Source organism: Plecotus auritus, assembly GCF_963455305.1.
Source record: "Plecotus auritus genome assembly, chromosome: 8".
Lineage (NCBI taxonomy): Eukaryota > Metazoa > Chordata > Mammalia > Chiroptera > Vespertilionidae > Plecotus > Plecotus auritus.
This window is the reverse complement of record NC_137782.1, coordinates 1,963,297-2,035,385: the sequence shown is the minus strand read 5'-3', so window position 1 is coordinate 2,035,385 and position 72,089 is coordinate 1,963,297. Positions and strand designations below refer to the sequence as shown.

Sequence of the window (72,089 nt, the reverse complement as noted above, 5' to 3'; positions counted from 1 at the left end):
CCAGGCCTTCAGGGGAGGGCAGTTAGGGGTGACCAGGCCGGCAGAGGAGGGAAGTTGGGGGCGACCAGGCCTGCAGGGAAGGGCAGTGGGGGGGACCAGGCCTTCAGGGGAGGGCAGTTAGGGGTGACCAGGCCTGCAAGGGAGGGCACTTAGTGTCAATCAGGCTGGCAGGGGAGCAGTTAGGCATCAATCAGGCTGGCAGGGGAGTGGTTAGGGGGTGATCAAGGCTGGCAGGCAGAAGCGGTTAGGGGCAATCAGGAAGGCAAGCAGGCGAGCAGTTGGGAGCCAGCAGTCCAGGTAGGATGGGGCCTAAACAGGCAGTCGGACATCCCTGAAGGGGTCCCAGATTGGAGAGGGTGCAGGCTGGGCTGAGGGACACCCCCCATGCACAAATTTCGTGCACGGGGCCTCTAGTATGCATATAAGATTGTTGGTTAACCTCTTCCCGCCCTCCCCCCTCCTTCCTTCCCTCTGAGATTCTTCAGTCTGTTTCATGTTTCCATGCCTGTGGTTTCCACTCCTGCGTTTAACATCTGCCCCCTGGTGGTCAGTGCGAGTCATAGCTACCAGACAGTCGGCTGGTTGCTTAGGCTTCTATATCTATAATAATAAAAGTAATAGCCGTGACCGGTGTGGTTCAGTGGATAGAGCGTCGGCCTGTGGACTGAAGGGTCCCAGGTTCGATTCCAGTCAAAGGCATGTACCTTGGTTGTGGGCACATCCCCAGTGGGGGGTGTGAAGGAGGCAGCTGATGGATGTTTCTCTCTCATAGATGTTTCTAACTCTCTATCCCTCTCCCTTCCTCTCTGTAAAAAAATCAATAAAATATATTAAAAAATAAAAATAAAATATATAAATTGACCAAACGGCTGAACAGTGGAACGACCATCCGCACAACGTTCCGGATGAAGCCGGGGCTGCGAGGGCCGAGGCAGAAGGCCTACTCTTGCACGAATATCATGCATCGGGCCTCTAGTGTATAGATATTCTTATAAAAAAAATTAAGAGCCCTGGCCGGCTTGGCTCAGTGGATAGAGCGTCAGCCTGCAGACTGAGGGGTCCCGGGTTCGATTCCGGTCAAGGGCACATGCCTGGGTTGCGGGCTTGATCCCCAGTAGGGAGCATGCAGGAGGCAGCCGATCAATGATTCTCTCTCATCATTGATGTTTCTATCTCTCTCTCCTTCTCCCTTCCTCTCTGAAATCAATAAAGAAAATATATTTTAAAAAAAATTAAGAAATATGAATAAAATATTAACTTCTATTTTTAAAACAAAATACTTCTTTCTATAGCACTCATGAAATCTATGTAAACCTCAGAGTTCAAGGAAGACCAACTAAGACCATTTCCTGATATCATTGTCCCTGGAACGAGCAGTCCTATGAGGTCAACATCATAGGCGGGTACTTACCAATGTCTAAAATTCTCTTCTGTAGAGCTCCAACGAAGAGGAATGGCTCATCTTTACACGACTGAATGAGTCTGCCAACCAGTTCAGAGTTTGTTGCTAAGATGCAGGCGTTTTCTTCACTGAGGTTGACCCCGGCCATGAAAGTCACATCATTGATGTCATCTTCATCTCTAAGAGGAAAGAAGGTACAGCTCTGAGGCAGTGCCAGTGGTGGTGCTTATGTGTATGAATGATCTAAGAGATATCAAAGACACGATTTTACTCAGTTCATCCGAGCAAGAGAACTGAAGAATGGTGTCCTGTAAGCCTTTAAAAGTAATTGGTTACTGCCCATTGTGTACATTTACTATCAGAAATATAACCTGAAGCAACTTTGTCTTCCAGTGCCCTCTCTCCTGCTCTTGTTTAGTAAATGAGATGCATCAAGAGGGATTTGGAACTTACACTACGTTATCCACACCCCCACACAATGAAAGACAGACTTCTTTGTTTTCATCCAAGATGATTAGAAGCCCCCCAAGTTCCCCAGTGCACTCCCCGGTCCACTGCGGGGCAGCAGACATGGCCCAGTCCTCAAAAGTCTGTACCTACATCAGACCCTGGAGAAGAGGCTTGCTTGACTGAAACCAAATGGTTCAAACACACTATTAATAATACAACAGCAAAACAATGAATTACATTTGAAGCAAAGTAGAACATATGGTTAGTCTACGCTAGAGAATCTGATTCCTGCAATATGAAAAAATGGACATTAAAGTTGGAGTAATACTATCTATGCAAATAACATGTAACCGTCCTATATTATTTTCTCAAAGTGGCTTCCAAAGAAAAGTTTCAAAAATCACATTAAACTCCTAGCTGTTCAAAGACCTCCACTAACATAAGTAATATATATGCATTATTCATCCATAAATATTTTATACTTCTCTCTAAAATATAAAGAATCTAAACACACTTAACCATAAAGCATTATCACATTTTCCAAAAATCAACAATAACTCTTAAATTATCATCAAATAGCCAGTCCGTTTAAACAGGCCTAACTATACAAACATGCAGAGGTAGTATATTTGTCACTTCTAATTCTGAAATAGTAAGGGTAAAACATGAATCTCTGGCACCCTCAGGTGTTGAAGAATGAGACTGCTACGGTTTCTCATTCAGGTATACTGAGCAGAATACAAAATATGATTTTCTAAGTGGAAAAAAAAATCACAAAACGAAAAATTTTCAGTTAAGCAAGTAGTTTTGAAAAAGTAGGCAGATATCACTGTTATTACACCTCATCCAATTAAGACAAGATTTAATGCCACAAGAATACTTGCTTCTTACTAACAAGAGTCAACATTTCAACAATAACTGAAGTGATATTGATATTAAATATCCAAGGAAGCAAACTTAAATATAAAGACATCACTGTAAGCTGTGTATACAACCACATATGACTCAAATTACTACAAAGCATTATATAATGGAAAACCATAGCTTAGTGCAAACATAGAAGATATCAACGTTTAAACTGAACTCAGAAGGACCAGGCCACACGAAGACGGGGAGACAGAGTCCAGGGCCTATCACATCTCAAATACAGCAGGACACAACCAGTGTGTTGGAGAACAGAGCGAATGCAAACGAGGAGCCCCGGGCCCTGAAACCACGAGCCATCACACACACCACGGTCTCCTTACTTCCCCTTCACCTGCCGAGAGTCTCTTCTGTCCTGCTTTACGCCACTGCTTTTTAGTTTTTCTGTTTTCTACAACCTCACTGGATTCTAACGCCGATACCTAGAATTTATCCAATAGTCAATTCTCCCCGAAATTAATCTAATCACATCATCTCAATACAGGATTTTCATGGAACGGTCCTGTTTCTAAAATTCATGTGCAACAGAAAAATAACAAGGAAAAAGTAAGGTACCTCTGATTAAAAAAGGGATAAAGCGAAAAACATGCTCTATCAGATATAAAAACTAATACTGAAGTGGTAATAATTAAAAATGCAAAAATATTAACATAGACATAAAACAAAAACATAGAACTAAAATGAAATTTTATAGATGAAGCCTTGTATACATGAGGATTTACTATAAGATAAAGGCTGCATTTCAAATTAGAAAGATAAGAATGATGAATTCTTCAGTAACCACTTTTGAGATGCACAATCCAATTGGCAAAAAGTTCTTAATTTCCCTCATCCAGAACAGGACCCTCTTATAAGCCAGTATTTGAATAGGATTCATAAGCTAAAGTCCTTTTTTCTTCAAAGAATGTTTACATTTCAGAACATAAGCTGCAAAATGGCAAATGACTGACACAGTTACAAAGAATTTGTAGCATGAGACATTTACAAAGGTAAGATAAAAAGGTATGTGTGCATATGTGAGGTGTGTGTGTACAGAATTCTTGAAAAAAATATAGGATCACATCACCATGAGCTGTGGATAGGGAAGGATTTTTTAGAACAGGTGAAATTCAAAAGCCATGTAGGAATCCAATACTGTGACAAAACCAAACCTTCATATAACAAAAGACACGAAAAACAGTGACAAGGTAAGCCAAAGAGTAAATATTTACAACATGTACAACAAATAATTAATTACACACTCACATATATATATATAACCCTAAAAAACAGTAAGAACTCAGCAGATAAGTGAGCACAAGTAATAAGCCAGAAATTTCCCAAAGAAAATACTAATGGTGACACATTTGCCTCAGGCAGTCAGTGGACTAGATTTACTAAGGAGAAATTACATGACATTACAACTAGACCAGCATACGACATTTTCATTCCAGTGTCCTGTGCACAGAAGTTGTCAAAAGGTGTCAGCAAAAATAAGCAACTGCACGCTATAAAGGCAGAACTGCCTTGAGAGAACGCCCGTGGCCAGCGCCAGCTCCTGGGCCTCCGTTCAAGGGGAGAAGCTGTATCTAAGTCAGGTTCCCTAGGAGAGGCTCAAGTGGTCCCAAGTCGATAGTCAGCCCCGTTTGCTGAAGAAACAGCCACCAATCCTCCCTGCAGTAAAGCAAACTGGATTTGGGCCTGAGGGTCAATCTAATTTACATAGCCAATAAGGTTCTAAACTCAACAATTACATTTTTCACTTCTCAAGGTCTTATTTGGTTCTTTTTCAAATGTTTGTATTCATTTCTTTTTTTTATATATATATATTTTTATTGATTTCAGAGAGGAAGGGAGAGAGAGATAGAAACATCAATGATAAGAGAGGATCATTGATTGGCTGCCTCCTGCACGCCCCCTACTGGGTATCGAGCCCGCAACCCAGGCATGTGCCCTTGACCAGAATCCAACCTGGGACCCTTCAGTCGGCAGGCCGACGCTCTATCCACTGAGCCAAACCAGCTAGGGCTGTATTCATTTCTTAATAGGTAATTATTACTTGCTCATTTTTGTGATTCCACATTTCATTTTTAACCATTTTATAATAGTTTTTAATACTGAATATTTGATTATCCAATGTTGAAGTCACTGGAGTTCCAAAAGTGTTGCTCTTTCCCTGTAGTTTAAAGCAGGGTAACCCCCTAGCCGGTTTGCTCAATGGGTAGAGCGTCGGCCTGTGGACTGAAGGGTCCCAGGTTTGATTCCAGCCAAGGGCACATGCCCGGGTTGCAGCTGTTATCTACAACCTCAGTAGGGGGTGTGCAGGAGGCAGCCAATCAATGATTCTCTCTCATCACTGATGTTTCTCTCTCTCCCCCTCTCCCTTTCCTCTCTGAAATCAATAAGAAATATTTTTTTTTTAAAAAGGGTAATGACTTTTCTATACATGTTTTATCTGTGAAAGTGAACACATAGATGGATAGCAGAAAATAACAGAAAGACATTTTTAAACTGATGAAAAGAGAAAAAAGGCAACCCAAAATTCTAATCTTACTCCTGATCACATCATCTACATAAATAACCTAAAATAACCTAACTTGGAGAGCAACTGGAACTCTCATTATTGCTGGTGGGAATGTAAAATGGTACAGTCTTTTTGGTAAACAGTTTGATAGTTTCTTAAATTCAGATGCTCCTGGACTTAAGCCCCAGGAAGTTGAAAATATTTTAAGTCGTAAACACATTTAAAACAGCGAACCTATTGAACCTACCAGCCAAGCCTCGCACCTTACACATGCTCGGAACACTTACATTACAGCTGGGCAAAATCACCTCGCTGCTGCTGCCCCACACCCTGGGAGAGTTTAAGGCATTCTGCTAGCCCAGGAAATAGTAGCAATTTAAGATTCGAAGTACTGTTTCTACTGAATGCATATAGTTTTCAAGCCACCATAAACTCAAAAAATCATGAAGTTGAATTGTAGTAAATCCAGAAATAAAGGACCTTCTGTAGTTAAATACACACTTATGTAATGACCCAGCCATTATACTCCCACATATTTACTAGAGAGAAATGAGAAACTATGTTCATACAAAAATCTGTATGGAAATATTTATAGTGGCTTCATATATAATTGTTAAAAACTGCTAACAACCCAATGTTCATTAACAAGGATTTACATTCATACAACAAATACTTCTCCCCAATACAAAGAACAATTTTCTAATATTCATAATGACATAGGATATGAACTTCAAAAACATACTGAGTGAAAAAATTCAGATGCAAAAGAGCAGATAATGTAATTTTTTCATTTATGTGAAGTGTAAGAATAGACACAAATGACCCATGGTGATAGATATAAAAATAGTGGCTGTAGGAGGAGGGGTTGGGATATTGATTTTAAAGGAGCATAAAAGCGTCTTGATCTGGATTATGATTACCCCAGTATATGTTTGTCAAAATTCATTAAGATGTACACTTAAAATCTGTGCACTTACTGCTTTATAAATTATACTCAAAGTTAGTTAGATTTTTTAAATGCATAAATATATATATATTTATTAAAAGTACTGTCATCTCTTTTCTTTTTTTAAAATATTACTTCCTTACACCAAATCCAGGTTTAACTATTTATGTTCTTTACCTCAAGGACGTCACTCCGTTCTCCCTCACTTTATCTTTCTGAAGAGAAGATACCTGAAGAGGCAGGGTTTTATTTCCAGGAAGCGTAGTTTGCTTTAGAATGGAAGCTACAAAAACAAAGAAAGAAAAACGTATGCTTTTCAATAGGCAATCACGCCACATGATGAAAAATTCAGAACAGCTTTTAATAACCAAGAATAATCAAAGAAAAGTTCAAACTGCCCTAAAACTATGTTTAAATTCAAACATGACAATGAATTTATTCCCTGCACCCGGAATCATTCCCTAAAATCAAGACCTCCAGCCAGAACTACCAGCACTATAAAAATAGTATGCAGAAAAAGTGACACAAACATGTTAATGATATGTCATCTCTATGGTAGATTTTAAAAATAATAAAACCTCTAAATTTTATGTGCAAGACTGACAAAGAAAGCAGCACATCTTAAAAAGAAAAGGCTACAGAAAACTTTCTAAGTCAAAAAAGTACTTAGTTACTACTGGCCTGTTGTATCGGATTACAAATACTGTGAATAGTTGCTTCTTTTATTCTAAAACAACAAACACCCTTGGAAAGTGGCCCTGTGGACAAAGATGTACCACAGTTATCTTTCAGCTTCTCTCTCGGTCCCAACATAAAAGACCACATCTCTGGTCTCTGACTAGAACATGAAAAGAGAGTACAAGACCCCTCCTGTTTCAAACCCAGTGTGACGGGCCCGAGTTGGCTGGAGGTGGCTGACCGGAAGCTCCTGCAGTGGTCACTGGCATCTTCTTCTGAAGGGTCAGTGCTGAGGAAGTGGGGAGTGTGCCCGCATGTTGTGAAAGGCCCCCTGCAGGCTGCTGGACTACCTGAAAGAGGGAGAACCGGCATTACAGTCATTCACGCAAACCTGCTTCCGTTCTAACCGTGGGACAGCCAACTGCTCACCAGCTGTGAACATATCTCCCCATAGCGTAACAAGAATGCCTACTCCAATCTTAATCTGCATGCGGCAAGATTATCCTGTTCAAAACTGAAAAATATGACTACCTCACACATTGTATTTCTTAGAGTGGAGCTCAAATTTACATTACATATCGCCCAATTTAAACCTCCATATGCGCCATATTTTCATTTTTTAACTTTTATCATGGAAAATTTCAAATATATACAAAGGCAGAAGAAACAATAAGATGAAACCACCTATGCCATTATTACCCAGCTTCAACGATGATTAATTGTTTACCAACCTTGTTTCCTGTATATCTCCACCCACTTCACTACCACCCCCAATTATTTTAAAGCACCCCTAGATATAACTTTTTATCTATCTAGTAGAGGTCCAGTGCACGAATTCATGCACCAGTGGGGTCCCTCGGCCTGGCCTGCGGGATCAGGTCGAAACCGGCTCTCCGACATCCCCCGAGGGGTCCCGGATTACGAGAGGGCGCAGGCCAGGCCGAGGGACCCCACCGTTGCATGATCGAGGCAGGGGAGAGATGCAGGGGCGGCTGGCCAGCTGGAGAGGGACCACTGGAGGGCTCCAGGGCATGTCTGGCCCATCTCGCTCAGTCCTGATTGGCAGGACCCTCGCAGCAAGCTAACCTACCAGTCGGAGCATCTGCCCCCTGGTGGTCAGTGCACATCATAGAGAGCGGTTGAGTGGCCTTAGCATATCATTAGCATATTACACTTTGATGCTTTGATTGGTTGAACAGCCAACCAGTCAACCGGACACTTAGCATGTCAGGCTTTTATGATATAGGATAAGTATTTCAAAATACTAGTAGATCTCCAAAAGATAAAGGCTTTTAATGGGCCGTTTTTAAAAAATACCTGGAAAATGACAATGCTAAAGGCATCCTCCAAAATAAACAGTTCAAGAAATCCAGAGGGTGAGTGTTGGAGACAAAGGAAGCGAAGTTAAGGTAATAGCAGGGCCTTATTTTTAGCTTCAAAGAAGGAAAAAAGTACAATAGCAGAAGTTCCTTTTTTTTCCCCACATCAAAGAAGAAAAACAGTCACCATGTATTTGAGCCAGCTACTGATTGAACTATTTGTAAGTCCTTAAATTCATTTTTGGCTAATATAAATGTGCCAGGAGACAGACTTCTGAACAGAATTTGGGAGTACAATTTATTCTGTATTTTAATGTTTTTGTAAATAAAATATAAAATCTAGTGTGCATCAATCACTAAATAAAAGTAACTCATAGGAAACTCAAAATAGGAACTAATGCCCCTAGAGAAGAAATACAAAATTGGAATAATTCAACTGCCATCATTCTGAGAATAGATGCTTGAAAGAGAAAACCTCTTAAAACCAATGATTTATTTTAGCAAGTTGAGATCATACTTATCCTATACCAGAGGCCCGGGGCATGAAATTCATGCACTGGAGGAGGGGTGTCCCTTAGCCCGGCCTGAGCTCTCTCACAGTCCGAGACCCCGCGGGGGACCCGATGCTGGTTGTAATACCTTGCGCAGAACCGGCTTGGGAAGGTGAGCCTCAGTGGCAACCTGCATCTGGTGCTGTGCATGGCCTGGCCTACACACCAATCAAGTTCATGCCAGTGGTAGGAGGCAAAGGTGTCAGTTCAAATACATGTGTGTACATACACACACACACAGAATAAATGATGATATGGGGTATTTATATGTATCACCAAATGTGAGCGGGGACACACAGTCTTGGGTCCCCATCATTGCTCATCGTAAGGACCATGGAACTTGGGGCAGCACGTGCAGCCTTCTCCTGCACGTTCGTAAACAAAGTAAAATCGTGTGTGAAAATATGTAAGAGATTTATAGAGAGAGAGCAGGAGGCAACCAATCAATGTGCCTCTCTCACATCCATGTCTCTCTCTCTCTCTCTCCTCCCACCCCACTCTCTCTAAAAATCAACGGAAAAATATCCTCAGGTGAGGATTAGAAAAAAACAAAAAACAAAGACTTTTCCTTAAGGGATACATAGTATGTAGAGGTACAATGTCATGATTTCCACCTCTCAAATGGTTCAGAAAGAAGTGTGTGTGTGTGTGTGTGTGTGTGTGTGTGTGAGTGTGAGTGTGTGTGAGAGTGTGTGAGAGTGTGTGTGTGTGTGAGTATGTGTGAGTGTGTGTGAGTGTGTGTGTGTATGTCTGTGTGTGTGTGTGGGAGTGTGTGTGTGTGTGTGAGTGTGATTGTGTGTGATTGTGTGATTGTGTGTGCGAGTGTGTGTGTGTATGTCTGTGTGTGGGTCTGTGTGTGTGTGTGTGAGTGTGTGTGTTGTAGTGTGTGTGTGTGTGTGTGTGTGTGTGTGTGTTGTAGTGTGTGTGTTGTAGTGTGTGTGTGTGTGTGTGAGTGTGAGTGTCTGTGTGTGTGTGTGTGTGTGTGTGTGAGTGTGTGTGTTGTAGTGTGCCAGCAGAATGAGGGAGAACAAAGCCAATGTGGTAAAACATCAACAACTGGTCAAACGTGGCCCAGGCTACACAGGGGCTCCCTTGACTAGTCTTGCCAATTTTCTGAAGGGTTGAAATTTTCAAAATAAGGAAGTGAGGAAGGAAGGAAATGTTACTCACTAGCTGCTTGACTTTCACTGCCTGTGGGAGAGCAGCCGATTGGGGAAGGATGGGTCCAGGCGGTGCCAGTGTGATCTGGACGGGAGCGCCAACCACAGGCTTCTCAGAGGCGGTCCCCGCAGAAGTAACGACAGTTTTCACAGACACAGACGGAAGACAAATAGCTGATGAAGTTTCTCCCAAAGTTACTGATGGGAGGGCCAGAGTCACCCCTGCTCCAGAGACCACTGGCTTTTCAGGTGGAAGCGAGACTGCTGTCACTGTGTTCTGTACAGATGTCACAAGCGGTTTTGGAGTCTGCAGCACCACAGTTCCAGCTGTTGCTCCTCCTGCTCCAGCAGCTGGACCCACAGAATGAAGTGTCACAACTCCAGTCTTTGTTCCCCCTGGGCCAACAAAGGAATTCAGACTTTGTACGGACACAGTTCTGGGTGTGGCTGCTCCAGAAACGAGGGCCTTTTCAGCTGGGACCGAGGAGTCTGTTGCTGTCACCACAGCGGTCACTGGTGTGGTGCAGGCAGCAGCGACGGCCTCCCCGGCGGTCTGCTGAACACACTGCTGGATGAAGCTCTGGGAGCTGGGCAGGAGCTGTCGCAAGGCACTCACGCTTTTCTAGAAGCAGGGAGGAGGGGGAAACACCGATCACTACGGAGACCAGTGACAGGAAAATAAAAACACTTTGTATATCGTATCTACAACATAAAATAATCCAAAAGCACATCAACTTTTCAGTTGAGGAAATCTGACATCACTAATTTATGTCTGGCAATATCCAAGATTCAATTTATTTCAAATGAAAAGTGCTTTATTTTTCAATATGAAATGATTACGTCTCAGTCTTAAACTTTTGAGTACTGAACATCCATTTTTATTCCGCCAAACCAGGCTCTTGTCAAAGTTACTGTTCTCTGTTTAATTCCATACATCTCAGAGAAGCACATGCGCACTAACAAGGTAAATCAGTTTTTTAAATAGCCTCTCCCGCCCAGCCAGCACGCTTCAGTGCTGAGCACTGACCTATGACCAAAAGGTCACGGTGTGTTTTGCACATACAAGCATTAAATAACACAATCAAGCTATATTCATGACTCAGATGTTACTCGTTTTCCCAGTGTGTTCCAAACCAAAGAACATGAACCAGCAGCGTGAGTTACAGGTTACAGCACTGAGAGGCCTCTCCTACATGCTAGTTACCTTCGCCTTCAGTTGACAGCATGCTGAAATACCCGGGTTTTAAATTACGTTAAAAGTAATCTAACACCAAGCATTTTTTCAAAGTAATAAATAGGTAACTCTACCTTCAGAAAAGGGACTAGGTGAGGCTGGGGTGAAGACTTGAGTTCAACATACAGTTGTCTAGTAAATTCCTCCGCTTCGATTTTTGCATCCTGAGGACAAGGGCAAGAAAGACACTTTTAGTCTACAAATATTTTAAAGCGGAAACATGTAATTCATGATTGTAAACATGACAAGCTCTGAACAGTGTAAGTCCATCATTCAACGGAGGCATTTTTTTCATGTCCTTTGTGAGATGAGTAAGCGTAAACAATGAGATGTTGGTTCGTGCAGGGATGATGCCAGTAAGCAAACCGGAGTGGAGCTACTGCCTGCGGGCTGTGACGCACCTGTCCCGGTGGACACAGGAGTCCTACATCTCTGAGGGTAGAGAACAGGAAGCTGTTTGGTTTGGGGGACTGGAGGGTTTTGGTTTTGGTTTTTCAATTTTGAAATTACCTTCATCAGGATACACTATTTTTAGAATGCGGGGAGGCTGTAATAACAGATATACAACTGTTCCAAAGACTTATGAAGCCTTCCATGCTGCCCTACATGCTAAGCATTTCAGGGGCTATGAGGTCTAAACTGCTTTCATATTAATACTAAAAAGGTTTTTTTGGCCTTTTTCACTGTGCTGAGATTTGCACTGATGGTAGAAGCATCAGTAGGTAAAATTGCTGGCAAGAAAGGCAATGGTTGCCGAAACCGGTTTGGCTCAGTGGATAGAGCGTTGGCCTGCGGACTGAAGGGTCCTGGGTTCGATTCCGGTCAAGGGCATGTACCTTGGTTGCGGGCACATCCCCAGTGGGAGGTGTGCAGGAGGCAGCTGATCGATGTTTCTCTCTCATCGATGTTTCTAGCTCTCTATTCCTCTCCCTTCCTCTCTGTAAAATATCAATAAAATATATTTAAAAAAAAAAAAAAAAAAAAAAAGAAAGGCAATGGCCACAAATTGAAAGAGGTGTCATCATATTCTATATCACGAGGTACTTGGGGTAAAAAAAAAGAGCCAGTTTCCTTTTTAAATGTCCTCAATGAAGCAGTAAAATTCATTTGATTAAATATCAACCCTTCAGTAGGCATCTTTCCACTATTGTGTGTTAAGAAATGGGAGCCACACGGAACATTTCTGCTACAGACCAAACCAAGATGCTCAGGAAGAGCAGCTTGTGATGGAGATGCTGAGTGAGCCGGCATCAATAAGACACTCTCCAACACCACGGTAAGGGAACCTACCAGGTGCCTAATCTTGAGTGGACATCGACTCCTGTTAATGGACATCAAAGACTCCTCGAGGGTGAGAAGCCACAGACACCAGAGACAGACAGCCATCCCAAGACACCGACAAAGCTTGTATAGTTACGGACTGACACTGAACTCAGAATCCATTTCGTTTTGTTGTTTTTCACTAAAATGCTAATGATATTAGTCATAATAATTGTTAGACTTGTTCTCTGGGTTTTTCTATATAGTCCAACTACTTCTGACTATTGGACATGTATACCGTTAATACTCTTCTCATGGTTTAGTAAATGTTACACTAGACGCCATATACAGAAAAATAGAACAGAAAGTAAAAAACTCAAATCATGATAGATCATAGGATAAAAATGATCTAAGACTTTTTTCACAATGAAGGTTATAACCTTCCATTGACCTGCTCTTCCGTTTTTGGGAAAACCACCACCTCACTCAGATCTATGGCTACAGTACAGTCCCACCCCCAACGGCCAACACTGACACTGACACTGACCCTGCCCCGAACGAGGCGTCCCAAAGCTGGGAGTCCACCCTCTCGGACTGAAATGTGGTCTTCGATGCACCTTCCAGTTGATCTATGATCAAAAAGGGGGACCATGGGCAAAAGAGGGGGTTCTACGGAAAGTGACCTCACAGGGTGACCTGTTCATAAATTCCTAACTGGGCAGCTCATGGCAAATGTCATGCCCCAGGCCTGAGCTTTAGTGGGGAGGTTAAGCCAGCTCTGTCCATTGCTCTTGTGCATTTATATAACAAACCTTTGAAATGTCAGAGGTAAAACCCAGAAAGGGGGCACTAACCCTCAAAAGAGCACATAATCTTGTTAACTATCCTGTAATCAACTCCTGCCTTGACTTTCCCCACTTCCATGTAATCTTCCCTATGTTCCCGCCTTAATTTCAAATGCTTACACAAAGATGCAAAACTGTTATTCTCCAGAGCATTTGGAATCCTGCTTCTCAGTACACATATGTCATCAGTTTGGTTCAAATAAACTCTTGTAAAAATTAAAAATCCAGAATTATATTTGTTACAACCTCAGCATATTTTTTAACATGTAATATGCGGTATTTGCTAATTTCCACATTCATCCACTTTTTAACATATCTAAGCATTTTACCTGAAAGAGGATAGAAGAAACCATTTGGAGCTGAAAGACACAGCATCTTGGCACTTACAGAAACCTCAAAGATCATCACATCTACGCTGCTCCTCTCAGAGAAGGAAGCTGAGGCCTAAGGAAGTTAACGTATTTCCATGGGCCCAAACGTTTGTTGTTTGGACATACAGAACTGAATTTTATCACTAATAGCCCGGCTTGTGGCATTTACAGTTCTAATAAGTTTTTATTTGACTAGCAGTCAACCTTCTCTCCAAGACTCCTTTGGGCTAAGGGAAGAAGACGGACACAGAGAAAGGAATGTATACTACACAGATTGGCTAGTCTGAGACTTACCATCATCACAAAGCTTTCAAGCAGCAAAAGCAAAGTTTATTTAAAAATCCCTTTAAAATAAACTGCATTTAAAAATAGTCATTTCCCATTTAAAAGACTTTCTATGGATTCTTACAGAGCTTGCAAGGTTTCATCGCACTAACTTACCAAAAGTTGTCCCACCAGCTTCTTGACGTTCTGCCCCATTTCTGGGGACTGTGATCCACTACATGCTAGCTTTATTAACATCGCAAGGAAGTTCTTACATTTCTTCACATTTTCTAGCATCGCCTAAATATAGAAATATAAACAAGCACTCATAATAGAGTTAAAGTTTTTTGAAGAGCTGTATTTAGGGAAGGTGCAGGGAGAGCTTACCGGAGTAAGACTGGCCTGAGCAGCTGCGGAGTTCCCTGCGTTGAGGGTGGGCTCACTAGAGAGTGCCTGTGATACTCCCACACTTGAAGGCTTCAGGGCAGTTACAGTATTCGACGGCTTCACAGGCGTGATTGTGACAACACTGGATGGCACGGCCACAGACTGAAATTGAGAGGAGCGTATATTTAGATATGTATTCCTATGACAGGTATCATAGTGGGCGCCGCATTTCACTCACCAGACTGTACAGGTGGACTTGAAATCTTTGCTTTTATGTTATGTAACAGCTACAAAAGCTCTGGACTCGAGCACATCTGGGATTCAGTCTCACCTACCCACATTCTTTTCATTGACACCTACTGAGCGTTGACCTCAGGCAAGTTACTGACTCCTGCTAACCCTCTGACTCCTGTCTATAAAAAACAAGAATAGCAATGGTGCTACTACTTTAGGGTTCTTTGTGAAATTCAGTGCCAAGCACAAAGTCCTCACAAAATATTAACACGTCTCTAAAAAGAACTGGAAATAGTAAGCCTTTATATAGAAATGCAGAATTTCCCGTTCTGTAATTCTCTGCTTTTTCATAAGTATAAAGCAGAGAGGTTTACTGGCCATCTTATCCTATATAATAAAACCCTAATATGCAAATCAACCAAACAATGGAATGACCAGCAGGGGGCAGACACTCTACGCAGGCGTCTGCCCTCCAAGAGGGAGGCAACCAGTGGCTGCGATCGGCGGGAGGTGCCTGGCTGCTAGCCAAGGCAGGTGCCAGCGGGGGCCCACCCGATTGCCCCACCCGCCAGGGGCCCCACAGATGTCCCTGATCACCGGCCAGGCCTCGGGGCCCTACCCTATAAGTTGGGAACAGTCTCTTAGATTTAAAAATTAAACCTGGCAAGGCTACTGGAACACTGAGAAAACAGGATGATGCAGCAATGACGTGCATGGACTCTGGCTTACACTTTTGTGGTCAGCCCTGATTCTGACACTTATCACTGTGTGACAAAGCCAGTACTTCACTTCTCTCTGCTTCCGTGTTTCCACCCAGAAGATGGGGAAAATGGTACTGCTGCCTCAGAAGGACTGTGTTATGGACTACTTTTTATAATCAGGGTGAAAAATGTAGCTGCCCACACAACAGCAAGATGCCTTTCACCTGTATAAAAAGTATGGTCACTGGTGCATGCAGCGTCCCGGATTGCGAGAGAAATGTCTGACTGCCAGTATAGGCCCGACATCCCCCGAGGGGTCCCAGATGGTGAGAGGACACAGGCCGGGCTGAGGGCACCCCCCCTCACCACCCCCGCCCAAATTCATGCACCAGGCCTGTAGCTGATAAGCTGCTTTTATGTAGACCATAAGAGTAACTAAATGATATCTTATTTTCACACTGAAAAGAATTTCAGTTGCTTCTTCTACCCTGCACTGAAATGAGCTGTGATTATAGCACCACCTGCAGGATAAAAAGTTTCATACACGAAATCAAAGTCAGGTAGTAATTTAGAAAACCTATTGAGATAAAGCAACAAGCTTATTTTAAGGATAAACACTAAAAGTTACAGAATATGAGTAAAGTCTGAGGTTAGAGAGAGAATAATATTTACAATTCACACATAAAACTGAACACTGTACCATAATTCTAATTTAAATGCTTGTATTCTTATAGGCATACAGCACCTGCTTCTGGACACTTGGAGACATGGCAATTTGATGCATTTGTGTTAATCTAAAATATTCAAGTAAAGTTGATATTCCAAGAATCTACACCATGTTTATCTGTGTTTCCCATACTTCCAACAGTTACCAGTTTGATACGTGTCATTATATATCACTGAATTGCTCTCTTCAATGTCACATAGTCAGCAACTTACACATCTGGCAGAAAACAGCTAAATAATAAAGAAACATGGAAGAATACCAGGGCACGTGGCCACACGTCTGTCACACTTACTTGTACTAAGGAAGGCTTTGTAACCGTGGTTACCACAGTAGCTCCCATTTGTGCCAATTGTTTAACAGGTGCCACGGCCACTTTCTTCATTAACTGTGAATTAGAATTCTGGGGGTTGGAGAGAGAATACAGAGTCATCGGCATTAGTAATTTAAAATCAACCAGTACTGGGGTAAACATGAAAACACTGTACCATAGCAAATTTCTTCGTTATACCTGGCTTTCTAACCTTACAAATGTTATGCACATTCTCTACTATGAACCTAACTGGTCAATCGACCAGCTGATAGTTCATATACCTAAGGAGGCAAGTGATTTAACAAATAAGTATCAAATTATTTCAGGATAAATTTCCAGACTCAACTGTATGGCGCATATATAAAACATGGATTCTTATTTGCTCTCAGTGATAGAAAAAATCTGCCAATCTATCTTCTCGACCCACTGCAGTTAGATACAGCAAACCAGAAAGGGAAGGAGTAGCTATCACTGGCAGATACAGTAACGAGAAAACAACTGGTTGAAAACCCAGAATCAAATAAGAAGAGTAAAAAACGGGGTTGGGGAGATTTAAACTGGCAGAGAACGCTATTACCACAGAAAACAGTGCAATCTTTCTTTAGGATGAGCCTGACTCATCAAGAAAATGCTATACTATATTCATCACTTTCTATTTAATCAAAGAAAGATGCCCTTAAGTACGTGTATACATATATTTTAACTCAGGCACACAAAATAAGCTTCAGGTACCTAGAAAGATCATCATGTATGTAAAATATAAGTCAGTTCTGTACAACGACAAGTTGATAAAATACTACATTAGAGTTCTGAATTTCTTAAAGGTAATTTCTGTGGGATAAAAGAATACTAAACTATAGTCTTAATATTTTGCTATAAAATAAAATCGAAGCAGAATGGCTTTCTTTCTATTTAAAGATACAAATAGCCCTTTGAACATTCCCTTAAAGACTACAAAATCTTTGAGTATGGAGACTGAATTTTTATTGTTTTAGCAATCAGCAAATGACAAAATCAAGTATCCTGATAAATTAAAGAAAATGAAAAAAAAAAAAAAAAGTGAAGGTATGTTACCGGCATTGCACAGATTTTGACTGTTTGAGGATTCGTTGGTAGAGCCGGCCTTGAAATTATGGTACTTGTAGTCTCGGCTCTTGTTACAGGTTGCTGAGGAGATACCAACATCAACTGACCACTGTTACTTTTGATCAAAACTGTTCCTATATTGAAAAAGAAAAAAGAAAATTGACGTAGCTGATAAATGAACCATAATCATCAGATATTTCTTCTCCTATTTCTTTCAATAATGTAAATGGTCTGAAAAAGTGATTAGTACATACTTAATTCCATATCTATATATATAAAATCTATATATATATAATCCATATATATATATAAAAACCTAAGCAACCAAAATGCCGAACCATCAGAACAACGGGGACAACCGGTCGCTATGGCACGCAATGACCACTGGGGGCAGATGCTCAATGCAGGAGCTGCCCCATGGTGGGCAGTGCGCTCCCACAGCCAACCTCCTGCAGCCGGCCAACATCCCCCGGTTCTTTCCCCCGGGCCGGCAGCCCACAGGCCACTATCGGCCCTGATTGCTGGCCAGGCCTAGGGACCCCACCAGTACATGAATTTCGTGCCTGGGCCTCTAGTTATCATATATAATATAAAAATGTTGTTAATCAAACCTACTTAAAAGTCTAAGTACATGGCTGAAACCTTTCTGGAGGAGGCAAAATACTTTTTTCTTCGTGACATGAAACTATTTAAAGCTACAGTGAGTAAGATGCCATGAGTAAGAAGGCATGGTAAGACTATACAAACTGACCAATGGAACAAAACAGAGAAGCCCAAAATAGATTCATACAGATATGTAACACTGAATTTTCCTAAGAGGCCCTGCAGATCAGTGAGGAAGAGAGACCGACTATGCAATAAACAGGACTAGGTCCATGATTATCTACATGGAAAAGATGGAAAGCTTCACACCATCCACAAAAACCACTCAAGAAACAAGGGTGAAAAAGTTAAACCTTTTAAACTCTTAATGTAGAAAATTATCATTCTTAACTTGGAATAAGAATTTCTTAACTATATAATGTTTGATACATTTGACTATATCAAAAGATCTTTTGTTTAACAAAAGACCACCAGGTAAAAAGACAAAGCACAAGATGAGAGAAATTTTTAGTTCACATATACTAAAAGGACAAATGTCCAAAATGAACAAAAGGAACAGATGCCAATGACAGGGAAAGGTAAATTAAGACCACAGTGAGATATCAATTTATATTTATCAGATAGGCAAAAATTAAGAAGTCGTGAAAAGCATTTGCTCATTTCATGTCTCTGTGTTATATTTTGGTAATTCTCATGATATTTCAAAATTTTTCATGGTTATTATATTTATTATGATGATCTGTGATCAGTAATCTTTAATTTTCCTGTAATTGTTCTGGGTGCCACAAACAATGCCCATGTGAGATAGCAAACTTAGTAAGTGCCATGTGTTCTAACGACTCCACCAACCAGCAAGCAATTCCCCCATCTCTATCTATTTCCCCAAGACACACCAATACTGAAATTAAGTTAGTAATATTAACTCTACAGTGGTCTCTCACTGTTCAAGTGAAAGGAAGAGTCCCTCATCTCTCCCTTTAAATCAAAAACTAGAAATGATTAAGAGTGAGAAAGGCACGTCCATAGCTGAGACAAGCTGAAAATTAGGCTTCCTGCACCAAACAGTTAATAATGCAAAGGAAAAGTTCTTGAAGAAAATTAAAAATATTACTACTCCAGTGAACACATGAATCATAAGAAAGCAGAACAGCCTTATTACCGATATGGAGAAAGTTTTAGTGGTCTGGGTATTAGGTCAATCTAGTCACAGCATTCTCTTAAGCCGAAACCTAATCCAGGGTAAGGCCTTAACCCTCTTCAATTCTACGAAGGCTGGGAGAAGTGAGGAAGCTGCAGAACAAAAGTCTGAAGCTAGCAGAGGTTGGTTCCTGAGGTTTAAAAAAAGGAGCCGTCTTAGTAACATAAACGGAGAAGAGATCTAGCTAAAAGACAATTAATGGAGGTGATTCAATTAATGAAGGTGGTTCAATTAATGAAGGTGGTTTGCAATGTCGATAAAACGGCCTTATTTTGAAAGAAGGTGCCATCTAGGACTTTCACAGCTAGAGAGAAGTTAATGCCTGGTTTCAAATCTTCAAAGGATAGGCTGACTCCTTTCTTAGGGACGAATGCAGCTAGTGACTTTAAGTTGAAGTCAATACTACTCACTTACCATTCCAAAAAACCCAGGGCCCTTAAGAATTATGCTAAATTTACTCTGCCAGAACAAAAAGCCTGGTTGACAGCACAAGTGTTTAAACATGGTTTACTGAATACATTGAACCAACTCTTGAAACCTACTTCTCAGAATAGACTCCTTTCTAAAGAATTACTGCTCACTGACAACGCTCCTGCGCACCCCAGAGCACTGGTGGAGGTGCACAATGAGATTAATGGTTTTGTGCCAGCCAACCCAACATCCTTTCTGTAGCCCATGGATCAAGGAGTAATTTCAACTTTCAAGTCTTATTATCCTATTTAATAAAGAGGGAATATGCTAATTAACCATCACTCCGTCACAAAGATGGCTACACCCACAGCTGAGGCCAAGTTCCCATAAGGAGCCTTACCGAGCAATCAGCAGGGACCTGAAGCTATGCCCTCCCCCGCCCCCCTGGAGCTTGACAGGGGACCTCAGGCCATGTCCCCCACCCAGCAGGGCTTGACAGGGGACCTCAAGGTGCGCTTCCTGTCCTGGTGCTGGGCTGGGGGACCTCAGACTGTACCCCCTGCCCGGCAGGACTTGATAGGGGACCTCAGGCCACGCCTCCCGCCTTAGCACCAGGCTGGGGGACCTCAGGCCGGGACCCCCACCTGGTGGGGCTTGACAGGGGACCTCAGGCCATGTCCCCCACCTGGCAAGCCTTGACGGGAGACCTCAAGGCACCCCCCCCCCCCCCACCGCCCTGGTATGGGCTGGGGGACCTCAGGCCATGCCCCCGTCCTGGCGCCGGGCCAGGGAACCTGAGGGTACGTCCCCTGCCCAGTGGGGCTTGACAAGGGTGGGAATGGCCGGGTCTGGATCTAGCCCAATGGGGCGGTGGGCAGCCAGGTCTGGATCTCACGCGATTTTGAGGCACATGTGGGTGGGCGGGGACTTGACTCTGGGTCCTGTGGTGTGCCCCAGACTCTGACAGGAGGAAGGTTTTCATATACAATTTACTAATTTTCTTACATCTCTGACATTTCTATTATAGAGAAAGGGCAAATAGCAATATTAAATTATTTCCTCTAATTAATCCCCTTTTAATGTGCATGAATTTCATGCACCAGGCCACTAGTCTACACTAATAAAAGAGCAACATGCTAATTGACCATACCCTCGCGACACCCACCAGCCAATCAGGAGTATGCAAGTTAACCCAACAAGGATGGCGGGTTAATTTGCATACACAGGCGCCCAAGAGTTTGGGGGCAGGGTGGGATGCTTGCGTCGTCACCATGGCGACGACACAGGTGTTCTGCACCACCCCAGCCACTCCTGGCCTCTGGGCAGCGTGGAAAGGCAGAAAGGCGGCTCCAGCCAGAGCGAAGGCGGTGCCGGCAGCCAGGGGAAGGAAGGTCCATTCTTGCAGGAATCTTCGTGCATCGGGCCTCTAGTTTAATAATAAAAGGGTGATATGCAAATGGACCAAACAGCGGAACGACTGGTCGCTATGATGCAACTGACCACCAGGGGGCAGACACTCAACACTCAGCCACAAGCTGGGCTGACTGCTGGCAAGGGCAGCAGTGGTGGCGGGAGCCTCTCCGGCCTCCAAGGCAATGCTAAGGATGTCAATCAGACATCCTCCGAGGGCTCCTGACTGCTAAAGGGCACAGGCCGGGCTGAGGGACCGCCCCCCTCCCAGTGCAAGAATGTCGTGCCCTGGGCCTCTAGTTATTTAATAAAGAAATATATTTTGGCCCTAACTGGTTTGGCTCAGTAGATAGAGCGTCGGCCTGCGGACGGAAGGGTCCCGGGTTCGATTCCGGTCAAGGGCAGGTACCTTGGTTGCAGGCACATCCCCGGTGGGAGGTGTGCAGGAGGCAGCTGATCGATGTTTCTCTCTCATCGATGTTTCTAACTCTCTATCCCTCTCCCTTCCTCTCTGTGAAAAATCAATAAAATATTAAAAAATAATAATAAAATAAAAATATATTTTTTTAAAAGAAGATATATTTTGTACAGCTATAGCTGCCATAGATAGTGATTCCTCTGATGGATCTGGGCAAAGTAAATTGAAAATCTTCTGAAAGGATTCCCCACCAACAACACTCTCCCTCAACCCCCCTCCACCAGAGCTGTGTACCCGTTCTCTCTGAGTCTGTCTCAATTTGACTGTTAGTTCAATTAGATTCCACACAGGAGTAAAATCATATGGTATTTGTCTTTGTCCGACTAGCTTATTCCACTTAGCATAACGTTCTCCATGTCCAGCCATGCTTTCACAAGGGGTACGATTTTCTTCCTTTTTATGGCAAGCAGCATTCCATTGTGTAAATGTACCACAGTTACTTTATCCACTCATATACTGATGGACACTTTGGCTGCTTCCAATCTTGGCTACTGTAAACAACAGTCTCAATGTGGCCCCCTCTGTAAGTCCCTGGTTACAAGGCTTCTCTCCAGCTGCTCTTCAGATGGTTATTCAGGATGATTTTCCTATACTTCAGTTGTAATTCCAGTTTGGTCCTGGAAGAAGGTGAGTGTAGCTTCCATCTAATCTGCTGCCATCTTGGATCTTCCCATATTTACATATTATTTAAACCAGTTCTGATCATAGAGGAAATTCTGAAGAGAAATCAAATACTTAAATTATATGATCAAATCTAGCTTCTCGAACATCGCCCATCTCCAACAATTCAGTTCTCAACCAAGTTATTCACAGAAAAAAGGTGTCAGTTGTCAACCAAAACTTCAGTGTTCAACCAGACAACCCTTTCATGCTGATACCTCAGCATGAAAAAAAGCATCTCTCAGGCAACAAAGGAGACAATGCTTTTGGTGCTGGTGAAATCAGCGATGAGCGCAATTTTAAAACATAAAGAGGCAATTAAGAGTGCTAATGTTGCTGAGGGCATGAAGATGCTCACCAAACAGCAATCACAGGCAACTGAATAGGTAGAAAACTGCTGTTGGCTGGCGTTGGGTGAACTAAAAGCAGTTCAGCCAATGCTATCGGTGGTAGCATTTCAGAGGCAGTGATAAGTGAAGTATTTGTTTAAGGCTAGTGGGGGTTAGCTTGATAAATTTAGGAAGTGTTTATTTATAGATTAAACAGCACATTAGATATGTACATGTATGTGAGAAAGGTTAAAACAGGGAATCATTATGGGGTCTGGGATAGATTAATTTAATTTACATGATTTCTAATGAGAAAAAATGATTCGGTCTTCAAACAAATCGCCTTCTGGAACGAATTAAGTTCAAGAACCCAGGTTCCCCTACCATGTATACTATCCTTAAAGTATAAGACTTCTAAATAATTAAGAAAATCACCCTTGAGTAATCAATTTCTCATGCTCAGTATGTAAAAGAAATGGTACAAGAATCATAACCTTTCAAAAACACTAGAGTTTCCATTTCATTGAACTCTTGGTTACCTTATTCTGCAAGGATGAGAACACCATGCCAGCATGCTCTCCTGCCACACATCGGCAAGAATTCCCACAAGCTGCTCCTCAGAAGCACCGCCCCACCTCCTCTGGAACTGAACACCACTGAAGGCAACTTATCTCCTCTCTTACGAGTGCTTCTTCAGGGCCACAGCATAAAGTGTGTGGGTGCCACATACTGAGGCTGCGGCCCCGGTTTGCTGCTATCTAGCGCTGGCAAGTTTCAGTTTGGTTTCTGTGTATAAAAAGATGAGGCTCTAAAACTCTATAAATCACCTTTATCACTGAGACCCAATGAGACGTAACTGTACACACACACCAAGTGGCAAGCATAGTGTTGTGGAAAGAGGACAGCAAAACAGATCTGGATTCAAATTCCCTCTGACTCCTATGAGTTTTGCATGGGGCAAATTACCCCCAGAGAATGGTTATTTGCTACCTATTATGAACAACAGACAAAAGAATACAAATGCATAAAAAGTGCCTAGCCCTCCATAGGTAATCAGTACCCTCTCTATAAGTGATCGGTTCCCCCTTATCAGCACGTTTTCACTCTTGAAAGTCCTCCCATTTTAACACTCTTTTGGATTGCTTACAAACGAACGTCACTGACTACACAGCCATTTAGTTTCAGCAGGTGATTTCATTCAAACACATTCCTAACTTCTTCCTAAGAATGCACGCAGGATCATTTGGAACCAGAAGGAAATGTACCCAGTGATGCACACAGCTTAACGAGCGTATGCACCTGTGTCCCACACAAAACTGAAACAGAACTTGATCCGAAGTGACCCAACAGAACATCAGCTACACAAGAGACCCCATCATTTCGCTGAGGGGCGGGGAGGGGGATGCCGAAATCTTTTAAATCAAATGCTTGGACTTCTTTACCATCGGGGCCTGTCAGAGTTCCAATTCTGCTGAGCAACATTAACAGAAGCGTTCACTCCAAAGAATGTGGAATGAGCTCCCCCCACCCCCGAAATGCCAAGAGATGTTCAGTCGAGGAAAGCGAGTCAACACTCAAACACCCTTTCTCGTGTTGGTAACATGTCAACGATCAGAGCAAAACCTGTGCATCCACCACGGGAAGCAGCCCCACGTGGGCCCTGGGGTAAAAGAAGGCACAGGCCCCTAACCGGTAGCAGTCTGCTCCGCTTCGGAGGCCACAGGGGCGTGCTCTCACCGCACCCCTCAGACAGCGCACCCCTCCAGACCGCGCACCCCTCCAGACCGCGCACCCCTCCAGACCGCGCACCCCCCCAGACCGCGCACCCCTCCAGACCGCGCACCCCCCCCCAGACCGCGCACCCCTCCAGACCGCGCACCCCTCCAGACCGCACCCCCAGCCTCCTTCACTGCGGGCACCTGGGAAGCAGTCCGCTCGCTGCCATCTCCATGTGGGGCTCGCTTACATTTAAAGCCCTCTTCCAGTCTTAACACCGAGGAACTTTGAAATACACGTCTAGTTACCGCGTTAGCCATGTGTGTGGATGGATCCACTGACTGACCCTTTCTGCACTAAAGTCAGCCATGCCCGGGCAGGAGCAGCGCCTCGGCCTCTGGAAACCGCTGCTCCCGCGTTTCCCGGGCGGCTCGAGGGAGAAAAGCTTCCATGACGGGAGGACACTGCTCCTGGGTCCCGCAGGGGCGAGGGCGGGTCCTCTGGGCTGGGCTTTCCGTCAACTGCCCTCGAGGAGGCGCCATCCGGGGCCCTGAAGTCCCTGCCCCCGCGGGCCGGCGAAGGCGACCCTGCAGGGGGCAGCCACCTACCTGGGGGCGGCCACCTACCTGGGGGCACCCACCTACCTGGGGGCACCCACCTACCTGGGGGCGGCCACCTACCTGGGGGCAGCTGGAAGCTGGCGGGCAGCTGGATGGTCGTGGTGGCGGGGGCTTTCACGGTGACTATCTGCGCCGCGGGCAGCGCGCCGACAGGAGCCACTTTGGCCCCCAGGGTCCCCACGGCGGGCCGCGAGGGCTGGGACGCCGCGGGCTCCAGGCGGACGTGGACGGGAGCCTTCGTCACGGCGCCCGGGGCCACGGAAGTGCTCTCCGCCCGGACCGGCCGCGCCCCGGCCGGCGCCCCCGTCAAGGTCCCCGAGGAGCTCACGCCGGCGAGGGGCGCGGAGCCGGCCGGTTCCGAAAGGCCCGCGGGCATCGCGGGGGGCTCAGCGGCCGCTGCGGCGCCGCCGGTCCGGGAGCGCGGGCGGGCGGAGGCTGGTCCCGCGGCGGCCGACTCCGGGGAGGTTCCGGCTCCACAGCATCTCCAGGGAGAGGCGCGGGGGCCGCGGCACGCGAGTCAGTGACGGGCGCCGGCGGGGACGCGGGACACTCGCGCCCGGGAGCTCCCTGCGGCCGCGGGACCCCGCCGGCGGCGCTGTCGGCTCCGCCGCTCCCTCCGCGGCGTCCGCACGTGCGACGGCTCCGCCCGGCGCCTCCGCCTCGGTCCCGCTGCAGAGAGCGCGGCGGCGCGGCTCCCGAAGGGGCGTCCGCGAGGCGCTCACCGCCCAGCCTCTCGCTGCGCCGCGGTTCCGCCGCCACAAGTTTCAAACCCACACGCCAGGGACCCCCAACCCCGCCGCACGCTCCGCGCAGCCCCCCGCGCGCCCGCGCCGGCCCTGTTTATATAGCCACGCGGAGGCTCCGCGCACGCGCACCGTCCCCGCCCCACCGCCCTGGGCTTTCCCGGAATCCGGACTCATGATTGGCCGCGGACTGGAATCGCGCTCGTGACGTCACTGGGGGCGGTGCCAGGGGCGTTAGCATCTTCCCCAGGATCCGGAGGGGGGCGGGGCGAGCGGGCGGAGGGCCAGCGTGTGGGCGGGGCCAGCGTGTGGGCGGGGCCGGCCGCGCACCTAAAACCGCGGCGTCCGCCTTCGCACCCGCCTGCCCCTGCGCGAGGTCCCCGCGGCGTGTTCCTTAAAGGCCGGCGTGAGGCTTCCCCCCGGCCGACACTTTATCAGCAAATTCACGGAGGGCCGGTTTTGGAAAACAGGAACCCGGGGGTAAACACCGTCACGCTTCCTCAGGGTTTTTGGGGGGCTTTGCTCTAAGGCCATAGCTAAAATTAACATTACAATCGGCACGAGAATGTCTTAAACGTCCTTGCGTTTCAAACCCTTTTAAACGTTTAAGAACGCTGTATAGTCCGTAAGATGGGCCTATTTTCATGTAACCTGAGCGTTGAGCTGCCCCCTGGGAAAACCCGCTTCCCCCCCCCCCCCCCACCCCGTGCTGCTCTGGAAGCCTCCACCACCCCCCGCCCCGCGCCCTCGGATTCCTGCCGCCCGTCCCCTGGCACAGTGGGACGTGTCTGCGGACCTGGACCTTCAGTGCAATCCCAGGTCTTCTTTGAATAAAGGTGCTCGTTGAATGAATCAATGGTACAGTCCCATGTGGACTTCCACAGAGAAGATTTCTTGATTTCAGGCCCAGGCCATTGTGATAATAGGACACGTTTATTATAGGAACTGACCCTGAACTGAAGGGGATCTGGCACGTAGACAGGCAACCTGAAGCTGAAGGCTCTGGTTCTCCCCTCCATGGAAAACCCAGCGGGCACGGTGCTCCGTCCTCACAGGCGCACAGCCTCCCGCCCCTCAGGTCCAAACCAAGAGCCTAGCTCCTGAACAGATCAATCGCATCCCTCAAGCCACGCAGACCTGTATGATCACTTACCTTCTAGAAAACTCCTCCCAGTGGAGTTGTTGGGGGTGGGAAGGAAAACTAAATCAACTGAGCCCCTCTGAGCGTGCTGGTCACTAGGAGATACATTTCCTGTTTCTTCCCACCCCCAACCACCACCTGCCTCGCCTTACCGATTTGAAAACTGCATTGAAAAGAGGGATTTCTCCAAGAAGTTGGATTCAAACCGGTCTGTATGACGTCCAAGGACATCTCTTTGCACTACTCCACAAATGTCTGATCATCATACACCCCACACCGCCTCTGGCAAAACGCCTTGCACACACAAGGTGTTTAATAAATCCGTGCTCAGTGAATTTCTTAAAGGAGCCATCAGCGTTTTCAGTAAAACGGATTGGAACCCGGAGCTGCTCTTCACTCGCTGGGCAAACTGTTCAGCATTGGCTTTTTCTCCCCATAGAGGATAGACAGTTCAATAGTATTTGTGGGAAGAAGACAAAGTTTGCTCTGAGAACGCTCCCGTTTCCAACTTCCATTAGACCACCACCTTCATCTCGCATATTTTTCTTAAGTATGTCAATAACCTCAAGCAAGCTACAAAGAGGCTTGGCAGAGAAAGTATACTTTTTCCTCAAGGTGACCTAGCCTATTTTTCTTGTAACATTTTGTTTGCTTTATAACTTGATTCACTGATGGGAATTTTAATTTTCCAGTTGCAAAGAACATGCTCCTTACTCAGCGCAGAAAGGACTGTCCTGAATTTGGAGTTTAGTAATAATTATGTTCACTACATTTCCTTCCTATAGAAGCATACTAATAAAGCAGGATATGTAGGAAGGCAACATGCATTTTTATCCCTCTATGCAAGAAAAGAGAAAATGGCGAAGATTACAGCTTGATTTTATTATGTTTATCTGTTAAAATACTGGTAAAATTAAAGATATTGAAAAATACGTATCCATTTACCTTCTATCCTAGTCCATTTGAGCTGCTATAACAAAATACCACAGCCCGGGTGGTGTATAAACAGCAGAAATTAAACTCACAGTTTTGGAGGCCGGAAGTCAGGTCGGGGTGCGGGCATGGCCAGGTGAGGGTCTTCCAGGTGAGGACTTCTCCCGGTGACCTCGCAGGGAAGAGGGAGGAGGGGTCTTTCTGGAGCCTTTTAAAAGGCACTGATTCCATTTACCAGAGCTCCTCCCTGGAGACCTAAGCGCCTCCCACAGGCCCCACCTACTAATACGATGGCCTTTGGGAATTGGGATTTCAATACTGAATGGGGGGGGGGGGGGGGGCGGGGAGACACAGACATTCAGACAAAGCACCCTTAAAATGAAGGAGTGCATCATTAATTGTCCAAGTTTCTGTTCATCGATTCAGGTAATGAGAAAGAACTATGAACAAACACAAAAGTTACACTTCCAACATTTCACTATTTTACACACACACACACACACACACAGGAACACAATTTAACTTGGGCGAAACCAAAGGCTAAGAGTATAATTATTGGGCAGACAAGGCAAATTATTTTTATTATCCTTATGATTTTTCAAGTGCCTATAGTCTCTTCAGAAAATAAAAGCTTACTACTGTGTAGAATTTAAAGAGGAAGCCCTGTTTACCTGTGCAGTGAGACTCGCTGAAGAACCTGCCAGGGAAGACGTAACTATTTGGCTAAGATGGTCATGGCCGCACCTTCAGGTTCTGTACCTGAACCTGTCCCCTGTCGGTGTGCTTTTTGCATCAGAGCATCTAAGGTTTTCTGCCACAGAACACACTCCCACAGCACCGCTCTGTCATGTCTTTGCTCAAGGAATGCAGCTTAAACTTATAAAAAGTTTTGACTCTACTAATGAATTCCATTTTTAAATGTTAACATTTTTATCATATTTTTACCTTTTTTAAAAAAAATCTTCATCCAAGGATATGTTTATTGGTTTTTAGAGAGAGGAAGGGACAGAGAGCAAGAGAAACATTGATCCGTTACCTCAGATACACGCCCTGCCCAGGAACCCAACCTGCATCCTAGGTATGTGCCCTGGCCAGGAACCATACCCACAACCTTCTGGTGCTAAGGGTGATGCTCCAACCATCGGAGTCACCAGCCAGGGCTACTTTATTGTTTTATTGAAATATAATTTGACATAACCTACTAATTTCAGGTGCATAAGATGATTAATATGTGTATATAATGTGAGACCATCTGACAACATACTAATTTCAGGTGCATAAGATAATGATTAATATGTGTATGTAATGTGAAACCATCTGATACCTTCATTAAAGTTTTAATGAGACTGAGTCACTTTTTAAATTTTTTGGTATTTAAAAGTAATGCTCCTAAAAAGGTAGATACAACCAACCAATCCTAACATGAGATCCATTCACACCAGGGAACACTAGTCCAGTGGTCGGCAAACTCATTCGTCCACAGAGCCAAATATCAACAGCACAACGATTAAAATTTCTTTTGAGAGCCAAATTTTTTAAACTTAAACTCCTTCTAACGCCACTTCTTCAGAATAGACTCGCCGAGGCCGTGGTATTTTGTGGAAGAGCCACACTCAAGGGGCCAAAGAGCCGCATGTGGCTCGCGAGCCGCAGTTTGCCGACCACAGCACTAGTCAGTCATTAAGATTTACACTTGTAGAGGTACATTCATTGATATGGAAAAATGATTATAGTATATACTAGAGGCCCAATGCACGAAATTCATTTAAGAGGAGGCCTTCCTTCCCCCGGCTGCTGGCACCAGCTTCCCTCTGGAACCCGAGACCCAGGCTCCCCTTGCAGCTCCAGCTTCGTCTGGAAGGACGTCAGGTCTAGTAATCATATTATGCTTTTATTATTATAGACTGTTAAATTGAAAAAGGTATAAGATAGCTTGTAAAGTATGATTTCATTTTTTTGTAAATAAAAAAACTTTTATCCAACAAGCAAGTAAATATAGGTTCATAAGAAAATCTAGATTATACATCAAACTATTAACAGAGGACATCTCTGTTTAGAGAAATTCTAAGTGATCATTTCCTTTTTCTTTTTATGTATTTCCTAATTTTTCTACAATGAATAAATAATATCTATATATATAAAACCCTAATATGCAAATAGGCCGAACAGCGGAAAAAAACGAACAACCGGTCAGTATGACATGCACTGACCACCAGGGGGCGCGCACGGAACATGGGGGGTGCAGGCAGCAGGCGGCAGAGTACAGAACATGGTGGGCATTGGCCGTGGCAGGATGGTGGAGCAGGTGAGCGGGGAGCCAGACCAAGGTGGGGTGCCAGTCGCTGTCATCGGAGCAAGCCTCTGGTGGTTACTGAAAATTCTTTGCTCCCACACACCACGGTCCTGCCGGGTGCTCGCACCCGCCGCTGGCACCCAGCCGGTCCCGATCACTCAGCGCTATCAGTAGGTGTGAGCAGCAGCCTCCGCTCGCACTCACTGGCACGGTTCCGCTCGCACCCGCTGCTGGTGCCAGCCCGTTGCTCCGCGCCATCAGTGGGTGTGAGTGGGGCCAGTGCTGTCAGTGCGTGGGAGCGGGGGCAGCAGAGGCGGGGCTCCAGCAGACAGGGCACCGGGGGCCATGGTGGGAGGGGCCGGGCAGGGGCGTGGAGGATGGGCCGAGACCTGCCCCTGTGCCCACCACAGCCTCGAGGCCCACAGTTCCTTTCAAGGTGCACGAATTCGTGCACTGGGCTCCTAGTTTTCATAATAAAATAATACAAGTTTTTTTTTTCTTAAAATATGTATTCTTAGACATTTATGTAAGTACAGCTAAGTACTCCCTAATTCTTCTTCATAGCACCCCAGAAACCTCCCTGAACTTCATGAAGCTGTGCAAATATATTAGCCGGCTCAAGCTAGGCCAAGCAGAAGCTTACTACAAACGCTGCCTTAACCTAGGAAGATGGGCCATTTTCTAAAAGTGTGAGGGTTCACTTCCTTTCATTTCATAGTAAGTGTAGAAAGGTAATAAGACTGCTCCAGAAGCCATAATCCCAGAAATAATCTTTTGTTTTCCAGAAGATTCTGCAATCACAGAATTGGATACTTACATTGTCTATTATAGCACTCCGTTTTCTTAGACGCTCCTCCACCACACCTCCCTTCAGTCATTCATTCACATAACAAATGCTTGTTGAACGCTTAGGAAGTGCTTGACAATAGAGAATGTATCCACAAAAAAGGAAAAGACGGAAATCTCTGTTCCTGTGAAGCATGCATTCCCATGGGAAATGACACAATGAAAATGTAAATTGTATTAAATGTCATGCAAAAGAACATAAACCAAGAGCATAAGGAATACTTTTTTTAAAATATATTTTTATTGATTTCAGAGAGGAAGGAAGAGAGGGAGATTGAAACATCAACGATGAGAATCATCCATCGGTTGCCTCCTGCACGCCCCCTACTGGGGACTGAACCCACAACCTGGGCATGTGCCCTTGACTGGAATCGAACCTGGAACCCTTCAGTCCATAGGCCAACGCTCTATCCACTGAGCCAAACCAGCCAGGGCAACATAGGGAATGCTTTAAGTGTGTCGAGCAGGGAAGAAAAAGGGGCAGGCAGCAGTTATGCTGGGCCGCGTGTACGTGTTCTAGCTTTAACCCTGAGTGAGACGCAGAGGCACCGGGAGACTTTGAGCAGCAAAGTGACATTATCTGACCTCTCTTTTAAACCTCACTCGGCTGCTGTTTGAATAGCCCAAAAGAGCAAGAACAGTTGCAGAGAAAGGACTTAAGGAAGCTACTGAAAGATCCCGCTGAGAGGATGGCTTACTCTAAGGCAACACCATTGGAAGTGGTAAAAAGTGAACAAATTCTGGGAATATTTTGAAAGATCCATCCAACAGATTTTTCTGATAGATCAAGTGTGAGGTAGTGGTGACTCAAAGGTTTCTGGCAAAGGTTTCCGTTCATTGGAATAGGGACAAGTGCTGTGAGGGTTGGGAAATTGGGTGCTCCATTTGAGATATTTTAATTTGAAATGCTTATTGATATACAAATAGAGTATGGAATAGGAGCTGGGTATGCAAAACCAGAGTTCAAGGAAGAGGTCCGGGCAGAATACATACTTACATACATATATACATATCTACATGTATACATATATGCATATATATACACTAGGGGCCCAGTGCACAAATTTGTGCACCTTGAAAGGAACTATGGGCCGCAAGGCTGCGTGGGCACGGGGCAGGTCTCGGCTCATCCTCCGCACCCCTGCCTGGCCCCTCCCACCGCAGCCCCCGGTTCCCTGTCTGCTGGCAGCCCCGCTCCCACCACCACCGCTCCCATGGGCTGAAGGCGCCGGCCCCGCCCACATCCGCTGACAGGGCAGAGCTATTGGGGCCAGCGCCAGCAGCGGGTGCGACTGGGGCCGGCACCAGCAGTGGGTGTGAGCAGTGACTGCCGGCCCTGATTGCCCCTCAGGAGGTGGAGAAGCTCTGAGGGGCGATCAAGGCTGGCAGGCGCCTCTCACACCCACTGACAGTGCCAAGTGATCGGGGCCGTCACCTGGTGCTGGCAGCAGGTGCAAGCGGCAGCTCTGGTGTCGGCCGCGGGTGCGAGCGGGGCCGGCACTGCCAGCAGGTGTGAGTGCCGGGTGGGACCGCGGCACACGGGAGCAAAGAATTTTCAGGAACCACCAGAGGCTCGCCACGGTGACAGTGACTGGCACCCTGCCTTGGTCTGGCGCCCTTGCTCACCTGCTCCACCATCCCGCCATGGCCAACTCCCACCATGTACTGCGCGCGCCCCCTGGTGGTCAGCGCACATCTTAGCGACTGGTTGTTCAGTTGTTCCACTGTTGGGTCTATTTGCATATTAGCCTTTTATTATATAGGATGTGTATATGTACATATAGATGGTATTCACAGCATATAGCTGTTATTTTTAATGCCATTGGGCTCAGTATGATCATGGAGAAAGGGAATTTAAGTGGAGAAGAGGCCAGGGTCCTAATCTAATCCATACCCCTCACTGTTTCTAGGTTGATCTTCCTAAAATGCTAATCTACTTACGTAATTCTCCCACTTACAACTTTTTAACACCCTCCCATTATCCACAGGATAAAATCTCAAATAGTTATTACGGCACATAAGGTTCATTACCATCTGGTACCTGCTAATTTGCCCAAACACCCTTACTCATGGGGCACCTTCCATTGGCATTATAGATAACGACAGGAATTTCCCAAACATCCTACACGCTCAACTTCATCCTTCCCATACATTGCTTTACCGCCCTTCCAAGTCCTTTCCCATCGGAAACTCATGGTCTACCTGGCCAATTTCTTTCTGGCATTCAAAAGGCAATTACCTGCCCGGCCAGCATGGCTCAGTGGTTGAGCGTCAACCCATGAACCAGGAGGTCAGGGTTCGATTCCCACTCAGGGCACATGCCTGGGTTGTGGGCTCCATCCCCAGTAGGGGGTGTACAGGAGGCAATCGATCAATGATTCTCTCTCATCATGGATGTTTCTCTCTCTCTCTCCCTCTCCCTTCCTCTTTGAAATCAATAATAATATATATTTTTAAAAAACCCTATTCGGTTTTGCTCAGTCGATAGAGCATGGCCCTCGGAGTATTGATTCCGGTCAAAGGCATGTACATCGGTTGCAGGCTCCATCCTGGCCCTGGTCAGGGCCCATGCAGGAGGCAACCAATTGGTGTGCCTCTCTCACTTCGGTGTTTCTCTGTCTCTTCCCTTCCTTTCCACTCTCTCTAAAAATACATGGAAAAATATCCTCGGGTGAGGATGAATAAAATGATGTTTTATGAAGACAAGGATGTTTTTGTTGTGGTTCAGTGCTATATCCCTGTAGCCTGGGGCAGGGCCTGGCTCATAGTAGGTGCTTAACACATTGTTTGGACTGGCTAAGTGTGCACAGCATGAGTTTCTGTAGTACTGTTGTACTGACTAGATATAATGTCCATAAAACGTTGCATAAAAATGATATGCTTCCTAGTCTTGTTCTTTTTATTAATTTTTTAAAATTTTTATTGATTTCAGAGAGGAAGGGGGAGGGAGAGAGAGAAACATCCATGATGAGAGAGGATCATTGGTCGGCTGCCTCCTGCATGCCCCACACTGGGGATGGAGCTGCAATCCGGGCGTGTGTCCTTGACAGGAATCGAACCTGGGACCCTTCAGTCCTCAGGCCGACACTCTATCCACTGAGCCAAACCTGCTAGGGCTGGTCTTGTTCTTTATATATATTAAACCTCAAGTGGTTTAATTGCTTGATGCTTGCCTCTTTAAAACAAAAATATGAGGTTTCTTCCATACTTAAAACTCTCCATGGCTCCCCTCACTCCCTCCCCAGTACCTCCCGAGTAAAACCCAACACGGAAGTCATGGCCCCTGTTGGGCATCACTCTGGCTACTTCCCTCCTCCCACATCAGTCATGTCTTTCATGACTTCATTCACCTTGTCATCTTCCTCACGATGACCAGCAATGAGGGAAAGAGACTTTTAAAGGACTAAGTGCTCACCTTAGTAATGAGGCCAGGATGTCCCTGGCGCTGTTAGATGAGGGAATATGACAACGAACACTCATTACCACCCACTCCTTAAGATATATGTCGTGTCAACTGTGCTGGAAGCCCCCTTCTCCACCCATCCTGATTTTGCTCCCGGCAAACATGTTTTTACTGATTTTTTGGAGAGGGAGGATGGGTGAGCAATAGAGAGAAACACGGATGGGCTGCCTCCTGCACACACCCCACTGGGGATCGAGCCTGCAATCCGGGCATGTGCGTGAGTGGAAATCAAACCGTGACCTCTTGGTTCGTGGGTCAGCGCTCAACCACTGAGCCATGCCGGCCGGGCTTGCCTTGTCATCTTACTGCACACGTGTGCACCCAGAGGCAACACGCACCGAGGCACGCTTCCATTTTCCTCACTCGGGGCTTCCTGAGGACAAGCTTCAGTTTTCCTGATCGTTTCCCACGCTGAACGCCTTTGAGGTATGATTAGGAAACGAGTGAGGAAGTGCAGGCCGCATGCGTGGCGGTGGGGAGCCTTCGGAGCGGACTTGCCCTTCTCCCGGGCTGCACACCAGCCCCGCGCCTCGCCCCGGGCCTCCAGCACAAGGATCTACTGTCCTGAGTTTTGCAACCACCATGCCTTGCTGGTCTTGGGCTTTGCTTCAAACCTTGTATCTTCTGGACATGACCTGTGGCTTTGTGGTCTTGCAGCTGTCTAACCATTGCACGGCGCGCTCCCTCACGCCCGGGCGGGTTTCTGCCCCGTGGCTGTGTCTGAGCGCGTGCAGGTGCACACGTGGAGCTGTCGAACCTGCCTCCCCTGCCGTCGGGTGTGCTTCTGTCTGAGTGAATCGCAGTTACTCGCTCATCTTCCTGCTGGCGAATGTCAGGTTCCTTCAGATATTTGTTGCTCTCTCAAACAATGCCTTTGCACAGGATTATCTGTGTGCACATACGCCCGAGTTTCTCTAAGCGGTTTCTCCAAGTGGAACGGCTGGCTAAAGGGCATATATGCCTCTTTGACTTTACCAAAAATATATAGATTTTTTCAATTTCCATTTTCAGGCAGATAAATGATCAATCTTTCTCTTAATGTTATCACGTTTAGTATCTTGTTTAGGAAATATATTCTTATCCCGCAAATCTTAAAGTTACTTTTCTTTATTGTCTTCTGAAAGTTTTACAGTTTTACTATTATGTTTAAGTCAACTCATCTGGAATTAGCTTATTGTTTTTAATGGTATGAAGGTCCAATGTTCTTTCTTTTCTTTTTTTTTTTAATATATTTCTTTATTGATTTCAGAGAGGGAGGAGAGAGAGATAGAAACATCAATGAGAGAGAATCATTGATCGGCTGCCTCCTGCACACCCCCTACTGGGGATCGAGCCCGCAACCCAGGCATGTGCCCTTGGCCGGAATCGAACCTGGGACCTTTCAGTCCACAAGCTGATGCTCTATCCATTGAGCCAAGCCGGCTAGGGCATAATGTTCTTTCTTTTCAAGTGGATAACCAGTTGTGCCATTAGCATTTATTTTATTTTTATATTTTATCCTCTTCTGAGGACATCAGAGAAAGGACGAGAGACAGAGAGAGATAGATAGAGAGAGAGAGAGAGAGAGAGAGAGAGAGAGAGAGAGAGAGAGATCCTTCCATACTTGCTTCAACCAGGGATTGAACCAACCACCCAGGTATGCGCCCTGACTGGGAATCAAACCCACAACCTCTTGGTGCATGGGACGATGCCCCAGCCAATTGAGCTTCCCGGCCAGGGCAGTCAAACCTCTTTTCAGACAAGTCCGTATCTCGTTCCTTTCTGGGACCTGGACAAAGGACTCCCCCTCGGGGTGAACAGGAAGGAAGGACACTGCAAATCCCTGGCCTTCACAAGGTTTCCCAGGGTCAGACTACGTTGCATAGCAACAAACCTCTCTTCCCCTGGGAGTCCCCGCTTTGATTGGCCAGGATCCGACCCGGCCTCAGGGGCTCTGCGTGCAGCTCACCTCCCGGGACTGTTCTCTCATCACTACAGTGTTCACAGGGCCAAAGAGACGGACGGGGAAGCTGGTTTCTATACCAGCTGAGAGATTAGGTACGGAGACTCTTTGATTTACGATGGGGTTTTGTCCTGATAAAACCATCATTAAGTTGAAAACGTTGTTAAGTCAAAATGCTTTTAATACACAGAACCTATCATCATAGCTTAGCCTCGCCTCCCTTGTTAGTGCTGTCATTCTTTATTTCCGGTTATTCTTTTTTTTTTCAGTTACTCTATCTTTCTCATGCTGTTGAGCATCTTTGCCATCATTATTCTGAACTCTGTATCAGATAAATTTCTTATCTCCATTTCATTTCTCTCTTCTTTTGGAGAATTCTCTTATTCTTTTATTTGGGGGTTGTCTTCTTGTCTCCCCAATTGGGCTGCCTGTTTATTAGGTAGATGGGCCACGCCTCTCAATCTCCAACGCTGTTTCTTAGCCTCGCCGACCTTAAACAAGCTCAGAACACTTCATTCGCCTACAGTTGGGCTAGACGCAGGGGTGGGCAAACTTTTTGACTCGAGGGCCACAATGGGTTCTTAAACTGGACCGGAGGGCCGGAACAAAAGCATGGATGGAGTGTTTGTGTGAACTAATATAAATTCAAAGTAAAGGAGCGGAGGGGAGAGCAAGAGAACCGGATAGAACAGCCGGATCCGGCCCGCGGGCCGTAGTTTGCCCACGGCTGGTAGAGCATCTGACACCAGGAACACAAGCAGAGTGGTAGCCGTTTACCCTGGCGGTTGCTGACTGACCCCAGCTGTGCTCACCGTCCTGCCAGCGGGACAAGGGAGTATGTACACGGACCACTCGCCTGGGAAATATCAAAATCCAGAATGCTGAGTGTGGTTGCTGTTGAATGCGTGTGGTTATTACACCATCAGAAAGCCAAAAATCGTAGGTTGAAAAAACAAACAGAACAAATCGTAGGTTGAACCATCACCAGTAAGTCTGGAACCATCTGTGGGTCATTCTCTCTTCCTCTCCATACCTGGTATTTACAAAAGCCTGCAATTAACTCAGCTCCACAAGCACGCATGGAAGTCTCAGCAGGCTGTGGAAACTGATGGGAAGACGGGGGTCCCAGCCCTGCTCCCGACTGTAGTGGGAGTCACTGGTGTAACGTCTGCCTCTCAGCACGGTGACTGACCTACCCGAACACCACGTCTCCAGCATCCAGCATGGTGCCTGCGCCCAAAGCACTCCACGTCCCTCAGCAAAGATCAGACGTAACTTCAACAGTCCGCCCGATGAGTGCCAGGCAAGAGGAGCTGGTAATGCCAGGCCAGGGCCGGGCACCAGGCTCCTGTGCGCCCTGCACAGGATGGTGCCCCATCCCATCCGGCCCCGTGGGGCGATGCCAGGGCCGGGCACAGGCTCCGGTGCGCCCTGCACAGGGTGGTGCCCCATCCCATCCGGCCCCGTGGGGCGATGCCAGGGCCGGGCACCAGGATCCGGTGCGCCCTGCACAGGGGTGGTGCCCCATCCCATCCGGCCCCGTGGGGAGATGCCAGGGCCGGCACAGGCTCCCGTGCGCCTTGCACAGGGGTGGTGCCCCATCCCATCCGGCCCCGTGGGGAGATGCCAGGGCCGGGCACAGGATCCGGTGCGCCCTGCACAGGGTGGTGCCCCATCCCATCCGGCCCCGTGGGGCGACGCCAGGGCCGGGCACCAGGATCCGGTGCGCCCTGCACAGGATGGTGCCCCATCCCATCCGGCCCGGGAGAGCACGCGCAGGCGTGTTGAGCGCTTCAGTGGGCGCTGATCCGATTGTCAAGCGCGGGCATTTGGTTTCAGAAGCCAGGAGGTGACAGAGAACAAGGCTTGGCTTTAATCCTACGTTTTAAAGAGGAGGGGACAGAGCGAGCCATGGAATTCACGGCTCCATGAAACCAGAAAGGCAGGCGGGGCATGTCAGCGTGGGGTGGAATGGTACACTCCGCCCAGAAAATGCCCCCCACCCCGTCTTTATGGGGTCAGAGTGGAGGGCCCAGGAGGAACCAGCGAGGGGCCCTGGAGGGTCTTTCTATCCTGAAATTCTGCCTGCGCGCCCTCTTGCCCTGCTCAGAGCACAGCGCCCAGGAGTCTTTCTCTCACCTTCTCCTTTGAGCTTTGCGCTCCTTTGCAAGAACTCAACCTCCCTCCTCCGTTTCCAAAAAGAACGTTTGAAAAAAGAGGCAAACTCAGAAATAGTAAGGGAGATGGCTTTGTCTTCATACCGTTTGATATCCTTTGCTTTAAGAAATGTAACTTCCTTCCGGGCAGTAAGCACATTCTTTTCCTGGGCCATGCGGATTAATCCCCCTCTGCGGGGAGGGATCGTTTCTGTATTTCTTTTGTTCCTCTCAGAGGCCAATGTCAGCACTTGGTAACAAGCACCCATCTATCTGATGGAACATGTAGCGAATCTATCACACTGGATATATTTACGATAAAATACCAGTCAGAACTAAGTTCATATGTATTCATTTCTCTCCTTATTTTCATAGAGAACCATGTTCAGATGATATACTGCAACTTATAAAATGCAAAAGGTCAAATAAATATGATAAAATATTTAAAAATGAAGGAGACTGACAAAATTTTGACAATTCACCAACACAAGGGTGTTTTTATCATTCATTTAGAAATGCAACTAAGTATTATCTTCAGTCTATTTTCAAATAGGTATCTCTCTACCTGACAGTCAATACTCAAATGTCACCAAATTATTCATTTTTTTAATTAAAATTTTTCTTAATTTTCATACATGAAGAAATAAAACACTGGACAAGTTATAGAGTATAGTCTCAAGCTTATGTGGAATTATGACTGCTTTCAACAGTTACTAAAATATTTTCAAAGAAAATCTACATATTCTTGTATGTCTGTCCCTGTAACAGACTAAAGAGACTCACAAATCTGCAGTCTCAAAACAGTACATAACTCTAATGCGATGCCAAAAAACCAGCGTATTTCCCTTAAAACTCACTAAACAATTCTAAGCACAACAAAACATTAAAAGCGCTCAGTGCTCACAACGTCTTCTTTGTTTTTTTCTTCTCTGCTTCTTCCTTTTCCTTTTCTATTGCAATGACCTGTAATTCAATTTCCTTGGCACTAAACATCTGAAAAGAAAAAAGAAATTTAAACAAATTGCAATTATACCAAACATTTCTAAATATTTACAATATGAAAAAACCCTATTATCTACATATATAAAATCCCAGCGACCGGAATGGCAGAACGACCAGAATGACCTGTGGCTATGACACACACTGCGGCAGCCAACCAGCCTGATCCAGGCCCTGATCGGACCCCCACTCACCAGCCCTGCCCCGGATAAGGGTATTGAGGGCTGATTGGGGGTGGGGCCAGCTAGCCAACCACCAGCGGCCCCTCCCCCCACTGGCCCTTCCCCCAATCGGCCCCCGCACCCTGATCGGGGGCAGGGCTGGCCAGACCTCACCCATGCACAAATTTGTGCACCAGGCCTCTAGTATGTTATAAATTTCTATTATCTATTTATAACTTCAAATACATAATGAAGTGTTTCAAAGAATCAACAGCAACATACTTGTAACTATTACGAACAAAAAAACCAGAACTCTATGACATTTCCACTACCGTTGTGCTAAAAGAGAAAGCAGGGCAAAATGTGACATTGCATTACATATCCCACATCAAAATATAACTCTAAAACCATTTTAATGCAAGACTCACTCTGTTCATGAGCAAATAACTCATCACTGAACTCCACCCCCTCCTAACTGTGATTCTCTGAAAAGGTTTGACTATTTTATCAGCTGATGGACTATCCATAAGAGATAAGGAAAAGATGATTTACACTGCTTATTTACAACTCCCTCAAAGAATTCAAAGCAAAAATAATGTTTCTTATTTAAGTCATTTTTATTTTATTTAAAGCCAAAAGATGGGAGCAAATTGCTCAAGGACATACTGTTAAACAAACTGACCCGCTAGGACTTAAATCCAGGTCTGTCCAACCCAAAGCATGTGTCCTGTTTGCCATGCAGCCTGTCCTGAAATACCATGTGGAAGGACACACACTGGCCTGCCACTCAGAGGTAAAAACATATGTGTAACTGTGTGTGTGTGTGTGTGTGTGCGCGCACGCACGCGCACATATGTGTGGGGCTGGAGAGGTGCCTCTGGTCTCTGGTTCCGTGTCCCTGCACTGTTGCATGTATGTCCTAGGCCAGGGGTGGGCAAACTTTTTGACTCGAGGGCCACAATGGGTTCTTAAACTGGACCGGAGGGCCAGAACAAAAGCATGGATGGAGTGTTTGTGTGAACTAATATAAATTCAAAGTAAAGGAGCGGAGGGGAGAGCAAGAGAACCCTCCGCTCTTTCGGCTCCGCGGGCCGGATAGAACAGCCGAACGGGCCGGATCCGGCCCGCGGGCCATAGTTTGCCCACGGCTGTCCTAGGCCCTTGGCAGCGGGGCTAATAACCCAGCCCAGTTCCCATCTCCACATTCTACACTTAGCAACCGGATTACTATGTGCGGTCATGTAGGGAAAGACCCACCCCCAGCCCTATTTCTCTAATTTACTGAAACTCTACTGCTGGCCTAGCCTCACATCCCCATTCATTGGCTAACTAATAAAATATGGGGATGTGGTATCATTACAACAAGAACCCCCCCCAATCCAAAACAAAAACAAAAACCCCACTCCCACACAGCGCTGATTTCAGTACTACTTCCCCTTGAATATTCTCCCTACAACAGAAGGAAAGGTACACGTGGAAGAATTTGTAGCATACCTTTCATGTTTCCCATGCTTTGAGTGCTTTTGTGTGCTCTCAGCCAAAGAGAGCTCACTGGCACACCACACTGTAAAGTTCTACCTCAGGAACAACAGAGAACCATGTTTGAGTGCTCTTTGGCCAATGAGTCCTCTATCATAAACTTCAGAGCCATTTATCACCTTGTTCTGAACAATTTATCTTGTGGTCCAGGGTTGTACGAACAACAGTGCTAGACTCACCACAAAGAAACAGGGAAAGGGCATCACACGAGGTGTTAAAATTTAAGTCAACAGTGGCTCGCTCAAGGCACTTTTAAGTGGAAAGTGTAGAAAAAAAACAGATAAAGACCAGTAGGCAATCAAGACTAGGGGGAGGGTTTGTTGACATAATGAAGATCACATGATGTTGGCGGCCTGGCGGGCCAGCAATGATATAAATGGCAGCTGAAAGACACTAGCTGAAAGCATATCTTGATTTTGGAAGATCTAAAGATACAGGAGGAGCAGCTGCTCTCTAAGGTGGCGGGAAGGAATCTCCACGGGGAACGTGCTGTGCTGATCCCAGGACGTTCTGATTCAGCAGGGTCCCTACCTCTAAGAACACATACACACGGGGGAGGTCTGTGCGCGGGCCTCAGCGTCTCCGAGCCTCACAAAGGGCGAGGCAGAGGTGACTGCTCGCAACAAGCACATCACATGAGAGAGCCTTCGCCTCAGAAACAGACCAGAAGCTGCCATCACGTCAATGGTGCTCAGAGCGTTCAGGCTTATCACGAAGACACAGGCGTCGCATCTTAACTTCTGTCCAGACACACTTCCGACACTCTTCCCGCTGGGTAGCGACTTACTTTCAAAGGCTGGTTTCTTCTCATGATAGCAAGGTCAATGTTTTTCCCACCGGACTGGACAACCTAATGTAGAACAAGTCGGTATGAGAACGACTTCGGGAAATTCTGTGTTTTAATAAGCAATGAAAGGGGGACAAAAACCTCTGCTTTTCTGAATATCCTTTACTAGAGGCCCCGTGCACAAAATCCGTGCACTGGTAGGGTCCCCGCACTGCCGGCCAGGGCCTCCCCCTCTTCCCCGGCTGCCTGCTGCCTGCTGGCCAAGGCCTCCCTCCCCCAGGCTGGCCCCGCCCGCTGGTTGAACTCCCAGATGAACTCGCGGCTTTTGTTACGTGGCATCAGATCACTTACTTCTAGCAAAGCTCTCACTGCTAGTTTGATGGCGTCGCTGTCGTTAGCGATGGCGTCTTCTGTGTAATTCTTTTCTAGAAATTCTCGGACAGTTTTAGCACTTCGGCCTATGGCATTTGCCTTGAAAAATAGAAGATAACTCTTAATAATACTGCACTATGAAGGGATTTACGGTTACTCAGTGAAGTTTAAAGATTTAGAGTTTACTCCAGTATTTCTTAGCATAATTGCACAATGAAAATTGTAGGTTTGAAAACTGAGCAAACATCTCAACAGCTCATTGGCCACTACATGAATAATCTGTAGTGATGGCAGGAGTAATTTTCAGGTATACCCATGCTTTATACTGGCCCATGCGTCTGTCGCTTTAATAGTTCCCAAGTTCTTGACCGCCGGAATAGACTGAAAGAGCTGAAACTCTAAGACGTGGGGAGGAAAGGAGGTGAGACTGTGCAGGATGGTGCAAAAGGAAGAAAGATGAGGGAAGAAAGAACATCAACGTGAAGAAAGCTGTTCACATGAATGGGACGGCGCATCACGTCCTGAGAACTTAGACTAACGTACACTAATTATCACATTCATTATCTTCTTTGGCTTTATAAGCAAGAGGGGCTGCTTCTGGTCCAGTCCCCATTTTTCTACGGTCTTCACAATTTTTCATCAAATGAAGGAAAAGGCAAACAAACTTGCCTGTGGCCACAGGGAGTCTGCACAGATTCCTTTCCTTCAGTCTACATTCCAGGCTAGTGTAGTGACGGGGATGATGGAGAGGACAGTGATCTACACGAACAGAGCACGTATGTGCCAGGCACTGCACTATGCATTTTACATGAATTATCTCATCCAACCCGACCATCCCCCGAACAATTACACAGGTAACGTAATAACCCAGTTCAGGCGTGGGGAAACAAGGGCTGGAAAGGTCACAGGGAGTTTTCTTAACCTCAACGCGACTGACTGACGTGTGGGAACAGATCGTTCTTTGCTGGGGAAGGGGCGGGGCTGTCCTGTGACTGCAGGCTGTTGAGCAGCTCTGCCCCCTGATGCCAGCGGTGACGACCAAACGTGTCCTACACGTCGCCAGGTGTCCCTGAAGGGGACAAACCACCCCTATGTCACCCGCTGGCTTGAGTAATCATGCCTAAGATCACACCGGGGTGATATGCCAAACAGCCCCCCGTGTCGCTCTGCACAGGAAAGACACACATCCCACTGCGGGAAGTGGCTTCCCGGGGAGCGGCGGCGCGGGAGGAGGGAGGAGGCGGGGGCCACACAGGAAGCTCCGGGTGCGGGGACCTGGCTGGTGGCGTGAGTGTTGTGCCGTCACCGTCATTAGTCCCACATTTCACTTCAAACGTGAGCTGAAGCAAGTATGCTAACATGTTAGCACCTGTTTAAACCTGGTGACTACAGGCATGCACTGATGTTATTTTTGTGTTCTTAGGTATACGTTTGAAATGTTCCACTAAAAACAATCCTTTCTTTCACTTAAAACCGTCCAGCTCCCTCCTGCGCACTTGCACACGGAGTTCCATGCACTTGTGCCTATTCAGAGTGTCTCCTTTTATGTCTTCCACTTTCCTCTCCATCATCGAAACCCCCCTCGCCACCTTATCGCTTTCATGAATGCATACATATTCCAAAACATTCCAGCCGTTCTTACTCCTCCTTCACACCTTCTATCCACTAAGCAAAGCCTCACACCAGTCCTCATCTTGCAAAATAAAATCAGCATCTAACCGCTTTTCACCAAACTCAAATCACTTATTTTTAAAAATGTATTTTTTTAATCGATTATTTGAGAGAGATAGGAGAAGGGAGAGGGGGAGAGAGAGAAACATCAGTAACAGAGAATCACTGATCAGCTGCCTTCTGCACGCCCCTACTGGGGATGGAGCCTGAAACCCAGGCATGTGCCTGGACTGGAATCAAACCCAGGACCTCTTAGTGCGTGGGGCAACGCTCAGCCACGGAGCCACACCGGCCAGGGCAGCACCTATTTTATTATATTGCCTCCATCAATCCTTGCTCTCGCCATACATTTTTTTTCCATAGATCTTTTTCATAGCAGCCAGAAGGATCCTTTAAAAAGTCACTTTAATGTTTCTGTTTTGCTAAAACTGGCTTCCGGTCCTGTTCAGAGTGAAGTGCACCATTTTGCAAAGGAGTGTGAGGAAGGCTCTCTGCAAGCCCCACTCCCGGCTCCGCAGACTCCTCTGCATCCCATGTCCTACCTCTGCCCCTCTCTTCTCCTGCCGCCCTCTACCCCACACACACCAGGAAGCCGCAATGCAGGGCATCTGCACTTGCGCCCCGTCTGGGACCCCAGCCATGTCCACACTTTGCTCCCTCACTTCCTTCAGGCCTCTGCTCAAACCCTCTGCTTCCCAGACTCCCTCTTCAGAACCGCACCTCCTCCTCCCGCTCCTCAGCCCCCATCTGACTCTGCTTCTCTAGGGCGGTACTTCTGAGGTTGCCACCGGGGCAGGATTATATGGGCATCTTGGTAAGACAGCGCTCCTGGCTCAGCGGGTCTGAGGGCGCTGCTATCCTGCATTTCCAGCTGCACTGGGTGATGCCGATGCTGCGGCTCCTGACCCACACCTGGGGGCCCACACCTGGGGGCCCACACCTAGGTGCCCACACCTGGGGGCCCACACCTGGGGACCCACACCTGGGGGCCCACACCTGGGGGACCCACACCTGGGGGCCCACACCTGGGGGCCCACACCTGGGGGGCCCACACCTGGGGGCCCACACCTGGGGACCCACACCTGGGGGCCCACACCTGGGGGCCCACACCTGGGGGGCCCACACCTGGGGGGCCCACACCTGGGGGCCCACACCTAGGGACCCACACCTGGGGACCCACACCTGGGGGCCCACGCCTGGGGACCCACAACTGGGTGCCCACACCTGGGGACCCACACCTGGATGCCCACACCTGGATGCCCACACCTGGGGGCCCACACCTGGGTGCCCACACCTGGGGACCCACACCTGGATGCCCACACCTGGGAACCCACACCTGGGGACCCACACCTGGGGGCCCACACCTGGGGGCCCACACCTGGGTGCCCACACCTGGGGACCCACACCTGGGTGCCCACACCTGGGTGCCCACACCTGGGGGCCCACACCTGGGGGCCCACACCTGGGGACCCACACCTGGGGCCCACACCTGGGGGCCCACACCTGGGGGCCCACACCTGGGGCCCACACCTGGGGGCCCACACCTGGGGCCCACACCTGGGGGCCCACACCTGGGGACCCACACCTGGGGCCCACACCTGGGGGCCCACACCTGGGGACCCACACCTGGGGCCCACACCTGGGGACCCACACCTGGGGACCCACACCTGGGTGGCACGTGATACCACCACAGTCCAACATGCTGTACATTACTTCTCTCCCTGCTGCCGCTAGCATGTGAGTTCTCTGCTCAGCGTCCACCCACATTACGAGCTTCATGCTGTTGCTGACTAAACGAATCCTGTACATTGTCAAGTCTTACAAAAACACCTTCCTTGAACCCACATTCTCCTGTAGCTGCTGTTCCATTTCCCTGCTCCCCTTTATAGCTGAACTTCTTAAAGGAGCCGTCACTTCCTCCTCCTTACTATTCTCTTTCCTCAATGTTCTAACCTGACCATTTCAAGCCTCTGAAAAGTTGAGAGAACAATGAACTACTAGGTGCCTTTATGCCTGGATTCATAAGTTAACATTTTGAGGTATTTGTTTTCTCTCTCTCCGTTTACTTACACACATATATGCATGCTTATGTTGAAGTTGAAGATGTCATAACGTTTTGCCCCTAAATACTTCTATCAATTCCCTTAAAACAGGGATTTTTAAAATATAACACTGTAGCGTCAGTCTGTGGACCGAAGGGTCCCAGGTTCGATTCCGGCCAAGGGCACATGCCCGGGTTGTGGTCTCGATCCCCAGTCGGGGGCGTGCAGGAGGCAGCCGATCAATGATTCTCTCTCATCATTGATGTTTCTATCTCTCTCTCCTTCTCCCTTCCTCTCTGAAATCAATAAAGAAATATATTTTAAAACATAACACTGTAATTCCACATCCCCAAGACTGAAGGCTGATGCATACCATTGCCTATTGTGCTTAATGTCTCTGGCTATGACTGCTTCCCCCTCGAGGAGCCAATCAAAGACCTTGGCCATTTAGTCTCCCTTGAGCTAGGAGAGTCTCCTGGCTTTTTTTTTTTTTTTTTTTTTTTTTTTTGTCTTTCAATGAACATTTTTTAAAATAAATCTTTATTGTTCAGATTATTACAGTTGTTCCTCTTTTTTCCCCCCCACCCCGCCCCATAGCGCCCCTCCACCCGATTCCCACTTCACCCCATGCCCTTACGCCTCCCGGTCCTCATCCATAGGTGTATGATTTTTGTCCACTCTCTTCCCGCAGCCCCCACACCCCTTTCCCCCACCGAGGATTGTCAGTTCACTCCCTTTCTATGCCCCTGATTCTATTATATTCACCAGTTTATTCTGTTCATCAGATTTTTTAGTCACTTGATTTTTAGATTCACTTGTTGATAGATATGTATTTGTTCATAATTTTAATCGTTACCTTTTTCTCCTTCTTCCTCTTCTTAAAGAATACCTTTCAGCATTTCATATCATACTGGTTTGGCAGTGATGAACTCCTTTAGCTTTTTCTTATCTGTGAAGCTCTTTATCTGCCCTTCAATTCTGAATGATAGCTTTGCTGGGTAGAGTAATCTTGGTTGTAGGTTCTTGCTGTTCATCACTTTGTATATTTCTTGCCACTCCCATCTGACCTGCACAGTTTCTGTTGAGAAATCAGCTGACAGTCATATGGGTACTCCCTTGTAGTTAACTAACTGTTTTTCTCTTGCTGCTTTCAATATTCTCTCTTTGTCTTTTGCTCTTGGCATTTTAATTATGATGTGTCTTGATGTGGTCCTCTTTGGATTCCTTTTGTTTGGGGTTCTCTGCGCTTTCTGGACTTGTAAGTCTATTTCTTTCAGCAGGTTGGGGAAGTTTTCAGTCATTATTTCTTCAAATAGGTTTTCAGTATCTTGCTCTCTCTCTTCTTCTGGCACCCCCATAATTCGGATGTTGGTATGCTTGAAGTTGTCCCAGAGGCTCCTTACACTATCTTCATATTTTTGGATTCTTTTTTCTTTTCCAGTTGGGTGTTTTTGCTTTTTTGTATTTCAAATCTTTGCCTTGATTCTTGGGATCCTCTAGTCTACTGTTGGGTCTCTGTATATTATTCTTTATTTCAGTCAGTGTATGCTTAATTTCTAGTTGGTCCTTTTTCATATACTCAAGGGTCTCACTAAATTTATCAGCAGTTTCTAGAAAATTCTTGAAAAACCTTATAACCGTGGTTTTGAACTCTATACCAGTTGTTTGCTTTCCTCCATTCCTTTCATTTGTGATCTGTTTCTTTGTCTCCGCATTTTGGCTGCTTCCCTGAGTTGATAGAGTGGCTTTGTGTGGTAGGTGTCCTATAGGGCCCAGTGGCTCAGCCTCCCCAGTTACCTGAGGTGGACACTCTTGGTGCACCCCTTTGTGCACTGTGTGCACAGTCTTGTTGTAGTTAAGCCTTGATTGTTGTTGGTATCACTGGGGGGAATTGACCTCCAGGCCAACTGGCTGTGAAGATCAGCTGTGTCTGCTATGGGAGAACTTCTGTGCTGGAGACACCCTTATGAGGCAAGACTTGCTTCAATGCAGATTTGGTGCTCACTGAATCTGCCCCCTGCATGTGTCCCTTATGGATCTGAGGAGTTGTAATCTGGATGGTCCTACTCTGACCCCTGGGTACACTGGCTCTTGGATCTCCAAGGAGGTGCTAATTTAGCCTCTGCCTGAGGCCACCCAGCAGGAGCTACGGAGAGATCTGCAGATTCCTCCTCTTTGTTTGGGGTTTGGAGGTGCCCATATGAGGCCCAGCTGTGAAGCAATGCAAGCTGCTGCAGGGCCTTGGGCCTTCTTTTGGATGTTCTGGGTCTCTGACTCAGCTGCAGTTTGTTAGGTAAGTTTAGATTTCAAAGGACCCTGCCATTCATATGCAAAAGCCTCTGCGCACAGCCTGGGTGGGGTGGGGTCTCAGGGCGGAGCAAACAGCAATGGCTTCCCGTCAGCCCTGCCCTAAGAGGCCCCCGGGTCTCAGTGCCCTTGGTAATCGCTGCAAGCACCTCTGAGAGAAAGCCGCCCTCGAGTTCCGCCCAAAGCCAGACAGTCTAGTTTCTCCCTGTATGAGTCTGGGTCCCCAGAGTCTCACCTGGAATTGGAGTTCAGCGCAGTCGGGAGCTTGTGGGTTCCCTCCTGATTGAGAAAGCCAGCCGCGTACTCAGTTGCCAGTCCTCTCCGTGTGCGCACCTCAGTACCTCTGCCTTTTGCACCTCCTCTGAGTCACAGTGTGCTTTTCTCTTGCCTTCTAGTTGTAGAATTTCCACTCAGCCAGCCTTCCTGTGGTTCTGGATGATGTCCGTTTTGTCTTTTAGTTGTAGTTTTGAAGTGGTTGTGCGAGGCAGCAAGTTCAGGTATTTACCTATGCCGCCATCTTGGTTTCTCTCTCACGGAGTTTTTTTTTCAGATCTTTTATTTTTTTGTTTTTATTGTTTATAGTATTCCAGATATTTCCCATTTCCTTCCCATCCCTCCTCCTTCCAATTTCTACTCCCTCCTCCCCCCCGTTTTTCACTACCCTATTGCCCATGTCCATTGACTTTGAAATAAAAAATGCTTCTCTGTGTGACCTCAGGGAGCAACCAAAATAAAATGGAAAATTACATAAATGTGGAAATTGTTATGAACCTGAAATGAAGAGTGATGACGTCATGATCAATGCAAACAGAAGACCGCAGACGTCAACGTATTCAGAGAGATTCAGTGTAACCATTCGTTTTGTTTAGGGCAGAGGTCTGGAGGCACGAGAACCCTAGCACATGTACAGGTTTATCACTGGCAGGAACAAGCCTGGTATTTGCAGCTCGTAAGCTCATAGCCTCTGACTGCCCATGAGACTGTGCAGGTAGCTTAAAGGACGTGCAGCTAACACAAGTATCCCGATCTCTGTGGTAAGAATATAAGCCACTGTTTCACTGGATTGGTTCATTGGTTTATAAATAGTATGAGTGTGGTCAGCTCAAATAAAATACGTTAGTTAATACAGGCTTAAAAATCAAGGCAAGATTTCTGAATAATTTATCTGGATGTTAATAATAGTAAAATAAACTGCTCATAAAATTATTTTAAAGCCTAAGTATTTAAACTGTTTAAAAATATTTTTATTGATTTCAGAGAGGAAAGGAGAGGAGAGAGAGATAGAAACATCAATGATGAGAGAGAATTAGGGATCAGCCGCCTTCTGCACACCCCCCACTGGGGATGGAGCCCACAACCTGGGCCTGTGCCCTGACCGGGAATCAAACCATGAGCTCCTGTTCATAGGTCGACACTCAATCGCTGAGCCACGCCGGGTCCTGACAGGGCAGTATTTAAACGTTTAATAGTCAAAATCACTTATTCTAGATTCTGTGGTGTAGTCTTATTCTTACGTATAAGAATATACAAAACTTCATCTCCGAACACCTCACTGGTGTCGTCTGGCCCTCGATTTAGGCACCATGGGACTGAAGTGCACCATTAAACCAAGCAGGCAGCTGGGCGCTGAAAGAAGAACGGCGACTCAAAACCAACCGAACAAGTAGGAAGCTGCACCCCAGGGATCGTGAGGACGTCACTGGATGTACGGACACATGGGAATGAGCTCACAGTTTGGGGCGCGCTGACTCCGAGAAGAGAGAATGCACTGGGGGGTTCAGTGTGGATCTTATAGGCCAGGAGTGGGCAAACTTTTTGACTCGAGGGCCACAATGGGTTCTTAAACTGGACCGGAGGGCCGGAACAAAAGCATGGATGGAGAGTTTGTGTGAACTAATATAAATTCAAAGTAAAGGAGCGGAGGGGAGAGCAAGAGAACTGGATAGAACAGCCGGATCCGGCCCGCGGGCCGTAGTTTGCCCACGGCTGGGCTAGGCTCTTTCAAGCTTCACTAAAAGCAGAAAGACACATGCTCTCCCCAGAGCAGCAGCCACGTGACGCAGTCGTCACTGGAAGGATGGCGATGAGCGGGAACGGGGTATTTCTCACCTGCCCGTTCGTATACACTTGGGTTTGTCACGTCTTTCCAAACGTAAAGGAAAACCCTGTGACTAAGAAGCCCAAGTGTTTCTCTGTCCACCAGAAACCACCGTAATCGCCGACTAGCTAAATGGTTACATCAAGTTCCTACCACCGCCAATATTTTAATGTAACGTGATTCTCATCATGCCCTGGAAGCGATAAAGCATGTACAGTGAAGACATCTACTCAACTTCTCTCAACACATTACAAACTCCTGGCTCACCTTCCAGGCGTGGTAAGTACCAGAGGGATCGGTCTGATACAGTCTCGGGATACCATCGTCGTCGAAGCCTACAATTAGGGCAGAAATGCCAAAAGGTCTTCGTCCATTGCTCTGAGTGTACTTCTGAAAAATAAAATGTTTCGGTAGTTACTTTCTCTATAGGCCATGCAAAGGCCATTCTATTACTTACCAAGTAACACCTTCTTTATTCTGTGTATCTCATTCTGTACATCTTTCCGATTCTCCTCCCTCACTTTCTGGACTAACCTCAAATCCATAAAGAAATTTTAAAATGTACATAGTCTATAAAGCATGTTCTAAGTTTACCTCTACGTGGCTTGCTGTTGTTTTCCTGTTGGCCGACGCACAGCTGGGTAACCTAACAAGACTGAGCCTTTGTGGCAGAGCAGAGAGCTGTGTGCCTCGCCCCGCCTGGCTCCTGGAAAGCTGGTTTCAGTTAGCTGTGCTTTAGGTCACTCCTCCGCTACCGTGAGAGACACAATTGTTGTCATCATCAAGCATTCCTACACGACACTACTGCTATCAAGTGTTTTTCTGGGTGCTACCATTGCCAAGTATATTGTCCACCGTACACTAAGTTACTCTGCACAAGACCAACCCAGACACTGCCCGCTGCAAAACAAGGAGCTCTGTGTTTCTCCCAAAGGAAAAGCGTGCTTTTTCCTCACGGTCAACAGGGCCCTGGAAACCAACTGTGTTTCCCCCTGAGGGCCAGGATCTGAGCTCCATCCCGCAGTGGAACCCACACTCACCCTGCGCCTGCGCCCCTAGAAGTGCAGGGGGGTCCTGACAGGGAGCTGGAGGCCACCCGGCAGGCGGCTCAGCAACGTGTGTAACACGGCGGCCCCACTAGCTTTACATGGAGCTTTCTTCCGGACTGGTACAGCACTGTACCCTAAACATGCTTACACCCCATTACGTCTGTGTGTCAACAGCCCGTTCCGACTATGGATGCAAACAATGGGCTACACAGACACAAGTGCACCTTTAAAGTAGGGTCTATGTCAGGGGTGGGCAAACTTTTTGACTCGAGGGCCACAATGGGTTCTTAAACTGGACCGGAGGGCCGGAACAAAAGCATGGATGGAGTGTTTGTGTGAACTAATATAAATTCAAAGTAAAGGAGCGGAGGGGAGAGCAAGAGAACCGGATAGAATAGCCGGATCCGGCCCGCGGGCCATAGTTTGCCCACGGCTGGGCTATGTCCTAATTTCTCTGTGTCTCCTGACGCTCCTAGATCACAGTAACGTATAAAAAGATGCTTGGAAACACACCTTAGAGGACAGACCCTCTACTTCATGTGCTCAGTCAAGCACTTTTTAAAACGAAAAGTAATACATGCACATGGTTAAAACTATTTAAGTACCAAAGGTGTATCTAAAGCATCTCTCTTTAATACCGGAACCCAGGACCCTCCTCAGTGGCAACTTCACTCTTACGGACTTAAAATGTATCTATATGTATAACACCGTAATATGAAAGAGACTGAAGGCGGAACCACCGAAAAACCGGTCGCTATGCGTGCGCTGACCACCAGGGGGCGTGCACAGAACATGGCGGGCTTCGGCAACAAGCGGCAGAGTGCTGAACATGGTGGGCATTGACCGCGGTGGGATGGTGGAGCAGGTGAGCGGGCGCCAGACCAAGGCGGGGTGCCAGTCGCTGTCATGGGGCGAGCCTCTGGTGGTTACTGAAAATTCTTTGCTCCCGCGCACTGCGGTCCTGCCGGTGCTCGCACCTGCTGCCAGTGTTGGCCCCGCTTGTACCCGCTTGCCAGTGTTGGAGCCGCCGCTCACACCTGCTGCCAGCACCCAGCACCAGCCCCGATCACTCAGCACCGTCAGCAGGTGCGAGCGGCGGCTGCCGGCCCCAATCCACCTCCCCCTGCTCCAGAGGGGCGATCGGGGCTAGCAGCCGCCGCTCACACCTGCTGCCGGCGATGGCCCCACTTGCACCTGCTGCTGGCGCCGGAGTTGCCGCTCACACCCGCTGCTGGTGCCTGGCGCTGGTCCTGATAGCCCTTGAGGGTTTCTCCACCTCCCCCTGCTCCTGAGGGGCGATCGGGCCAGCGGCCACTGCTCACACCCGCTGCTGGCACCGGCCCAAATAGCTCTGCCCCGTCAGCAGATACAAGTGGGGCTGGCGTTGTCAGCGCGTGGGGGTGGCGGTGGCGGGAGCGGGGCTGCCAGCAGACAGGGGATGGGGGAGGGTGGGATGGCTGCAGCAGGAGGGGGTGGGTGGCAGCGCGGAGGATGGGCCGAGACCTGCCCCTGTGCCCACCGCAGCCTCACGGCTCACAGTTCCTTTCAGGATGCATGAATCCATGCACTGAGCCCCTAATCTGTAATAATAAAAGCGTAATATGCTAATTAGACTGGGCAGCCGAACGTCCTTCCAGGCGTCCTTCTGGACGAAGCTGGGGCTGCGAGGGCCAAGGCAAGCCTCTGTGGCTGCGAGGGCCAAGCCCCTTGCACGAATTCCGTGCACCGGGCCTCTAGTGTTTCTAATGTTCTACACATAACCTCCATGTTTCTAGAAGAAAACCTAAAAATTACAACTGGGAATCTCATATACACAATGTTCCACACCTTGTTTTTTGGTGCCTACCTTTATAAACTCTGGAAAAAGCAGAGCAAGTAAAAAAAGCAAAAACATATAAAAATGTGGGACTTTCCTGCAACATAAATTAAATTTTAAAAATAGGGCAACTTAAAAATAAGTATGTAATTTAAAACTTTAATATACAGAAAGTATGGTCTATTAAAAAATCTCTATGTGGACAAATGGTAAAATCCAGCCAGAAAGTATTCTAAATGTTTTAAATGTATTAAATCATTTAATCCAACTCAACAGAGTAGGTATTCCTGTAATGCTCATTATATAAATAAGGAAATTAAGGCAAAACAGGCTAAATAGTTGGCCCAAAGCACTAACTATGTTATACTTCTTTGCAAAATAAAAGAAAAATGAAAAACCAGTGCTAATGATCCTTCTGGGGTACATTTATACATTGTTCATTGCATAGTAAAAATTGGCTCAATTTTTTCAGAAAGTAATTTAGCTATATATAACAAAAGTCTTAAAACCAATTATAATCTTGCCCAACCCGGGTGGCTCAGTGGTTGAGTGTTGACCTATGAACCAGAAGGTCACAGTTCAATTCCTTGTCAGGGCACATGCCCAGGTTTCAGGCTCCACCCCAGTGTTGGACATGCAGGAGGCAGCCGATCAATGATTCTCTCTCATCATTGATGTTTCTATCTCCCTCTCCCTTCCTCTCTGAAATCAATAAAAATAAATTTTAAAAAGACCAATTATAATCTAAAAAAAGAACCCAATATAATTTAAAAAGAATATAATCTGTTTCAAAGATAATGTTATTAAAGTAGCAATTTGAGAACCAGCAAGTGAGAGAAGAAATGAGAAAATGAAATAAACTAGAAACATCCTAAATAATTATGGACAGCAACTAAAATCAATTTTACAGGCATACCTCTGAGATATCCAGACCACCATAAGAAAGAGAGTATCACAATAAAGTAAGTCTTAATTATTTGTTGGTGGAGGGTCCTACTTTCAATTCTATATAATAAAAGCCTAATATGCTAAGTGTCCGGTCGACCAATTAAAGCATAATATGCTAATGATATGCTAAGGCCGCTCAACCGCTCACTATGATGTGCACTGACCACCAGAGGGCAGACAGTTGACCAGTAGGTTAGCTTGCTGCTGGGGTCCGGATGATCGGGACTGAGTGAGATGGGCCGGACGTGCCCTGGAGCTCTCCCGCGGTCCCTCCCCGGCTGGCCACCCTCCCACGTCCCTCCCTGGCCCCAATTGTGCCCTCTCACACTGGTGCACGAATTTGTACACTGGGCCTCTAGTTAATAATAAACGCAACTCTGTAAAGTGCAATAAAGTGAGGAACAATAAAAGGAGGTCTGCCTGCATAGAGTTATATAAGGACTTTGTTGACATATACAAAAGCTCATCTACACTAATAAAAGAGAAACATGCAAATTAACCATCACTCTGCTACACCCACCAGCCAATCAGGAGGGAATATGCAAATTAGAAGGAGAAAGATGGCAGCCGCCCAGCTGCTCCAGGCACGGAGTGGCCGGGCGGGGCAGGACGCCTGCTATGAGAGGGAGGGCGGGGGGGGGGGGGGCGAAGGGATCTACAGGAGCAGCACTCTGGCCACAGCGAAGACGAAGACTGCAGACTCCAGCCGGGGTCTGTAGCAAAGACAAAGACGGCAGACTCTGGCTGGAGCCTGCAGCGAAGACGAAGAGGGCAGACTCCAGCCGGGGTCTGCAGCAAAGACGAAGAAGGCAGACTCCGGCCTGGGTCCCAGGCGCTGGAGGAAAACCGGTGCTGGAAGCCAAGGGAAGGAAGGCCTATTGCACGAATCTCTTCGTGCAACGGGCCTCTAGTAAAATAATAAGTGAAAAACGTATTTGTACACATCATGATTCAACTTAATATTAATGTACCTACTCATGGATTCAAAAGTTGTACCTGAACACTATCAGTTGTGGTTAGGTTTGCAGGTGAAAGAATCGTGGGTATTGCTTTGGTAAACTCTAAAAATTGGTGCTCCTTACTCTGTCCCCAGAAGTGAAGAAATCCCTGAAGGACCGTTAGCACTGGTTTCTCATTTTTCTTTTATTTTGCAAAGAAGTATAACATATCTTTTTAATCCTATATAATAAAAGGCTAATATGCAAATCGACCAATCGGCGGAATGACTGGTCGCTATGATGTGCACTGGCCACCAGAGGGCAGACGCTCAATGCAGGAGCTGCCCCCTGGTGGTCAGTGTGCTCTCACAGGGGGAGTGCCGCTCAGCCAGAAGTCGGGCTCATGGGGAGCGGGCCTAAGCTGGCAGTCGGACATCCCCGAGGGCTCCGGACTGCGAGAGGGCGCAGGTTGGGCTGAGGGACACCCCCCCACACACCGAGTGCACGGATTTTGTGCACAGAGCCTCTAGTTTTAATATAATCCCCACAACTGATACTGATTGAGATTCCTAGTGATGCAATCAATCCGTTCCACTGCAGTAACAGTGTGTGACGTGTGAAAAAGAATAAAGAACTTGTAGATTTCGTAGACGAAATGGCTGAAGTATTTGCACGACTAGACCCACAACAGTAAAGGAGAAACGTGAAGCCGTCGGCTGCTCTCCTGGCTTACCTGTTTTAAGGATGCTATGAAGCGAGTTATATACTCGACAGTGACTGGGTCCTCGACAGTAAGCTTATGGCTTTGGCACTCCACACGGGCTCTGGTTATTACCACTCTAGCATCAGCGGTCAGTCCTGTAAAAGTGGTTGAACCATTACAAGGAAGAAGGACGTTTTCAATGTCAAAAGGGTTTTAGCTACCACAAAATTTTTCTTATATTGTCCTTTGTTTTCCTCAATATATGTCCATTATAAAGACTGTAAAATTCTTTGTGAATCCCTTATCTGACATTCTGATTCATTTCCTTCAGGGCTTAACCTGATGCATTCTTACTTACTTTTTAAAGAAAATGACTTTAAAGAATAACGGTTAAACACTGATGTTAAGTAAACTATTTCCCAAAGGTTAAAACTGTTTCATTCATAGTAGATGGGCTGGTTGTTAGGGTTTATTAAAAATAACTTTTTAAAATCTCTGTAGTCACATTTTTAAAAACCTTTTCAGGGGGAGATATCAATGGAGACTGTTCAAAGGTTGATGGTCTATCCTGATTCCAAAACCAATATACTGATTACCTAAACCCGTGGTCGGCAAACTCATTAGTCAACAGAGCCAAATATCAACAGTACAACGATTGAAATTTCTTTGGAGAGCCAAATTTTTTAAACTTAAACTATATATGTAGGTACATTGTTATTAACTTAATTAGGGTACTCCTAAGCTGGCCTTTGCTAAAAACTCAAGGGGCCAAAGAGCCGCATGTGGCTCGCGAGCCTCAGTTTGCCGACCACTGACCTAAACCATGAAGCTAGATTTCTTCTTATGAAAACAATGAACATTACATTTCATTATCAAACACATATCCACTGCATTCAAACTTCATTCAATATAACTGAAATATTTCTCAGCATTTTGTCTAAGATTATGGATTGGAAAATAAAAAATGTTAAACCAGAAAAAGAAAACATGCCTTGCTTTTATCATACTAAAACATCATGTAATTAACTCCCAACACCTCTGTAAGGAAATTCAGTAACTGCCCCAGAAAATGCAGTGCAGGGGACATTTCTGTTCCATTAGGACTTCTTGGGCCTCTGACCTCTCCATGGCCTCCGGTTCCTTCCCCACGCTCTTCCAACCACATTGCCCAAAGGTCATTCACAGCCTTTGAAACATCCCTTCCTCACCTAACCCTCAGTATCTGTGGTCACGGACTCTTGTCCCCTTCGGCATCACTTCAAATCAGGTTTCTAGGAACCAGAAGAACTGCTGTCCCAGAAGATGGCTAACACCAGTCAACAACGAGAAGCTGTCAGCATAGCCACTGCTAGGAATCACCCTCACACTCGTGGGCAGCGGGCGAGTCACACTCAGAGAGAAGAGGGAGGAGAAACGGACTCTCTTCTCTTTGCAGAGGCTATCTGAGAGAAAGACATGGAAACAACCCTGGCTGGTGGGGCTCAGTGGGTAGAGTGTTGGCCTGAGGACCGAAGGCTCTCGAGTTTGATTCCTGGTCAAGGGCATGCACCTCAGCTGCAGGTTCCCTAGCCCTGGTTGGGGCATGTGCAGGAGGCAACCAATCGATGTGTCTCTCTCATGTGGAAGTTTCTGTCTCTCTCTCCCCACCCACTCTCTCTGGAAATCGATGGAAAAAATATCCTCAGGTGAGGATTGAAAAAAAAAAAGAAAAAAGAAATGGAAAAAGACTGAGTTAGTTTATCTTAAGATTTAAAAGCTTCACTCATTTAGAAAATGTGATCAGAAAGGAGATTTCTAAGTATTTTCCATTTACAATATATATGATCCAAAAGTAGAGAAACATAAAAGTAGCATACTTAGAAAGTAGTACTAAACTGATTCAGTGACAAATTTGCCAAACCATATGAGTATCATAGTTGTGTGTGTGTGTGTCTGTTTTTAACATAATAAGCAACAATTATACTAATCAATACATTTTAAATGGCTAGGAAAAAGAGAACAAATTCTATTTAAAGACAGTATTGAGCCCTAGCTGGTTTGGCTCAGTGGATAGAGCATCGGCCTGCAGACTGAAGGGTCCCAGGTTAGATTCTGGTCAAGGGCACAGGCCTGGGTTGCGGGCTTGATTCCCAGTAGGGGGTGTGCAAGAGGCAGCCGATCAATTATTCTCTCTCATCATTGATGTTTCTATCTCTCTTTTCCTCTCTCTTCCTCTCTGAAATCAATAAAAATATATTTAAAAAATAGATTATTGAAATTTCACTTTGTTTATAAATAAGCAATTATAGAATAAATGAGTCCTCAGTCCAGTGCTTTTAAATTTATGCCACAAACTTACATTGAAGCTACTATCATATTGTAAAATTTCTATATTCAGTGGCATTCCACATGGTACATGAAGTAATTTTTTTTCAAATTCTTTGATTTTTTTCCCCTAAGGCCTGTTTTTCAAACATTAAGAATATAATAACATCAACAAAAGAATGTGATTTTTTTCAAAATGGAACTGTCTTTCTTTATGATATGTGCTCTGATAGGTAGCTCTTATTCCCCACCAGAAGGAATAAGAGGTACCATGTAATTCTATGCGTTAGAAACAGAACTGTATCATACATATTCTTTTGTAACTTACTATTTTTAACATATGTTATGGATACTTTCTCATGTCCATACATACAGATTCTCATGTCCATACATACAGATTCTACCACCTCCTTTTTTAGCTGCCACTAATACTATCACTATTACTACTAATGTTGCAGTTTATGCTGAATGAAAAGCCTGTATGAAAAGGTTTTATGCCATATGATTCTATTCACACAGCATTCTCAACAATGACAAAATTAGAGACGGAAAAGAGAACAGCTCACTGATCGCCAGAGGCTAGTGACACGGAGGAGGGAGAGCATCGGCAGTCTTTTTTTTTTTTAAAAAAAAAACCTCATTCTTTTTTTTTTTTTTTAATATTTTTTATTGATTTTTTACAGAGAGGAAGGGAGAGGGATAGAGAGTTAGAAACATCGCTGAGAGAGAGACATCGATCAGTTGCCTCCTGCACACCCCCCACTGGGGATGTGCCCGCAACCAAGGCACATGCCCTTGACCAGAATCGAACCTGGGACCCTTCAGTCCGCAGTCCGACGCTCCATCCACTGAGCCAAACCGGTTAGGGCACATCGGCAGTCTTGTGGTAATGTAAGCGTTGTGTATCTTGATTGTGGTGATGGTGCATGAGTCTATACATGTGATAAGCCTAATAAAACTACACACACATGCAAATGAGTGCATGTAAAACTGGTAAAATCTGAAAAAAATCTGTGGCTTGTAACAATGTCCATTTACTGGTCTGACGAGGTTACCCTTGGGGTAAACTGGGTAAAGGAGACTACTTTTGTCCTTTTTTATAATTTCCTGACCTAGTTATTTCAAAATAAAAAAATTAAAAATAACACAGCTACCTAAAATTACACTTAAGATAATACAATGTGTACCTTCTGACATTTATGTTTTATCAAAACGAACTGTCAGAAATCGTGGTTCACAGAGCTGTGGTTTTCCCGGAAAAGACAGGGTACCTGTTCGTGTTCAGTGAGAAAAGGAGCGAGCGCCATACGTTGTATAAATGCAGCAGCACAACAGCTGTGGGGGAGCACGTGTGACCCGCCCGCCGCACACGATGCTCTGTGCCACCCCGTGGGCCCACAGGTACCTGCGAAAGCCATGCACACGTGGTCGTCCAGGGCGCAGATTTTGCGCACCGTCCGCTCATCTTGGAGCTTGGCGACTGACTTCTTTTCCACCCCGAGTACAACTATGTTGGTACCACGAATTCCAACCTGTCAGATCATTAAAAAACAGAATTAGTTGTCAGTTTTAACATTAAATAAGTTATTCTAACACATGCCTTATGGAAAGACGCTCTTCCTTAAACGTTCGGGAAAATCGAGACAGCAGACTTCTGAGAAGACAGCTGCGTCGACCTGGCTTGCTGAAGTCCATTACTCACACTCAAGGCAAAGAGGAGACACAGCTGGAAACGGGAAGACTGTCCCGCAAATGCTGAAACTGAGCAGCTTAATCTCAGACAACACACCCGAAGAGCTGCTATCTAAACACAGAACATGAACCGAAACGAAAGAAGCTGGGAATCCATGTGGAGTCCTTCCAGAGGGCAGGCAGGACCAGCACTGGAGGTGGCAGCAAGCTTAGAAGGCTAAGTAGGTACATCTGTGTCTGTCACCGTTTGGGGGACAGGGATTGGAGGTCACAAGCAGCCAAGAGAAAGCGCAAATGCCGGCCCCTGGATCACTGAGAAACAAAGCTTCCATCGAACAGGAACTCAACAAGAATCACCACTGCTCCTCCCGCCACCCCTCCCCTGGGGAAGGAACTGGGGAGAAGTCTCACAAATAACGGAAAAGGGCAGTAGTTCTCAAACAGGGCCTTCTGGGGCAGCGGCCCTCGTCTCAGGGCCTCAAGAGTAACCTACGAGAATTTTAATTCTGTGTTACAGTAGTGATCTTCTATCGGGCGTCCTCAAACGACGGCCCGCGGGCCACAGGCGGCCCGCCAAGGACATGGATCCGGCCCGCCGGGGGCCGCTGCCTGTCCTGCTTAGCAGCCGACGCGTCCCGGGCCCGCAGTGCGCATAGGAATTTGTTCATAGTTTTTTTTTAAACTATAGTCCAGCCCTCCCACGGTCTGAGGGACGGGGAACTGACCCCCTGTTTAAAAAGTTTGAGGACCCCTGTAATCTATTTCGATGTTGGTATTTGTGTTTTCGATTGCCTGTGGCCAAGTGTGACCAGATCGTCCTGTTTTATACAACACACCTGGCAAAAAGGTGTATTCTGAAATTCATACTCTTTTTAAAAAGTTTTTGCCGAAACCGGTTTGGCTCAGTGGATAGAGCGTCGGCCTGCGGACTGAAAGGTCCCGGGTTCGATTCCGGTCAAGGGCATGTACCTTGGTTGCGGGCACATCCCCAGTGGGAGGTGTGCAGGAGGCAGCTGATCGATGTTTCTCTCTCATCGATGTTTCTAGCTCTCTATCCCTCTCCTTTCCTCTCTGTAAAATATCAATAAAATATATTTAAAAAAAAAGTTTTTGATTGATTTTAGGAAGAGAGAGAGAGAAAAAGAGAGACATCAATTTGTTGTTCCGCCCACTCATGTATTTATTGGTCGATTCCTGTATGTGCCCTGACGAGGGGATTGAACCTGCAACCTTGGTGCATCAGGACGACATTCCAACCAACTGAGAGATGCAGCCAGGGCGTGGCTTAGCATTCTTGGAGTGAAAATACAGAACAGGGTAAATGCAGACCTAGACCTGCGATTACATCTTTTAATTAAACAAAACACTTGTTCAATTAAAGAGGTGACGTATGAAAGCTTTTGTTCTAATGGTTCCCTCACTCCATTCAAGTCATTCAAGGCCAAGAGGCTCCCGAACCATCCTATCTCGTCAGCAGCCCTCCCTCCAAGTCCACCTCCTATGACAGACATGGCGACCTTCACACCCTACCGGCACCGTGCCTTCTCATCAGGTCATGGGGCATTGCAATTTAACATGTATTAGGACGCAAAGAGAATCCCAATATTTCCCCCCAACTGAAATAAATCAGCTTAAAGTCAGGGGTCACGGGATAATACAATAGGCTTTATAACTCTCACCTAAACAATTTTCCACTAAATGAAGACATTAAAACTGCCAACAGGTTGGGCCATGAGTGTGCCGCCTCTGCAGGCAGTGCCACAGCCCTGAGCTGTGGGCAGAGGTCCCTGCTGAAGGGCTGAGTGACAAGTGGCCCGTCCATCCTAGGGAGGGAGGGGGAGGGAGGGGGGAGGGAGGGGGGAGGAGGAGGGAGGGAGGAGGTGGCAGATCTGCATGGCTCAGAAGGAGGCACAGAAGTGCGAGCTGAACATGCGTGCGGTGAAAGCCCTTGGGGCCTGACACCCCAGACAACCCCACCTCAGTCCCTGCCCCCTCACACCGTCCCCACGGGCTACCCCTCTTCCTCTCCATCCCCTGACCCACACCCTACAGGGCTGACCCAAACCCAAAGCGTTTGTAAATTCATCTTTTTCTTCCCGAAGAACAAAACAAAACAAACCTGTCCCCACACACTATCCAGAAAATGCTTGTGATGTAAGTCCCAACAGCAAAGGCTTTTGGATGTGGACAAAATGATGCTCAGAAGAAAATTCCTAATCTCACTTTATAAAATCAAATTAAAAATGAATTCAAGAAGTTAAAAAAGGGATAAAAATACTTAAGCTCAGCTCAAGGGGAGAAATAAGGAAAAAGCAGTAATTGATGACTAGAGAGAAATCAACAAATTGATAATAACAAAAGACAGTTTTCTAAAGAAATAATTTTTAAATGTCTCAGTTAAAATAGCCAAAAGGCAAAAAGAGTAAAGGAAACATATTCAAGTGGGGAAAAGTAGGGATTGGAAGATCGTACACCTGATAAATCTGAAAATCTGTCTGTAAGGACCACACACTAGAAAAATAAGAAAACTGCCCATGGCGACTCAAAACCAGGACGACGGGGTCTCACCGGCAGGCGCGGTAATTCACTGCAGGGGAATGTCCGATGGGGCAGCCTCTGAGCAGCGGTGAGGCAACGCCTTACAGAACCGAACGGCAGTGACCATACGGCCCGGCATGGCCCGCTTGGACATTCACACCAGAGAAGTACCGCTCATGTGCACACAGAAGCCTGCCACGCACGTTCACAGCATCTCTTCATAGCAACCCAAACGCCCTCCACCAGGGCACCGCTAAGGGGTGATGCACCCAAACCACGGACACCCGGCAGCCAAACACGGCGGCACGCAACACCGGAGGGATCCCCAGGGCAGAAAGCGAAGCCCCAAAGGGTCCACACTGCATGACACCACGCCTGACGTTTGAGATGATAAAATATTAGAAGTGAAGGCAGATGAGGGTGCCAGGGAGTAGGGCTGTGGCACCGAGAGGCGGGCGAAGAGGCGTGTGGTCACCGAAGGCAGCAGCAGGGACTCCCTCGGAGCTGGACACTGTCCCGTGTCCTGCCTGTGGACACACGAATATACACAGGCAATAAAATAGGGCAGACCTCGATGGACACACAACGGACTACAAGTAGAATGGAGAAATCTGGATGAAATAGGTGGCTTTTATCAGTATCAATATCCTGATTGAACCATAGTTCTGCGAACTGTTACCATTGGCAGAAAATGGGCAAAGTACACAAGTTTCTTACAACTGCGTGTAAATCTGCAGTGATGGCAACAAAACTGCAATCAGAGTATTCCACTGGGGCCCTGGCCGGTGTGGCTCAGTTGGTTGGAGCATCGTCCTGTACAACAAGAGGTGGCAGGTTTGATTCCCAGTCAATGCACATACCAGGTTGTGGGGTCCTGGGTGCATGTGGGAGGCAACCGATTGATGTTTCTCTCCACTCCAACCCCCCAAAATCAATTACAAAAAAGAATTACATTAGGAAGGGAGAAAAGTTGGGAAAGATTAAAAAAAGAGTAGTAAAATGTTGACAACTGTTGGAGCTGGTGTACAGAGGTTCATTATACTATACCCTTTATATATCTTTTTGTTTAGAATATCTACACATATAAAACGCTGATAGCTGAAACCGGTTTGGCTCAGTGGATAGAGCATCGGCCTGAGGACTCAAGGGTCCCGGGTTCGATTCCGGTCAAGGGCATGTACCTTGGTTGCGGGCACATCCCCAGTGGGAGGTGTGCAGGAGGCAACTGATCGATGTTTCTCTCTCATCGATGTTTCTAGCTCTCTATCCCTCTCCCTTCCTCTCTGTAAAATATCAATAAAATATATTTTAAAAAAACACAAACGCTGATACGCAAATAGACTGAATGGCAGAACAACCGATCAACCTAACAACCCAACCACCGGTTGCTATGACATGCGCTGACCACCAGGGGGCACATGCGGGCATCGGCTGTGGCGGGATGGTGGAGCAGGTGAGTGGGGGCACCAGACCAAGGTGGGGTGCCGGTCGCTGTCATCTGGGCGAGCCTCTGGTGGTTACTGAAAATTCTTCCCTCCCGTGCACCGTGGTCCCGCCCGGCACTTCACCCGCTGCCAGTGCCAGCCCCATTGCATCTGCTGTTGGCGCTGGCATCAATTGCTCCACGCCGTCAGCGGGTGCGAGTGGTGGTGGCAGGAGTGGGGCTGCCAGCAGACAGGGGACCAGGCCGTGGTGGGAGGGGCTGGGCGGGGGCGCAGAGGATGGGCCGAGACCCACCCCTGTGCCCACCACAGCCTTGCTGCCCACAGTTCCTTTCAAGGTGCATGAATTTGTGCACTGGGCCCCTAGTTCTTTTTTTTTTTTTTTTAATATATTTTATTGATTTTTTACAGAGAGGAAGGGAGAGGGATAGAGAGTTAGAAACATCGATGAGAGAGAAACATCGATCAGCTGCCTCCTGCACACTCCCCACCGGGTATGTGCCCGCAACCAAGGTACATGCCCTTGACCGGAATCGAACCTGAGACCCTTGAGTCCGCAGGCCGACGCTCTATCCACTGAGCCAAACCGGTTAGGGCTGGGCCCCTAGTTCTATAATAAAATGTTAAAATCAAATTAACCTAAAAAACAAATAAACCTCAACTTTATATGCTGGTTTTATCTCACCAACATTGAAACATATGCTACAGTCTCTCTCATATTAAACAAAATCTTAAAGACCACGTCCCTTCAATACTGCCTTTTTCACTCAGTTCTTTAAAAGCCAAATATTATCATCACCCCTCAGCTCACAGCAATGTGGTTTTCACCCGCCTCCTCCGGTGTCGAGCCAAAGTAGACTATACGTAGGTCCCTGCGGCGCCTCCAGGTTGCAGGCTCGCTTGTACGTAGTCTATAGTCTATTTTTCCTTCTCGAGTGAAGAAGAGTATTCAAGAACACTCATGTACTTGACCGTCGGCACAGGTTTTAAGAAGGGGTGGGGGGTGGGGGAGGATACACTAAATAGTAAGCTCCCCATGGACAGACATGGAGTTACTGTGTTACTATGGAACACGAGGGCCCACAACCACGCTTGGCAGGTGCAAGTATTCACCAAAAATGTCCTGAAATGAATGTGCTGGGAGGACCACAGACAAAATTGAAGGAAAAAGAGGAGACAGAGCGATAGTCAGTAATAATAGCTTCCATTTACTTGCTGTGAACCAAACACTGTGCAAGATACTTCACACGTATTATTGCTTCGTTCAGCTGTCCCTGAGCCCCACGAGGAGGTGCTGTTTGGGTGCCCAGTTCACTGTAAAGAAACTGAAGCTTAAAGAAGTGAATTGCCTTCCATGATGCATGTCTGATTCCATATGCATGATAATGACAGCTAACGAATAGACACATTTTACTGAATAAACTGCACGATGCAATGCAAAAAGCGGAGGCTTTGGAACAAGAAAAATTTAAGTGTGGCCACGGGCTCCATCGGCGGGGTACCTTCATCAAACTGTGAAAGCTCCAAATCACAGATTCCACATCCGTAAGAAGGGGATTAAACGCTCTCCTTAACATTAGGTAATGTACAAAAATACCCGATACTAAGGAAATGTTACTTAAACCTTAGTTCACTTCCTGCCCAGCCTCTCCACGGTACACCGTGCAGAAACACAAAAGACACCATCCAAATTCTCACAGATCTTCCGGCCCAGCTGGTGCGAGGAGGCTGTTACAGATTCCTGAAATTACAGGGAAGGTGAGGCCAAGCAGCAAATGCTGTCTGGTGCTCTGTGTTACAGATGATAAATTCCGAAGAAAAGGATCCACCATGAGGGGAGTGGGTCAGAGATGGCTTCATGAAGGAGACGGCATGACTGGGAGGAACCGTAAAGCGAGAGAGCGGCCGAAGGAAGTGTTTCCTCTCCTCCCCTCCCCTCCCCTCCCCTCCCCTCCCCTCCCCTCCCCTCCCCTCCCCTCCCCTTCTCTCCCCTCCCCTCCCCTCCTCTCCCCTCCCCTCCTCTCCCCTCCCCTTCTCTCCCCTCCCCTCCCGCGGGGGCGGGGGGGGGGGGGCAGAGCGTGGCTCAGTGAGACCAGGAAGCTGCCCTCCATTGAAGCGGGCGGGGAAGGTTATGGAAGACTCTGATGGTCAGCCGGTGGAGCTGAGCTTTGATAAAGTAGGGAATATGGAGCTCATTACAGGTTCAGGGTCAGGGAAAGGACAGGAGGAGGAATGATGATAAGTCGTATCTTTTTCATGAGAGTGTTGGGAAGGGTTCCTATTTTTCCCAAGGAGAAAGGTATTACCGCTCCAAACTGTTACTCAAAGACGGTTTTCCTTTACAGAAAAGGGAACAGAAAGGAAACAGGCCCCCGGTCTCACTTCGGCTGTAAAACGGTCACCGAGAAGGCGGTACACCCACCGCTTGTCACGGAGGCCCACGGCCTTGCTGTCTGACCGAATGACAGCCTGTTCACATACTGGTCAGAACTGGTTAACGCTGGCTTATTTATACTCATCACGGCAAATGTCATCTACAGACAGGTTACTTTGTGACACGTTTTAACAAACAAGTGTCCGTGTAAACTTGACCCCATGTAGAAGGTCATGGCACGCTCAAGGAAACGCAGTAACTCCATACAAAGATGCAAACTGTAATTCCAGGACCCTGAAACAAAAGCGTCTCATCCTTCCGACGTGTCTTTGAAAAGGCCCCCCCAGGTATTTTTACACCCGTACCCTTGTACAGCTCGTTACAGGGAACCATCCGTCAGCTCTGCAGCGCTCTACGACGTTTCAACGGAGCCAGCGGTTTCTCATCGCACCTAGCCTCCTCCCATCGCTCCCTTCATCGCAGGCTCTGAAGCCTGGGCGTTACTTTCTAACCATCTGCTTCATGCCATGCTGGGGACTAGAGAACTTTTTGTTTTTATCAAGATGGTACCCTTTTGGTTTAAGCCGCATCAGGCTTTTCTTAAATTTACAATTCTAAAAAAAATTACGTACAAAAAAGAAGCAAAACGCGTGGGCCCCATTACATAGAAAAATACTTTAAAAAAATGATAAGATTCTTTCCAGTGTTTTGGGTTTTTTTTACCACGTTACCTTTGATAGATTTATAATAAAATTGAATTATTTCCTCCCATAACTAAGTTGGTATGGAAAGCGAGGCAACATACAGACACTGCGACCTTTAGAAATGAACTGGGCATCCTCGGAGCTGGTGTCTCACCTTCCAAAATGCACAACAAACGGCCTCGTGAAATTTGAGAGATTGAAAAACCCCGATCCTTCTGGATTGAAGGCTCGGACTTGGAAGATTCGGGATAATCCATCTTTGGTCTCCAGAGCATTTTTGTCATTTTAATTTTTATAAGACATACAGTTAGTAAACATAAACTAAAACTTGGCAGGAGCATTACAGCTACGCTGAGTATTGAAGCGTTTTTCAGAAATGCGGGTCGGTAAATTTAAAGAAGGGCATCATCTCTCAAAGACTTTCAGAATTATTTAAAAATCACACACACACACACACACACACACAAAGGGGCAAAAGACAGGAGCTGGTGGGGGCTGACACCAAACACTGGGGTGCACATATTAGGACAACGCTTTTTAACAAGCAGAGTGTTTGATACGTGGAAAGTCCAATCCTCGCCACAGGGTTTACTTTTACGTTCAGAGTCCGTTTCTGGCCGCGATCCGCTTTAAAGCGTCATTATCATCACAGCGAAGGCCGGCCCGGGAGGAGCCTGCTTTCCCGCCGTCAGTGACCCCAGGGGGGGCCCGCGCCCCAGGAGGGGTCTGCACCCAGCGGGGGCCCCACACCCCAGGAGGACCCCGCGCCCCAGGAGGGGTCTGCACCCCAGGGGGAGCCCCACACCCCAGGAGGACCCCGCGCCCCAGGAGGGGTCTGCACCCCAGGAGGGGTCTGCACCCCAGGGGGAGCCCCACACCCCAGGAGGACCCCGCGCCCCAGGAGGGGTCTGCACCCCAGGGGGGGCCCCACACCCCAGGAGGGGTCTGCACCCCAGGAGGGGGCCACGCCCACGTGCTGGAGGCTGAACGTGTCTTTCCTATTCTCGCACAGCGTGAGTGCTCGCACAGCGTGAGTGCTCGTACAGCCGGATCCTGAAACACGCACGCACGCGCACACGCAGACGCAGCACGCACCCACACAACACAAACACGCACCCACACGTACGCACGCATACGCAGCACGCACACAGAACACAAACACGCACATACGCACCCGCACGCATGCACCCACGAATACGCAGCACGCACACCACACACGCGCACGCACGCATACACAAGCACGCACACACGCACCACACACGCACACGCACGCATACACAAGCACGTACACACGCACACGCAGCACGCACGCACGCGGCTGTCGTTAAACAGGGCAGGCGCACACAGAGGCTGTGAAACCCGCCCGCGGGGACCATCCCTGGCAGCGAGTCCTCGTCCTCTTCCCTCAACAACAGGCCCGACGCCATCGCACAGGCCCCTGTCCCCCAGGCCGCGTGGCGCCGCGGGGCCGAGGGCCGGGCACGGGCCGGCGGGCGGGCTGCTCACCGCGGTGGAGCCCTTCTTCACCGCCTCCTGCGCGTATTCCACCTGGAACAGGTGCCCGTCCGGGGAGAAGACGGTGATGGCCCGGTCGTAGCGCGACGCCATCGCAGGGCCGCGGCGATGTCCTCGGGGCGTCGGGAATCCACCGCGCGGGCCTCGAGGAACCGCTCCCGCCACGTGCGAGCCGGAAGTACGTGATGGGGATCCGCGGAAGTGCCCGCCTGCTCTCTGCACGTGGGGGCGGGGGTGGGGTGGGGGGAGGGGAGGAGCCCTGGTGCCCCCCACCCCCACCCCGGGGGCCGGGCTGTGGGCGCGGCTGGTGGAGCCCCCGCTGCTGCCCTCGGGGGGCGGGGGCTGGGCTCCGCTCCGGCTCCTCACCAGGCCGTGGGCCCAGGTGGTGTGTGATCCCCGGGTAGAAACACACATCAAGATGGGGGTGCGGATGGGGGTGTGGCCGGGCCTGTGACCTCTGAACCAGGGCGTCCTGGTTCTGTTCCCCGCGGGGCACATGCCTGGGTTGCCGGCTGGACTCCCCGCGGGGGCGTGCAGGAAGCATCATCAATGTTTATTGTTTTAACATGCCTTTATGGATTTCAGAGAGGAAGAGAGAAACATCAGTGATGAGAGAGATTCATGGACGGCCGCCTCCTGCTCCATCCCACTCCAGGGGGCAGCTGTGCATGCGCCCTGACCCTGGAATCCAGCCCTGACCTCCAGGTCCACAGGTCCAGGCTCAACCACCCTGCCACACCGGCTGGGCTGTACCACAGCTTTTTTTTTTTTTTTTTAAACGTATTTTTATTGATATTTCACAGAGAGGAAGGGAGAGGGATAGAGAGTTAGAAACATCGATGAGAAACATCGATCAGCTGCCTCCTGCACACTCCCCACTGGGCATGTGCCCGCAACCAAGTTACATGCCCTTGACCGGAATCGAACCCGGGACCCTTCAGTCCGCAGGCCGACGCTCTATCCACTGAGCCACACCGGTTAGGGCTGTCCCACAGCTTTTCTATCCCCTCATCTACTGATGGGCACTTGGGCTGTTTCCAGCTCTTGGGGTGCCAAGCTGGCCCGGCCATGGCATACTCAGCCCCAGTTGGGTGCCATACGTGTGGAGTCAGCTCAGCCAGGTTCGGTGAGCCTGAGAGGGGCCGGGGAAGGATTGGGAAAAGACAGACGAGAGAAGAAAGCTGGGTCTGGGTTGCGCGCTGTCCGCTCTGATGGAGAGGCAGTGCCACGGCCTGCACGCCGAGTCCTTATTTTATAGCACAGTGGTCGGCAAACTCATTATCCAACAGAGCCAAATATCAACAGGACAACGATTGAAATTTCTTTTGAGAGCCACATTTTTTAAACTTAAACTTCTTCTAATGCCAATTCTTCAAAACAGACTCGCCCAGGCCGTGGTATTTTGTGGAAGAGCCACACTCAAGGGGCCCAAGAGCCGCATGTGGCTCGCGAGCCGCGGTTTGCCGACCACAGTTATAGCAGCTTCCAGGAGGCAAGCTGAGGGCGTGGTCACAACGTTCTCCGGGTTTCTGATCTACTCAGTTACAAGCACCTGAACGCTATCAAACCTACATCACTCAGCCACGTGGCACCGCAGGTTCGGACATGGGGTCAAGCTTACATCCATGGCCTTGGGCTATGACTGTGCTGGGAGGGCTCTGCCCTTCAAGCTGGGACCTGCGCGTGGCTTTGCCTCGAGAGGACCGTGTCCTCTCATCAGTCCGAGGCTTGAACCTGTCCGAACGCTGTGGCCGCTCTCCACATCTTGGCTGTTGTACGGAATGCTGCTGTGAGTGTGGGGTGCGCATCTTCTTCCTGATGGGCGTTTGGGATCCTTAGGATATGACCCGAAAGTGGAATTGCTGGGTCAGGAGGCAGCTCCATTTTTAAGTTTTTGAGGAAAGGACACGGTTTTGTCTAGCAATACAGGAAGGTCTCCTTTTCTCCACATCCTCACCAGCTCTTGTTGTTTGTTGATTTATTGATAGCAGTCAACTTTATTGTATATGTGAAGAAAAGGCCGAAGTTCGTCTTAAAAAAAATGTATATCTAGCTCTTCCAAAAAAAATCCTTTCTCCATTGAATTATCTTGGCCTTTGTATTAGTTTTCTATGGCTACGGTGATAAATCACTACAAACTTGGTGGCTTAAAAATGGTAGGCATTTATTTTCCCACAATTCTGGAGGTCACAGGCTGAAATCATGGTTTCTACGGGACTGCACGATGCTATTATGCTCTTATTTTCCTTTTCAGAAAGTGTGTAACAAATGTGGTTGTTTGGTTAGTTTAATGTATATTAGGACAGTAGTTTGTAGCATATTGAGTGACTTAACAGTATTTTAGTGCACATCGCCTGATTCAACCATACATGTGAGATGGGGAAAAAACCCTATTGCAGCTTGACAAATTATCACAAACTTGATGGCTTAGAACCACACAGATTCATTATCTTACAGTTTGGGAGGTCAGATGTCCAACGTGGGCCTCACTGGCTGTAATGAAGGTTTTAGCAGGATGGTGTTCCTTCTGGGGGCGCTAGGGGAGAACCCACTTCCTTGACTCTTCTCACGTCTAGAGGCGCCCCACATGCCTTACCGCAGCACCCCCTCCGTCTTCACAGCCAGGCAAGGCTTGCTCCAGATGCCATCTCTCTGATTAGGACTCTTCTATCTCAACTGTGCCTCACTTAGCGATGTTTGCCATGGCTTTGCGCTCATTCAGACACCCCATGTCAATCTCCCTATGGCCAGGTCAGCCCATGTACCGCCTTAATTCTATCTGGAATCTTAATTCCACTTTGCCTTGTGACCTGTCATGCTAGTCACAGGTCCTGTGGGTTGGGAGGTGGTTATCTTTGTGAAAATGAAACTATTCTGCCTACCGTACCATTCATAGAAAAATTAGCTCCTTCATAACAATTCGAAGGGAAGTTAGTATATTACCACCCTCTCTATAAATTGTGAAGCAGTTCAAGAAGAGTCATTATATTCTTTTACTAGAGTAACTGCACATCATGCACAAGGGTCAGAGAACATTCTAAAGTGGAAAAAGATCACTCGATCTCTAAATTTTAGCCAGGAAATTTCCCAAGGTTAGACTGAACTACCAAGTCCTTTGAGCCGTTTCTAGCCATCCAGTACATACTTTTCTCCTTACTGGATTATTAAGAACAAATCTGCCGAAACCGGTTTGGCTCAGTGGATAGAGCATCGGCCTGTGAACTGAAGGGTCCCAGGTTCGATTCCGGTCAAGGGCATGTACCTTGGTTGTGGGCACATCCCCAGTAGGAGGTGTGCAGGAGGCAGCTGATCGATGTTTCTCTCTCATCGATGTTTCTAACTCTCTATCCCTCTCCCTTCCTCTCTGTGAAATATCAATAAAATATATTTAAAAAAAAAAAAGAACAAATCTCAGCCTTGTTCAGTAAGTTACAATACCCCATGCGTTTTTACATATTTTACCTGTTGGAAAATTTGGGTCAATCTTAAGAACCTAATGTGAGATAATCACTTAGTACATTGGCTGTACATAATAAATGCTAAGTAAATACACACCCTACTGTTTCTAACAGCCTTTTCGATAGGGGGGCGGTTTTCCAGGGAGGCGAGTGAAGTGCAGAAATGAGCCGTCCGGTGTCATGCCGTCGGTGGAAGAAGTGGCCGCTCCAAACCCGTCGCGGTGAGTCAAGGCTGCAGAGTTGCACAGAGAAAAGTTTTTAAAGCAGTATTTTCTTACCATGTCCCCCCAATATAATTGAGTCACCTCCTGCTTAACTCAGTGACTGTTGGACACTCT

The 72,089-nt window shown here is 47.1% G+C and overlaps 2 protein-coding genes across 2 annotated transcripts in view; both read right to left on the bottom strand.

Moving 5' to 3' along the window:
- Positions 1 to 25,517, bottom strand: part of TAF4B (TATA-box binding protein associated factor 4b) — a 61,311-nt gene extending 35,794 nt beyond the window's left edge. Inside the window, exons 1-10 of the mRNA XM_080684199.1 lie at positions 24,838 to 25,517; positions 17,341 to 17,486; positions 16,249 to 16,356; positions 14,295 to 14,456; positions 14,085 to 14,207; positions 11,242 to 11,331; positions 9,944 to 10,555; positions 7,145 to 7,253; positions 6,403 to 6,508; positions 1,412 to 1,581 (exon numbers count right to left, since the gene is read on the bottom strand). Coding sequence (XP_080540325.1) covers positions 1,412 to 1,581; positions 6,403 to 6,508; positions 7,145 to 7,253; positions 9,944 to 10,555; positions 11,242 to 11,331; positions 14,085 to 14,207; positions 14,295 to 14,456; positions 16,249 to 16,356; positions 17,341 to 17,486; positions 24,838 to 25,153 — 1,942 coding nt within the window. The 5' untranslated portion in view covers positions 25,154 to 25,517. The remainder of the gene's footprint in view (positions 1 to 1,411; positions 1,582 to 6,402; positions 6,509 to 7,144; positions 7,254 to 9,943; positions 10,556 to 11,241; positions 11,332 to 14,084; positions 14,208 to 14,294; positions 14,457 to 16,248; positions 16,357 to 17,340; positions 17,487 to 24,837) is intronic.
- Positions 25,518 to 39,194: 13,677 nt separating this feature from the next.
- Positions 39,195 to 68,386, bottom strand: PSMA8 (proteasome 20S subunit alpha 8; the record flags this gene model as incomplete). The annotated part of the gene is made up of 7 exons (XM_080685716.1): positions 39,195 to 39,287; positions 41,781 to 41,843; positions 42,132 to 42,251; positions 50,538 to 50,660; positions 55,755 to 55,879; positions 59,434 to 59,560; positions 68,285 to 68,386. 7 exons carry the CDS (start codon positions 68,384 to 68,386, stop codon positions 39,195 to 39,197), a joined length of 753 nt encoding a protein of 250 aa, XP_080541842.1.
- Between the last annotated feature and the right edge of the window lie 3,703 nt (positions 68,387 to 72,089).